The sequence below is a fragment of the Beta vulgaris genome, chromosome 9 (assembly GCF_026745355.1).
Source record: "Beta vulgaris subsp. vulgaris cultivar EL10 chromosome 9, EL10.2, whole genome shotgun sequence".
NCBI classification, from domain to species: domain Eukaryota; kingdom Viridiplantae; phylum Streptophyta; class Magnoliopsida; order Caryophyllales; family Amaranthaceae; genus Beta; species Beta vulgaris.
Genome location: NC_079210.1, coordinates 38,736,180 through 38,808,268, shown reverse-complemented (window position 1 = coordinate 38,808,268; position 72,089 = coordinate 38,736,180). Strand labels below are relative to the sequence as shown.

General features: G+C 36.7%; 5 protein-coding genes across 7 annotated transcripts in view; all 5 read left to right on the top strand.

Moving 5' to 3' along the window:
- The first annotated feature begins 12,555 nt into the window (after nt 1–12,555).
- On the top strand, nt 12,556–18,681 carry LOC104903718 (NADH dehydrogenase [ubiquinone] 1 alpha subcomplex subunit 8-B). The gene is made up of 3 exons (XM_010691824.4): nt 12,556–12,725; nt 12,853–13,037; nt 18,240–18,681. The coding sequence occupies exons 2-3, from the start codon at nt 12,853–12,855 to the stop codon at nt 18,370–18,372; spliced, it is 318 nt and encodes a 105-aa protein (XP_010690126.1). The 5' UTR covers nt 12,556–12,725; the 3' UTR covers nt 18,373–18,681.
- A 14,297-nt stretch (nt 18,682–32,978) lies between these two features.
- Nucleotides 32,979–34,521, top strand: LOC104903717 (probable aspartic proteinase GIP2). Its single transcript, XM_010691823.4, has one exon. It carries the CDS (start codon nt 33,021–33,023, stop codon nt 34,353–34,355), a length of 1,335 nt encoding a protein of 444 aa, XP_010690125.2. The 5' UTR covers nt 32,979–33,020; the 3' UTR covers nt 34,356–34,521.
- Nucleotides 34,522–39,606: 5,085 nt separating this feature from the next.
- On the top strand, nt 39,607–46,108 carry LOC104903716 (vacuolar protein sorting-associated protein 32 homolog 1). Of its 3 annotated transcripts, none has more exons than XM_010691822.4 (7): nt 39,607–39,940; nt 40,077–40,181; nt 42,120–42,219; nt 42,644–42,729; nt 42,901–42,992; nt 45,267–45,378; nt 45,479–46,108. In XM_010691822.4, the coding sequence occupies exons 2-7, from the start codon at nt 40,086–40,088 to the stop codon at nt 45,665–45,667; spliced, it is 675 nt and encodes a 224-aa protein (XP_010690124.2). In that variant the 5' UTR covers nt 39,607–39,940; nt 40,077–40,085; the 3' UTR covers nt 45,668–46,108. The 3 variants fall into 3 exon arrangements, with proteins under 3 accessions (XP_010690124.2, XP_048492361.1, XP_048492360.1); XM_048636404.1 differs by lacking the exon at nt 39,607–39,940 and adding an exon at nt 40,636–40,755; XM_048636403.2 differs by lacking the exons at nt 39,607–39,940; nt 40,077–40,181 and adding an exon at nt 40,822–41,014.
- Nucleotides 46,109–47,571: 1,463 nt separating this feature from the next.
- On the top strand, nt 47,572–49,626 carry LOC104903715 (patellin-4). Its single transcript, XM_010691821.4, has 4 exons — nt 47,572–48,610; nt 48,708–48,832; nt 48,933–49,077; nt 49,181–49,626. Exons 1-4 carry the CDS (start codon nt 47,702–47,704, stop codon nt 49,436–49,438), a joined length of 1,437 nt encoding a protein of 478 aa, XP_010690123.2. The 5' UTR covers nt 47,572–47,701; the 3' UTR covers nt 49,439–49,626.
- A 17,957-nt stretch (nt 49,627–67,583) lies between these two features.
- The window catches only part of LOC104903713 (uncharacterized), a 5,975-nt gene continuing 1,469 nt past the window's right edge, over nt 67,584–72,089 (top strand). Inside the window, exons 1-2 of the mRNA XM_010691820.4 lie at nt 67,584–67,786; nt 69,924–70,376. Of these exons, the coding sequence (XP_010690122.2) occupies nt 69,928–70,376 (449 nt within the window). The 5' untranslated portion in view covers nt 67,584–67,786; nt 69,924–69,927. The remainder of the gene's footprint in view (nt 67,787–69,923; nt 70,377–72,089) is intronic.

Genomic DNA, 72,089 nt, shown 5'->3' with positions numbered 1-72,089 from the left:
TTTTGCAGTCTAGATATGACATTGAGGCAATCTGATTCCACCACCACATTTTCGAGCCCAAACCTTCTCCCAAGACGCACACCCATGTCAATAGCTTTTGCTTCAGCAATTTCTGGAGTCCAGAAAGCTCAAACCCGACGACAAGCAGCAAACCGAACACCACTAAGATGATCTCGAGCTATGACGCCAAGGCCAACCCATCCTTCCACTTCCAATGACGCGTCGACATTGATTTTCCAGCAAGCTTGTGGCGGAGGTCTCCAAACCCAAGGACTAGGGAGGACCGATGCCTGCCGACGGTAGATAGCTACAGAATATTTCCCAAACTCTTCTACAAGCCGTTCAGTTCGGTGTAACAAGACCCGATTTGGGGTAAATTTATCATTGAAAATTTTGTTATTTTTTTCACCCCAAACGCACCACATTAAGAAAGCTCCCTTCACCTTCAACTTGGGATCCAGTTGTTTCCATTTCTCGACCAAATCACACATGGTGGCACACCCACTGTCGTCACGAAGGCTTTCACAACCACTGTCTATCCAAAGCTCCTCGAAGCGTGGGCAATGAAATATAGCATGGTGGGCAGTTTCTTGTTCGCCGCAGCCCCAAGGGCACTCCGCATAGTCAATAAGGTGGCGATGAGCCAACAAGGCTCGAGTAGGCAAAATATTAGTGCAAAGTTTCCACATAAAATGACGAACCTTAGGACTCACCTCAAGTTTCCATAATTCGACCCAGGCAGTGTGGAAATTGTCGAGATTGCATCCTTTACCCAGCATATAGGCTGTTTTAACCGAATACCGTCCATCTTTTGTTAAAGCCCAAGTCAACACATCATTCAGAGAAGTCGTGCATAGAGGTATAGAAAGGATACATTTCCCATCCCGCTCATTAAAATGTTCATCAACCACATCATAATGCCATTCATGTGAAATCGGATCAATGAGTTGGCTCACCAACGTCAGATCATTCCTTCTCGGGGAGGTAATGTACTTTCCATTCTTGTCCGCTAGCCATGGAGCCTCCCAAATATTGATATTTAACCCGTTTCCCACTCTCCAAACCATACCTTCTTTCACCAAAGCTTTTGCACTCCATATGCTTCTCCAAGAGTAACTACCAGAATAGCCAAGTGATGCATCAGTGAAATCGCATGATGGGTAGTACTTGGCCTTCATAACACGCCCAAGAAGAGAGTGAGGAGCCTGGATAAGTCTCCAAGCCTGTCGACCAAGTAGGGCATCATTAAAAACCGTCAGATCTTTAAATCCCATACCTCCTAAACACTTCAAAGTGCACATTGCCTCCCAATTTTTCCAATGAATCTTTCTTTTTGCATCTGAACTTCCCCACCAAAATCGAGCCATTGCAGCTTTAATCTTCTGGATGATCGTAGCGGGAATTTTATAAACTCCCATAAGGTATGTAGGGATACCTTGAATGACCGCTTTCAGCAAAACTTCTTTCCCAGCTCTCGAAAGTAACTTTTCTTTCCACCCTTGGAGTTTCTTCCAAATTCTATCAAGGAGAGAGTCAAACATCATTTTCTTTGATCTTCCTGTAATAGAAAGGATACCAAGATACTTCTCATGCTTATCAACCTGCCGCATCTTCAGAATTCCCATAATAACACCTTTTTGCTCAATGCTAACCCCTTTACTAAAAGAGACCTCCGATTTTTCATAATTAATTTTCTGTCCGGATGCCAATTCATATCTGTTGAGAATATCAACTATTTCTAAGCATTCCTGACGGGTGACTCTTGTAAAAAGTAAGCTGTCGTCTGCAAAAAGAAGATGAGAGATTTCCGGACCGCTCCGGCTGGCCCTAGCACCATGAATCAGTTTCTCCTGAGTCTTCCTCTGAATCATCTTAGAAAAGGCATCAGCAACCAAAATACAGAGATAAGGAGAAAGGGGGACACCTTGGCGGAGACCTCTCTCAGGGACAATAGAACCAAGAACACCTCCATTGATGATGAAGGAATAAGAAACCGATGAAACACAGCACATAATCAAGTTCACCCACCTTCCATCAAAACCCATAGTCAGCAACATCTTCCTGAGGAAACCCCACTCAACTCTATCGTACGCTTTACTCATATCCAGTTTCATAGCAACAATACCCCTTCTACTCCGATTTTTGTGCTTCATAGAATGAAAGATTTCCATAGCAATGAGCGCATTATCCGTGATTAACCTCCCCGGCACAAAAGCACTCTGGTTCTCAGTAACAATATCAGGGAGAAACTCTTTCAGCCTTAAAACAATAGCCTTGGAAATTAACTTGTAGAGTACATTACAGAGAGCGATAGGTCGAAACTCAGCAGCTATTTTTGGATCCTTCACCTTCGGAATGAGGGCTATGTTTGTTCGGTTGAGCTCAGCAGGAAAATGATGACCATGGAGAATGTTACAAACGTAATCATAAACTTCATCACCAATAATGTGCCAAAATCTCTGATAAAAAATCGCATGCATTCCGTCTGGGCCAGGGGCTTTACAAGGATGCATCTGTGATAGGGCAGCATAAATCTCATCTTTTGTGTATGGTCGGGCTAATACACGATTACAATCATCAGAAATAACAGGAGAAACATACTGCAAAACATGTTGTAGATTATTGTCAGATGGGTTACAAGATTTAAAAATATTACTAAAATAATTAGTAAAAACTCTCTCAATCTCTTCTACATCCGAGCACCAGACACCAGCATCATCCTGAAGTCCTTTCACATAATTCCGATTCTTTCTCTGGGAAGCTTTGTGATGGAAATATTGAGTATTTTTATCCCCGTCCTTTACCTCCGCTACCCTAGATCTCAAATACCAGTAGGCCTCCTGTTTTTCATGCAACTCATCAAGCTGTTTTTCAAGCATCACACACTCCCTGCAGCTATCCTCCGTAATATCCCTCTATTGCGCCAAAGCCAGCGCCTTCTCCTTCTTTTTTATTTGGGTCCCCAGCTTACAAAAATGATTCGCACTCCACTGAACCAGCTTATGACCCACCATCGAGATCCGCCGCACAAATCCCTCACCAACAGACTCCTCCCATGCCCCCTTAACCGCCTCCTCACAACCGCCATCAAGCAACCAACAGGTTTCAAATCGAAACCCCCTCCCTACACTTCGATGGGTAGAATGAGCCTTCGCTCGAATGATAATAGGTGAATGGTCCGACTTGTAACGCAGTAAGTTCTCCACACCATGATTGGGAAATAAGTTCGACCATGAAACATTACACACAAACCTGTCTAGCCTTTCCCGAATGCGAGTTTCAACAGACAAACCCCTTTCCCATGTAAACCGGGGCCCTTCACATCCCAGATCACGAAGAGAGCAATCATCCAATACCTCTCTAAATGCCCCCATCTCACGCCTAAATCGGGCCGCTCCCCCCTCTTTCTCCTCATGGCTAAGAATCTCATTAAAACTCCAATAAGCAAAGGTAATGTGTTATCTGCACAAAGATGACGAATAAGATCCCAAGTCTTATGCTTTTCTTCCTCCTTAGCCCACCCATAAATCCCAATAAATCTCCAGCTGTTCCCATCCACCACCACATTACCACAAATATGATGACTCGAATAAGAAACAAGAGTGAAATCCACCTCCTCCTTCCAGTATATGCAAAGACCACCAGCTCGCCCCTGACTCGTAACCCCAAAAGCATGCTTGTAACCAAGTTTAATCTTCAGTAACTCCGCATCATTCTTACAAATCATAGTTTAAGAAAGAAAAATGATATCGGGGGCATAAGTAACACTCCATCTTCGGAGTTGACAAACTGACCAAGGGTTGCCCATCCCTCGACAGTTCCAACATAAAGTATTCAGAATGAGAGGCGGGGTTGGGGCACGCCAACCACCGCCGGAATATCAGAAGATAACTCATGCATAGGGCTCAGCTTAGTCCGCTTCGTTGCACCTACCACACTTTCATCCCCCAAAAACTCAGACTCAAAAATTCTTTTGTTTACAGCATTAGTTTCATCAGTGTCCATACTTACAAACTCCCCTTTGTCAATTAATTCATCACGTGTGAATCTCTTCCATTTATTAACACGACTTTTTTTAGCTATAAATGGTTTTCCAACATTAAAGTCACCACTAACTACATCATTACTGGAGGGAGGGGCAGCAGACTTTTTTAGAGAATTAAAAACAAAGCAGTGGGATTGGGTGGGGTCATTCGGTCCACTTGAGTCACCAATAACATCATCATTACACTCCACATTGTCATAGAATGTTCCCTCATGGGAAGCAGGTAAATGAAAATTTTGCATGGGAGACTTACCTTCACCTGCACATTGTACAACTGGAACCAAATTCACCTCTGTAGCACCGTCCTTGGGATCAACACCCACAATGGGCAGGGGACTTTCCAAGTAAACCGGAGATGTGGGTGCAACTTTTTCTCCCTCCTCGGCCACAAAAGCCAATTTTTTTCTCGGCTTTCAGACGTCGTTCTTCCTCGATCTCTCGTGAACGACCCTTGCGGGGGGTCGCCTTTAACCCTAAACCCCAGCCCAGACCCTCCTGTTTATCCTCTTCAGATACAACTTGGCAGTCTCGTTCTGAGTGCCCCATAATTCCGCAGGCGAAGCAGAAAAATGGGAGTCGCTCGTATGCAAAATCCACTTAGAATTCTTTGCCATGGCGATCCTTCAAGCGTCGGAATCGTCGGATTGGCTTCGTAGCATCCATTAAAACTCGCACTCGCCTATATCTTCCAATCCCCAGCACATCTTCTTCAATATCCAGAATTTCGCCCATACTGCCTACCAAAGCCCTAATTATTTCATCAGAACGGTAGTTAAAGGGCAAGTTTTTGATGCGCACCTATAACGGCGAGAGATTGATCGTAACATGATCCGGTTGCTCCTCCCCCGAAGCCTCCATGAGCAAGAGAAGCATATTATCAAAGCATTAAGGGCGCCCATACATAACCTTCTTGAGATCTTTCTAGTGAAAGAATTGAAAAGCAAATAAATTAGGGCTAAGAACCCTAATTGCCACACCATGAGCAAGGCCCCAGACATTGGTCATAGTTCGTTTAAAGGCCTCTACGTTGTAAGATCTTTCGGTTAATAAACTCCCAAGAAGAAGGAGAGAGACTTTCTCCGATTCGCCGCTAGGGTTTAATTCCTCAAGATCCAAAACTGTTTCTTCTTCGTCATCTATACGTAATTGAGAGCAAATTTTTGTGATCTCCTCAGCCATGGCTAAGGAGGACAACCGTCGCGACGGAGGCGCACCGGTGGTGGTGAGATTGCACTATCAGCACAATCGCAGTAGAGAGAGAGCCCTTTTTCACGAGGGATTTCGCCCTATATTTTGTGTAGTAAATTCGACCCTTAATCTGATAGAGTTTGTGAGAAAGCTTGTATTTCGTAGTAGGCTAAGTATAAGTGTATAACTTATATAATATAAGAGATAACAACAGAAAATGAAAATATTATGTTAATAAGTTCCTCGAGAATATGCTATACTATACAAGGAAGAGAAAATCTAAAAATATAAATAATACTCAAAGATAATTAGGATCAATGACAAAAATAATATCAATATGTTATTTGATTTATTCTCCTATATTCCCCGCAAGATGGACGGTGATTCAGAAAGTCCGATCTTGAAAAGTATCACATCAAGCCACGGGCAAGATAGGGGCGGAGTGATGAAAGGATGAGAGGTGAACTTTTTTTTTTTTTTGAAAATAGTAAATGAAGGAGTGAATCAAAAAGGGAAACTATTATGTAGTTGCAACATCTCAACAGTTAGGAAGGATGATTCTGTTTTAATATGTTGCTTGGAAATACAAAGGAGATAGAGATTTTATAATGCTGGTATAATACCACGGTTCACGATATTGGGATTTTGGGTAGGAAGCTGTGAAAGTTGTATGTGGTACATGTGAGAAGAGAGGATAATGGGTTAGCGTTGTCATTTATATAAAATGTGGGGTTTGTCTCTAAAGATAAGGGTAAAGAAAGGAGTTGGGACATGGCGTTAGCCATTTGAGTTGGTCTTATGAGTAGTGCCTGGTACTAGTTGCAGCTCATGATAAGTTTCATCTTTTTTTTGTGTTTCTCCACAAAGGTTTAAAGAATGGGATAGATGACGAGATTAGTCGCAAGATGATCTTTCTCTTCTCTTTTCTTTTTTTTGCTATGGTGTACCAAGATATTTGGGGTTTTGGCTTTTGGGTGAGAAGCTATAAAAAAATTGGTAGGTGAGATATAAAAAATTACAAATGTTAAATTGTTGCTCATGCATAGAGTTTTGGTGGGGAGGGATGAGGGAAGGAGGAGAGTGTTTGCATGGTAGCATCCATAGGTGACTTTACTATATAGGAGGGTTTCATATTGTCAATTATCACTATTAAAGGAGAGGAGGATAGCCATGATAGAATGATGATAATTGTTGAGACTATTAATGTTTATCCATTAGAGTTTGGAGAAAGGAGTTTCATGTTTGGCAACACTTTTGGTAGTCGATTAAGCTATGGGGGTGCCAAAGGAGGTAAGTTGGAGTTGAAGCTTTCCGATTTTAGAGGAGGAAGGTGTAGTATAGAGGGTTTTTTTTTCATTTTCATTGGAGGAAAGGGGAAAAACGGTTGAGACTTTGGAGGATGAAAATGTACAACCATTACAGTGTAGCCATCAAATAAGAAGAAGAGGGAAGCATGGAGAGGAAGGAGAACATTTGGATCACAATTGCTTGTTGTATCGGCAAGCATGATTTATGGTGTAGCCATGGAATAGAGGGAGGAGAGGCGTGGAGAGAGAGGTAGGATTGCGGAAGCGGAAAAAGATCAAGGCTCATAATGACCTTCTATTGTAGATAGAATCTTGAATGAGTGGAAACAAGCAACCTTTTACTAAAAAAAGAAAGGTCCTTGTTGAGTAAGGCTTCGGCAAGCAGAACAAAGTATGGGTTGGGTGCTTGAGCGCATCTTTCTCATTTCTCATATCGAAAAAGGTAGTTGACTTACTTAGTTAAAGCAAAGCATTAAGGAAAGGGAGAGGACAAGATCTAATCTTTCTTCTAACGCGCGCCCTTACGTTTTCTTCGCTTGCTCTGCAGTACGAACCTCATATAGAGCCGCGCCCTTTATGATGAGCAGCCAAGGGGCCGCCTTCTTTTCCGAACCAATCTTAGAGTTTGCGAGAAAGCTTGTATTTTATAGTAGGCTAAGTACAACTTATATAGTACAAGAGATAACAACTAATACTAGGAAATGAAGATATTATGTTAGTAATATCCCAGAGAATATGCTATACAAAGAAGAGATAACATCTAAAGATATACATAATCACTAGTGGAAAAATGAAGAAGGGCTGCGCTGAAAATGGCCTGTAGGGCTGCGCTTTTTTACAGCAGCCCTTCACTTTTCAAGTAGGGCTGCGCTAGTAAAGCGCAGCCCTTCACAACAAAGGGCTGCGCTTTTTAGTAAAAAGCGCAGCCCTTCAAGTTTAGAAGGGCTGCGCTTTTTAGGTAAAAGCGCAGCCCTTCTACAAGTGAAGGGCTGCGCTTTTACCTAAAAAGCGCAGCCCTTCTGACCCCAAAAAAAAAAAAAAATTTTGTATTTTTTTTGTATTTTTTTACTCCTAAATATATCTACTCATATTATTGATATTGTTTAAACAACACAAATTGTAGTATGTCATATAAGCAAATACTGATTTGCATAATCCACAAAAAAAACATGGAAATGGTAGCAAGCATAGATTTGCATAATCCAAAAAAAAAAAAACATCAGAATTATAAGAAATAAAACAGAAAAATACAAACAAAATAGTATACAAACCAAAAAACAGAAATTAATATAAAAAAAATACATTAGAATTAACAAAAAAAAAACATAGATCTACATCAGAATTACAAAAAAAAAAACAGAAAGTAATATATAATTAATTTCGCAATATTAAAGAAAAAAATACATAGATGGAATCGCTAGCACAAAGGGAGACGAACGAATTTGTACACAAGAACGAACGAACAAATTTGTAGATCTATGTTTGGTAGACGAACGAATATATAATTAATTTCACAATTACAAAAAAAAAATACTTAAAGAAACGAACGAATTTGTACACAAGAACTCGCGACGGTGGTTGAGGACTTGAGGGAGACGAACGACCGCGATGGTGGTTGAGGGAGACAAACAACGGCGTGGTTGAGCGAACTCGCGAGCACAGATGGAAGCAACGAATTTGCACAGATCGACGAACAAATTTGCATAGATCGACGAATGAATTTGCACAGAGGAATGGAGTTTAATGAAAATGAGTGAAGGGAAGAGAGAGAAAATGAATGAAGGGAGAGAGAGGCGGTAGTTTGTGAGAGAGAGAAAATGAATGAAGGGAGAGAGAGGCGGCAGTTTGTGAGAGAGGAGAGAGAGAATGAGGGAGGGAGAGAATGAGCGTGTGATAAACCCTAACCCAATTCGCGCTTCTCTTTTCAAATAAAAAAAAAAGCCCATAAAGGGTTGCGCTTGTCTAAAAAACGCAGCCCTTCTAAAAGAAGGGCTGCGTTTTTTAGACAAGCGCAGCCCTTCATAAAGTAAGAAGGGCTGCGTTTTTTTTAAAAGCGCAGCCCTACTAAGTGAAGGGCTGCGCTTTTCTTCAAAAGCGCAGCCCTTCTGTTAGGTAGGGCTGCGCTTTTGAAGAAAAGCGCAGCCCTTCACTAGTAGGGCTGCGCTTAAAGAAAAAGCGCAGCCCTTCCTGCGCAGCCCTTCTTTTTTTTTCCCCTAGTGAATACTCAAAGATAATCAAGTTCAATAACAAAGATAATAACAACATTTTTATTTGATTTTATCTCCTATATATTCAACATTGAAACTATGATGCTTCTGCAAAGATTTCAATTAATGTTGAAATTTCATCATATAAACTTCAGTTCATATAGCCGCTTTATATTTTATAATTGATACTGAATAACAAATGAACATTATTCATAAATAACGCACTGTGATTACTATTTAGTTCCATTATATAACTTGATAAACAACACACGTAGTTGCTTTGACGAGATTTTGAAGTCCGGCAACTAAACATATCTGCTCCGTCCAATTCTAATGATCGACTTAATTAAGTGATGGACGAGATAGTTCAATCACTTTTCCAATTGGGATTATGAACTAATTCTTAATTAACACAAACACTTGTGCAATAATGACCCAAATACTTCCTTTGTTTCTAAAATAAGTGAAATTCTTCTCTTAAAAAGTTGTCAAATAAATGAGAGTAGTGTTCACTTTTTTCAGAATGAATGAAGTATTAAGAAATCTCAAGGAAGAAAGTAAGGCATGAAAATTGATGAATTCTTATAAACTTGTTATAACATTGAAAGCAGTAATATATTTCATCGTTTCGCATATTCAGCAGGATATATAGGAAAGATACTTATAGAGCAACAATTTATTAAGTGTGCATATTAATATATCTGATTATTTTTCAGGGTGTTGCGCGAGATGATTGTACATCAATTGGACCAGCACAGCAACTGCAGCAAGAACATTTTGGCGCAGGAGTGCAGCACACACATGCGGGGCATATTGGCGTACATTCTGTATTGAAAAAGAAAACAAAAGACAGAATAAAGTTACATGTAGAACTTGTACTGTTGTACAGAATAACGAAAATTTCATTAAATGAATGAGTTCATCTCTAAAAATTAATTCAATGAACATGATAAAAGTACATTATGTGCAAATTAATTCTAACGCGAGCAGTAATATGACTAAAAATAAAAAATAAAAAATTTGAAACAAAAGACTAATTAATCAAACTCGAATAGTTTCATTTCATAAAATCTAAATAACATACTGGCTGGAAGTCTGGCGGCATCGCATGATGGTGTGGAGGACAGAACCACTGCACAGACGATCATGAGAGTGACGATAAACATATGATTTGTAGTCTTGAATGCCATTTTTCTTTTACAAAGAGAAAGCTCAATGTTCTAAGCTTTACAAAAGTACTAGCAACGAAAAAGGTCGTTGGTTTCTTGCTCTTGCAAACAAGATTAAGTACTCTATTTAAAATCAATGAAATCAGCTGGCTAAAGCTAGATGGAAATCGTCGAATTGAATTGACTTTCAGAACGCGTCACTTACAGCTAAGCATTAAAGTTTTGTTTGACCTATATTATCATAATAGGTCAAAAGATTTCGGTTTTAGTGAGTTGAAGCCGCAAAATACTAGGGTAATGTCCTGAAAATAGGTCAATATTGTTCTTAAAAAAAAATTATTGTTAGGAAAAATTTGTTTTAAATAAGTCAACCTTCCGCGATCTCTCATTTTAAGTCTAACTTTTGATTATTTCTAATTGAGTTAGGCTTGTATGTATGTTTTCTTCTATTGAATTTTAAGCTGTTTGTGACTTGTTTAGTAGGTTATTTATGATACGTATGTTACAATGTCCCACCCCCACCCTCGCCTGTTTTAGAAGAAGGGACATTGTAACACGGTTGATTTGATGTTCTCCAGGAGGAAAGAACTGATACGCTGCAGTTCTTTGTGCTCCGAATGAGATACCAGATTATGATGCTAGTGACGACAACAATAATGATGAGATCATGGAACTTGAGGCGCCGAATGAATAAGGAGAACCAAGTGAATATGAAAGCAGCGACGAGATTGGTGATTTGACTGACGATGATGATGACGGGGATGATTTGTTTGATGACGTTTAGTGTGTTTTGTTACCTTATGTAGTTTGCTTTTGTTGTAAGATAATATGTTTGTCATTTTATCGCTTTGTCATATTCTATGTGTAAGACATATTATTTATTTCTATTATATGTGTTTTAGTCATATAATCTTTGTTCAATTTGAAGCTTTTTCCGAATTGATTAATTATATGATTTTTAATATTTTGTACTACAGTTTTGTAATTTGTTTATGATTAATTTTATTGTTTATTGATTATAATATGTGATTAGTTTCAAGCTTTGCCATGCCTTCAATCTTTGTTGGTGATTTATTTTTGCAGATGTCATCATGTGTCGGATCTCGAGGTGGTCCTCGTGATGGGGGTAGTGGCAGAGAGGGGCCTGAGCCTCAGCCTGAGCGTGATGGCGAGTTGGAGAGGGACGAGGACAATCATGAGGTTGGGGCAGTTGACAAGAAAAAGGAGTTGGACTACCCCAATGGACTTTGGTAAGTTATATTATGAGCGTAATACTTTATTACTTTTAGTAGATTTTATTGGTGTTGTTCACTTGGTTTTAATTGCTTTCTATCAGGTTTGAAGACAATGGAGTCATTCGCGACATGAGTAAATGTTTCAAGCAACATTTCCATCATCCATGGAGGAACTGGTCGCAGGTTGATGACGACACAAAAAACCATTGGTTTTATCTTTTCAAGGTGAAATCGTATTTGTTAAGTTTATAATATGTAAACTAACCCTTTGTGATTGGTTTTCTTATATATGTAAACTAACCCTTTATACTTAAGTTTATAATATGTAAACTAACCCTTTGTAATTGGTTCCTTATATGCATGTAGACCCTATATAAATGGAGGGAGGAGCTTCAATCCCAAGTGAGGTCTACATTCGTAAAAAAAATGGTCAAACGTTTGAAAGATAATCACCACTTGATAGTAAAGAAGAAAGGTGGTGTATGTCCGACGTGGTTGTGTGTGAGCATTCACGAGCAGATGATGAAGAATGCTCAAGACGAGAAGTTTAGAGCACGATCTCAGAAGGCCAGCAAGAACCGGCGAGGAGGTGACTTGACCAGCAACGTAACCCCCCTCCCCTCCCCTCCCCTCCCCTCTGTTGTAGCCCATCCCTCCACCTGTAAAAAACAACCCCCATATCCACCCACCTTCTCCCCCGACCCACGACCCACATCTTCCAGTCTCTCTCCTCTGACGACCGCAAACGCTGCTCCTTAGTCTGCAAATGTTGGGTCCTCGTCCCGTTGCCGTCTCTCACTCAACACTAACTCGAAGATCTCAATCTTCCAGTCTCTCCCCTCCGTCGATCTATTAGCATCAACGACGACGACCTCATTTTAATCTCTCTCCATTTTCGCAACCTCATTGGCATGAAACTCAGAGGTTGTCACGAACTGACTGACCTCGGAATCGCCACCTTTGCTCAGATTTTAGGGGGATTTGAAGGGGAGGGTGGGGGTGGGGGTGGGGAATTCAACAGGAAGGGGTGGGGTTGGGGAATTCGACGAGGAGGGGGTGGGGGTGGGGGTGGGGCTGTGGAGTGGAGTGGAGGAAGGGTGCGGGGTGGCAGGCTGGGCTGGCAGGGGGAGGGGTGGGTTAGGGTTTAGATCAAATTTTAGATTAGGGTTTAGATTTGAGGGTTATGGGTTAACAATGACAATATCGTAAATAAAGTGAACGACAACTTAACGTTTGTCAAAAAAAAAAAAAAAGGTAGATGGTGCACAGTTTTGAAAACTCAAGAATATATGGTGAATATTTGAATTATTGAAGGTATATGATGAATTTCGTAATTTGTCGGAGTATTTGGTAAAAAAGTCGTTCATTTATTTGTATAGTTGAAATCATTGTTGTTCGGGTCATTATTCGTTTTTGAGGGGACACACTCATCTCGATTATACTACTAGTGAACTCCAAAAATCCCTTGTGTTTCTTTTGTTCTGCTCCCCTCTCCCTCCACCTGAATCTTCTCCCCTTTTTCTCCATTGAAGCAACATCAGTTGAATCGGAGAAAGACCCAAAAAGCAAAACAGGTATTAATCTCTTCTCCATACTCCCTAATGATTTCCTATCATTTCACCATTCTTTTTTCTTTTCTTTCCCAATCCATCAATTTCCCTATATTTTCTAAGGGTTTTTTCTCTAATTCTGAAAAATCAGATGGCAGCAAATGCATCAACAGAGGAGCCGATTCCCACATCGGCGGTTTTAATGGCATCATCAAAGCACATAGGATTAAGATGCCGCGATGAAAATCTTGCGTTTTTGAAGTGCAAAAAGAAAGACCCTAATCCTGAGAAATGCCTTGATAAGGGTCAACAAGTCACCCGTTGTGTCTTTTCCTTGTAATTCTCTCTCTCCTACCCTAATTTTTATAATTTCTGGAATTTGATTTTTTTGATTTTAAATATATTGTTTTAAGCTGTTTAGGGATTACACTGTGGTGGGCTGGTGGGTTTATTTATTTGTTGAGCTGAGATTTATCCTTTTGTGATTTTTGGATTAGTTTGGAATATTGATTTGTGGGTTTTTGATTTTATTTGAGTATAGTTTGTTTTGTGAGTTCATGAAATTGTTTCATTTGTGGACATTAAGGAATTTGAATCTGGGAATGAATGACGTGACGGGGAGATTTAGTGCTGCGAATGATTGTACTGATTCGGAGGATGGGAAATTGAGGGCGGGTAGCTTTGCTGCTTGAATGTGTTTTTTCGAGGGCTTTATGATATTGATTTGAATTAGGAGAGCTCTTAATGTTGGGGGAAAATTTTGAGCATTCTGTTGAGCTGTGCTGTTGTGTCTTGCTTCAATTTACATGGGAGTAATCTATTTTCCGGTTTCGAAAGAGATGAGTTTGAGGTAAACCTTCTTTGTTTGTAGTTGCTACTTTAAGGAAAGCTAAGCTCTCTTCTTCGTCCTCAGTTAGTGTGAAGTGAGCTTACATGTCTACCTACATGGACATTGGCTTGAGGGATGTTGGTGAATTGTTGAAATGAGGTCTTTTGAAGGGGAACTTGCTCGTAGAAATTGGGAAGTGATATGTTATGTACATAAAGCCTTTACTGTAGTTTGTTTGATGAATGATATTATCAAAGGGATCTTGAGTGCATATAAGCCCCTTGTTACTTCTAGGGCATGTCTTGGCATCATTCTATATTCTAGATGAATGTTCTTGAATATCACAATGGTGATGGGCAGTACAGCGGGAGAGAATACTAAAGTTGTCTTTTCAATAGGTAAAGTTTCAAAAATCGATTGCTGGTTACACATAATGTGATGTTGATAGAAGATGGATAACTACTCCTTTTTCCAGTGTTCTTTTAGGTCCTACTCCCCGGTTCAAGTCCGTGATTTAATCTTACAGAGGATAAGTGCTTATCTGCTGTAGGTTTTAGATGGCTTCTTCTATACTTTTTTTTTATCTTACTTGAGATGTCTTGGTTTGATGAGCTATGATTGTAAATATTAAAAGAAAAAGAACATGTCTGTCTTTGGAGGAGATAGGAAATAGACGATGAGATGGACCACTGCCCCCCTGATATTTGTGTATGGCAGTTTGAGGTGTTCTTTGTATTATGATCTTTAAGTGCTATGCATGTTTGAAGTCCCGCCAATTTTTGCATATATAGCAGATGCACCTTGATTTTAGGACATGTTTGCAGTCTAAGATGTGGTGGCCATTGCTAAATATGCTAATAGTGCTATTGTTAGGTTTGATTTAGAAATGTGGCTGAGCAAGTACTTTTATGCCATCTGTTATTTTAAACAGTCGTACCCTTAGTACTTTATTACTAAATACATCTTTGTGCTTTTGCATTCTCTTCAGTGCTTTCCTGTAGAATCATTAAGTACCCCGTAAAAAGTTACTGTGTCTTTAGCTGTGGTTTGGACAGCAAAGAAAATTTTGAAAGACTTCTAATTGATTCTGGAAGCTTGGTGTCATCCAGTTGTCAGTAGTATCATCAGCTTTTGTTGGTAGAAAGCACTGTACTGGATAGTATTATCCCACTACATTGATGAACAAAACATACACCTTTCTTTAGTTTGTTTGAAGGAATTCAATATGTATATACACCAGTTGGTTTAGTGTCATAGGAGAGCAAATGTGCAACGGATGCAATGCAATGCCAAGTGTAAACTCTAAAGAGGTAAATCATGAGCATTTTCCTTTTCGCAGGAAAATGTATAAGTTTCCTTTGACTCAAAGGATGAGTTTTGGGAATTGTTCCATCGGGTAAATGACTGCATAATTTTTTTTTTCTTCTTTTCTGATAGTTACATGAAATCTATGGTCTTGTATATTTGGACCTAGGTAGAGCATCTTCTCTTAATTATCAGGTGTATACTTTAAATGGCTTGAGGTTCATTTGATACTTATGTTGCTTATGTTATACGAAGTCAAATTTCAGATATAAGTACTAGATAATTGGATTAAAAAAAATGACATGGAGTTGAATGGGGGTGGAGAAGGGAGTAAGAATACTAGAAATTGATGTAATTTACCTTTCATTAACTAGGTTGAATTAACCTAGTTAATGTGGACTGTCATTATCCTTTTGCTGGCTGTGCTTTTAATCTTTCTGCAGTTGAAAACCATTGAGGGTAGGGAATGCTACATTAAGTGGCATGGTATATTCCAATGATACAAGGAACGAGAGTCGATGCAAAACGTGGTACGGAAACGGGTACGGGAAACGCTACTTTGGGTGAATCGGGAATGTTGGGTCATTTTTTTACTGATTTTTTTCAATAAATTTAAAATATTAGAACTCTTAGTAAACCTATCAAAATCTAATTAAAAAATGATAACATAAATATTTATTAAAAAAGTTCACCATACTACCATAGTACTACTGTGTTTGACTAAAGAAATAGGTGTAAATATAATGTACTACTGCTGTCTGCTGTACCGCTTCTTGAATTTAATGGGCCAGTTTTATTGCCTTAGCTTTTCAGTTCACGTGGTTCTTTAAAACTTCCCCCCTTCACATTTCCCACCCCCCAAATTAAATTACTCCCTCCGTCCTTTATTAGTTTACCCACTTTGACTCATAACACTATTCATAATTCTTATTTTGACCATCATTTGTACTTTATATGTGAGGAAATATAATCATGTGGGATATCGTTTGATTCGTCTCAATATGTAGTTCCGGAATATCAAAAAAAATTTAATTTTTACAAATACATAATTAGAGATATTATTACTCAAAGTTTTACATCGATAAATGTGAAAAGTCAAAACGGGTAAACTAATAAAGGACGGAGGGAGTATTAGATAAAAAGAAGAGATCTTGACCATCTGGGTTTCCAGAACAACAGCACGCAGCACGCAGCACGCAGCACGCAGCACGCAGCAACCTCCATATCTCTCTCCTCTACTGTCGCCAGAGAAGTGGCCGGTAAGATTGACGAATGATGACGAAATTTCGACCATTGTAAACGAGTCACCCTCCCGAGTAAAAGCCCCAATATCTCAAGAAATAAAATCGTGTATTTCTAGGTTAATTTTCAGATCTAGGGTTTCTTGGGCTGAAATCAGGGACGTCACCTTAGGCGATTTGATTCGCGAATGGAGGCGACTTGAGTCGCGTTTGTTCCGCGATTGGGGACGAGCGATTCAGATCGCAGATCGGGTAAGTGTCCCGCGTCCCTTGTATTACTGGAATATTCTATGATATGACACTGATGATTTTTTTCGCCTTCCAACTTCTTGTTGAAACTGGAGAAAGATGCTCTAAATCTCCTGATAATGATAAGATCTTAGGGAAGCTGATTATTAGTATGCTTTTTTCGTAATTGCTAGATATATTGTGAAAAATTGGTTGGTTAACAATGTGAAACCAGGAGTTGCTTGAATGGCTTACACATCTGTAAATAAAAACAAAAGTAGTACATATGAACTTCAAATAAGTACCATCATTTTGCATTTGCACCTTTGATTGTCGGTTGTAACTTGATAATAGTTAAAGCACTTGTCTCTTCTTTGGGATGAAAGAAAGGATAGCCTATATTGGAAGAGGTGCCTTCATTCTCCAATTTTCTTATACAGATTTTTGTTGTTCCAACTTTTGGGTTTCAATTGTTATTTTATCCCTATATTGGATTTTACATGAGGGATTTCATTTTACTGCCTGGAAGCTGGAGTATCACTGTGCCTTAGTCTACATCTGTTCTTCCATTGGCATTCTTGCTTCTTTTGAGCCCTGTCATGCATGTCCTCTCTTTAACTGATTCCTGCAATGTGTTGTGTGTGTGACACCTCTTTCTTTTTCAAGTTAGTATTGTGAATAGGGGCTAATGTTTGAATTAATTACTAGCAAAATCACCCAAAAGAATGTGTATCTGACCCTACTGGCGGATCAGTATTACAATATATTTTTAAGCCTGAAAGCTAAAGGGTGATGCTGAGCAGCAAATTTGGCTTGGCATATAACCATCTGCAGACAAGACTTAGTTTTGATTACCTTTGCAACTTCATTAAGAAATTTGAGGGAGACCAGCTCCCAGGAAAGGGGCGGCGGATGGAGGAGATTGGAGTTTCCAAGCAATATGTAGGCCTTTGTTTGTTGAAACAAGTTATCCTTGAGGAGCTAGGCCTTTGAGTGCTGAAAGAAGCTATCCTTTCAGACTTTGATTGTGCTATGCTTGTCCAATGTTCTATAGTCATCTTTTCGTTAAGACAGTTTGATGGCTTTTTAGTTACCAAAGTTGCTATTTAATGACTGTTTCTTTTGAAATTTAGATCTGAATGAACTCAAGAGAGAAGAATAATTACCAAGAGTTGGTGTGCTGATCTTTAACTGGGATTTGTTTCACTGTACATAATGGATCTTTGGGTAGTGACCGATTGTCAAATATGAAGAATGCAGGTCACGTTTCATCTAGTGTAGTAACTTCTATGAAACCATAAGCTGTTGTTCCCTCAAAAGTGTTGTTCTCTCGTGCCAATCATTGCTGCCAATTACACATTCTCTCAACTTTATATTGTATACTTCCTCCTTAACAAAATAAAATTTACACTTTTTAAATATGGTTGTAACAAAATAGATGTTACACTTCCTTTTTGGGCAACAATCTCTCTCTATCTCTCTCCTATGACATGGGTCTCCTTTTTTCTTTCTCTATATCTCTCTCCTCTTCTGAAAACTGCCTAGAAAAGTGTGTTTTGGAAAGTGTAACATCTATTTCGTTAAGGAGGAAGTATTTAGAATTGGAGACTCTTTCTTTTTGGGGGGAACTTGGCAATTGAACTTCAGTGGAGCAAAATGTTGATGATCTTGATGTAAAATTCTGTGTCGTTTCCATTTTTAGCACGTGCACATATTTTTTGTATGATGGATGTGTTGGAGACGGGGAGTACGCGTTATGGTCCGTTATTCTGAATGTTCATTCATTTAATTGGTACGTTGGTTAGTTGGTTGCTATATTATGCTGTGTTAATCGTCAAATCTTATTTGACGGTATTCAGACTCTCTGCAATATTATTGGCCCACTGATGGTGGTTGTGGCTGTATTCAAGCTTTTATTGTTTGGTATGCATGCAGGCTAAGAGACCTTCATCAGAAGTGCACAAAAGAGATGGATGCATATGGCAGTTGCATGTATTACCACACAAATGAATTTGATTTATGCCGCAAAGAGCAGGAAGCATTTGAGAAAGCATGTCCACTGGAATGATAGGAAGCTGATAACTCTTTGGTTTGTTGTGCTCGTCATACTCAAGCTCATTCCTGCTATAAACTCTGTTGTTCATTATGAAAGTGATTGATGCGGAACTAATAAATTTTGTGGCTGTTTCTCTCTGAAATCACTGAGGATAGTGGTTACTTTTGAGTATTATGTTGATAGTGGAGATAGGTGATGTATCTCCCAAGTCCAACCAGAATACACATTTTTTGTGGTTCGTTAGCACTGATTGCCAGCATGAGCTCGGACTATTTGCCATTAATTAGTGCAGGTATCGGCTGCTACGCAGTCGAAGATCAATTCTTTTTCACTCAGTTTAAAGTTTAAAAGTCCAATGGTTCCGTTTCTCCTATGTAATACAACCACCCAAATGTCGCACGATTTGAATCATATATTGCATAGTGCTATTATACCGACAACACTTGGTTCATGGGCAAATAGGGCTGGACTGGGCTTAAAGTGGGCTAGGTGGTGGGTCAATAGTGGGAAAGTCGGGCTAAAGCTAAAAGTTGGTCGGGCTGTAGGTCAATAGTGGACCAATAGTGGGCGGGCTAGTAGGCACTAGATTAGCAATGAAAAAAAGATAGAATAGAGAGATTCAAGTGAGTGCACACCAGTGTTAAACCATATATGAAGCTTTTCACTTCATCTTGTTTTTTTTTTTTTTTTTGTACAAAATGATCGAGCTACCATTCTTGCCATATAAATACTTTGTCCGTTTATCACCTTTCTTAATCCTGCCCTTATGTGGATTACTGCCTACTCATTAAATGGATTTAAAACCAAGTAAAACATGTGAGCTAGGTCCAATTATGTTTTTTTTTTACTCCCTCCGTCCCAAAATATAGTTCCCATTTCCATTTTGGGTGTCCCAAAATATAGTTCCCATTTCCATATTTAGTTTCACATTTTTCCGTAATTTGTCTAGAAAAATCGTGTTCCATCATTTATTTGCTTCTTGAATTTTGTTTTTTCCTTTGTTTATTTAACCAAAATGTTACAATTAATGTTCTTTCACCAATTATCTCTATTCTCTCTCCTAAAATCATCTTTTCCCATACAACATTTATTTAAATAAACAAAAAATCTTTACTATTCCAACTTGCATAAATTACCGTGAAAAAAGGGAAATGGGAACTATATTTTGAGACGGAGGGAGTATAGTATATCAGACTGAGCTTGTAGTGGCATGTTTTATCGATAGGCATGCCTATATCTTGCAAGTTGCAACCCATGACATGAAGTTGATGCTCGTCAAGGCAAGGGGATGGGACACAAGTGTTTACTAGGCTAGACCATGCGAGAGGGCAGTCTAGAGGAGTCCGTCGTACTCAGAAAGGAACCAGACCAATGTTGGTTTACTGCAGTTGATCATTTATCATGTGGAGCTGTAAGTCAAAGCATGTGTTTTTTAATCAATTATAGTAGATGTAGCTACAAAGTTTTGCTATTAATTCATAGTAAAAAGAAAATTTGTCAAAAAAATCTTTCACGAGTTCATTTTTGTAAAAAAAACCTTATAAAGCATTTTTTGCAAAAACAAACCAAAAATCAAAATCAAATTTCTTTTGCGAAAACAAACCAAAATCAAATTTCTTTTGTGAAAACAAACCTAATATCATTTTCGGTGTTGACCATAGAATTTCCGGCGTTGACCACCTCTAGCCACCACTACCAACACCTGTGCACAGCCCCCCACCCACCCCTGCAGCCCCCACTTCACCCCTAGCCACCATTGGCATCCCACCCCATCCCCACAAGAAGCCCCCAACCCCTCCCTGCACCCCCTAAGGCGGCAACCCCCACCCCCCTTCGCCCCTCCCCCCTCTCCTCTCCCTTCGTCAATCCCCCCTACATCGCAGCCCACCCCATCCCCCCGCAGCTCCCCCCTCCGCAACCTAGAAAATCTGAACTCACCACCATCGCATGACCATAACACCATGAAACCCCCATCACCACCACGAAACCCACTACCACCACAAATGAAACGGAAACTATCAAAAATCAAAGAACGAAAACTATTCTTTTTGGGTGGTGCAGCGGTGGGGGGGTTCTGGGTGGCGCAACGGTTGGGGGGGATGGGAGAAGGGAGAGGAGAGGGCGGGAGGGGTGAAGGAGAGAAGAACTGAGAGGAGAGAGGGTAGGGGCGAGGGGGGTGGGATACCGCCTGAGGGGGTGGAGGGAGGGTTAGGGGTTGCTAATAGTGGTGGCTAGGTTTCATCTTGCAAAATTAATTTTGATATTGGTTTGTTTTCGCAAAAGAAATTTGATTTTGGTTTGTTTTCCCAAAAAATGTTTTATAAGGTTTTTTTTCGCAAAAATAAACTTATAAAAATTTTTTTTTGGCAAATTTTCCTTAGTAAAATGACTGCAAATTTAGGAGGGGAAGCTTTTGTGAGTATGGTTTGACAATGCTGACCTTGCTCCTGCTGTAACCACAAAAGGGTGTACGTAATACATTCAATATTCTCATGCTTTCTAACTATCTGCTCCTCCTTAATTTCATAATATCACATGTTCGTCGTGTTTGAAAGAAAAACTCCAGATAGCTAAACAATAGAACTGTCCTGTTTGTAATTGTTGTGAACATATTTCTTCAATCTTCATAAGAAAAAAATGTAATGCATTGAGTAAACGAAATAAAGTAGTATGTTGACAGTTTAGTATACAACTTTTTTTGAATCAATGAGTAAACGAAATAAAGTAGTATGTTGACAGTTTAGTATACAACTTTTTTTGAATCAATGTATTTTTTCAAGGAAAAATTCACAAGATAGAGCTCAACTATTTTCCATTTTCTTTTATAAGTCTCAATTATAGATTATTCCTTGTAGGTCCTATGTTTAACAGTTTGTGACTTTTATAAGTATGAGTTTACGTAAAACATGTTAAGAAGGTTAAACTTTTTAAAATGTGGGACCCAACTCTTCTCTTTCCTTCACTTCTCCTCCCATACATCAGTTGGCCGGGAAGGACTGAGCCACCCCTGTCGCCACCTTCCTAACCTGACCCCTTTTTTCTCTTACCCATAATCTCTCTATTCCTATCTCCACCCAACTCCACCCCAAGCCTCGCCCCTCATCCTCTCTCGTACACCCTTGCTCTCTCGCCTTCTCCTTCACAAAAGAAGCCGCCACATCAGGCCGGAAAACAGGACAGAGCCACCCTTGCCGCCACCTTCCTAGACCTCTCATTCTCGCACACAACATCACCATGATACTCTTTCTGTCTCCCGTGAAAAAAAAACCCAAACCCAAACCCAAACACCCTCACCCTTCTCTCTCGCTCACCCCCGTCACCTTCTCTCTTCCTCTCGCCGGCGAACCCTCGCCGATGCCGCATCGACGCCCAACTCCCCTCTTTCCTTCTCTCTCCTCCCCTGCGCTACTGCCCCATCACCCCTTGCTCGCCAGAGTTCTCTTCCCCTCTTTCCTTCGCTCTCTTCCCCGATTCATCTGCGCTGCTGCTATTGGTTGTTGCTGCCGCCGGACTCGCGCTGTGACGCCGCTGCCCGATTGCCTAGTCTCGTCGGTGTTCCATTACCACTCGTCGTAGCTCTACTCTTACAGCCATGGTGAGATGAAGATGAGAGAAAAGAAAGGAAATATGGGGATGTTAAAACTCACATGCTCTCATTAAGGTGTGAGCACATGACGTTCAACCTGCTATAGCAGGTTGGTTACGTGCTGGGTCTTATAAAAGTCACAAGATGTGATACTTGGAACTTGTAGTGAATAATTCATAATTGGGACTTATAAAAGAGGATAGGTAATAGTTGAGCTCTATCTTGTGAATTTTTCCTTTTTTTAATGAACAAAAGTATTAAGAACATCTCATAATACTATTTGTATACCATGAACGAGGCCAGTATGATGAAGCCAATCTTCGTTAGGGTAGTCTTTCCTAATGGCTTCAGCAGTTTGCAGCAAATGCTCAATTTGTGGCTCATCCAAGTCAGGATCAGTCTCATCCACGGCGCCGTTTAGGAGCTCACATCACTCTCAAATGCTCATTTCGACCTTGTCTAATTTCCCATATTCATCCCTCATCTTTTTCACATGAAGTTCAAACAAAATTATTAGTAACTAACTGTCTAATTTAGTTTTTTTTTCTTTTTTTTATTGGCATCGAGAAAACATACATGAATTAGGCAACGAAGTACATCCTATTACTAATACAAACAAACATAAAACAAAATAAAAACTAAATGAGCTTTATGAGCTCTTATATCCGCTAACAAACAAAAGCAAATAAAACGGATAGAGAGTCGCCGATTAAGGAGGGCGTCACTGGTTGATGATTGTGCTGGTGGAGTCAAAATTTTGATAATTGATGGAAGTGGTAGGAGAAGCGAATGTCGTTGAAGATTCGGACAACATACAACCGAAGGCAAGATTCGCGTCTTGCCGCATGAGCAATCCCAACGAACTTCTAACGCTTGGGATTCTAGGCTCATGATTTATTGAAGAGTCACGTTCCTAGGTGACTCATGACTCTCTCTCTCTCGAGAGTACTTCAGGTTTCTCTAGTAAGCAGGAGAAATATGACATGCTAAAATTCACCAGTTGAAACTGGGGTGTCGCCTGCAGATTTTGATTTTTCAAGGCAAGGACCAACAAGATCGTTGCCAAGCTAAAAGGAGAACTCAATAGCTTGAGCTCTCCAACACACCGCCGGCTTATCAAAATCGGAAAATACATGTCCGAACCAGGGTAATTTCTCATCGCTTCGACCATGATCACACTTCTCATCCTCGTGAGTAACCTCTTCAGTAATCATATAATATAAAAGAACATATTCTATGACTAGAGTCTTAATCCACCAGTCGCTAAGCAACTAGTAACCATGTTTGAGTTGTCATAACTAACTATGAACACCAACATTAACAACATAAAAAAAGGAAGTAAAACAGCAGAACTAGAGCTAGCATAGGTCGGGAAGGGAGCACCAACCACCACGGGGTTAGGGAAAGGGATGCCCAAAAACCTAAACGTGACCAACTAAGGGGGAAGGGGACACGACATAATACCATAAACAGGGGAAGCCCGACGTATAACGAAGGGAGGGGGAAGGGAGGCCCGATTGACAAAAACCAGGGGATGGGGAGTGGAAGGGGAAGCCCGATGCACAACAACTAGGGGAGGGAGAGAGGAGGCCCAACAAATTGAAACATAAGCGAAAATTAGGGGACGGGGAGGGGGAGGGGAGGCCCAACAAACTGAAATATAAGCGAAAATTAGCGGTAGAGGGTGCCTAACAAACTGAAACATGGGAGGGGGAGGTGTTATCCGACGTAACCAGGGGAGGGGAGAGGAGCTGGAGAAGACTCGACGGAAACGGAGCGACTCGAATGGTGGCGCAGCGACTCGACGCGGGAAAACAGAGGGCGATGCGAAAGAAAACGGGTCGGAAACTTGGGGAAAATAGGAAACAAAACAAGAGAGAAAGTTATGAAAAACCGATGAAAAACCTAAGGAAAAGGCTAAGAAAAAGGAATAAAATCTGTTAAAGAACAGGAGAACTCACCCGAGAACCCGCCTGCGACTCACGCAGCGCTGGAACTCTGACAAGTTCCTAGGGTTTGCGTTGGGAGGGAAGCTTTTGAGGAGAGAAGGCAAAGAAAATATTTTTAGAGAGAGATGGGAGCTAACTAACTTGTTAACTTAGTTATTGCTGTAAAAAAAAACGAAACAAAATAGAAAGAGGATTTGGAATTATTTTATCCATAACTTACAAAGTCAACCCACTGGAATAATGTTATCCACTTCCATCAGCCCATTTTTCTCCCCCTCCACCGCATACTGTTTCTGGCCCATCTCCTCTCCTAGTCCGGATTCTCTAGAGTTTCAGTGAAACTCATCAAGGTAGAGTTGCATCTGAGCCATACATTTTAAAATCAATGGCTCATATTGGTGGAATGAAAAGATTTAGGGATGGATTTTAATGAGATAAAATAGGGGGATATTGGAAAGAAAATATATGAGCCAACGATTTTTTATTCAATAGTTGATATTGCTCAAACTCTACCTTGTAGAGTTATTTTACAACTCTAGAGGATCCAATCATCCTATCCTGCTCCATGCAAACAACAATTTGATTTAACCAAATTAAAAATTCATTTTCACAGAATTTTCTACTCGAAATTTCATCATTCTCTAGATTCAATTCCATATAATTCAAATTTTTGTTCTAATTTCAAACAACATTACATTTTTTTACCGTACAAATAAAACTAAAGTATGATAAAATAAAATAAAAACGTTTATTGGAATTCAAATTGAAGATATTGAGTTGTTATATCAGAAGCTGCACAACTGAAACTATTAATAAATACTATTTTTTTAGAAGGAACTATTACTAATATTGAACATGCAAAGGGGGGGAAGGGGTTTAAATAAGTAAATAAATAAATATTAAATAATGTACCAAAATGAGGCTGCTCAATAATGATCAATAACTAGGTGGTGCACATGTCCGTATGTAGAGTATCTTGCGCACGTATCAAAACACAACCCTTAATAACACAAAACGCAACAATTTAAATGGAGCTCGAACAAAATGAACATTTGGAGGATCAAAATGAACAAACCGTAGGTGACGAATGAACATTAAGCCAGCTCAGATGAAAAACGGCGAATTTGAATTCAAAAACTGATTTGGCACTATGACACTATTCTATACTTTATTTATTTTTTCATTTATTACTTTGACAATATTCTTTATCTCTCCTGATTTATGTCTCCTCGAGATAATTTTCTCTCTCTTGCTTTTCCATCTTTTTCTTTTGCTTTATTTCATTATATTGCTTTAAGAAATATATTTCTAAATTTTTTTTTTGTCTTAGTTTTCTCTCTCCTCAAGTTTATATATCAAATAAAGAACAATTAACTCACGAAAGAAAATTAAAAAACCACAAAAGAACAATATCCAAATACAAATGAACATCATACAAAAGAAGGAGTATGTTACTCAATATGATAATTACACTAAATATCATCACAATCAAATGTCAATAAACGTCAATCAAAGTACTATGAACAATAGCTGAAACTGTAATGAACATACAACTACTAAATGCAATAAAAATATCCCAACTAACTCTAATTAACCCCTTTATCAAAATAAAAACAAATTTCAAAACTAATTTGATATGTTTTAAATCTAATTCTTAATTAAGCACCTAAATTTAATTATTTATTTATAAGTTCAACAAAAAAGAACAAAATTGTGAGAAAGCTGGTCAAAATAACTTGGTGATTTTAACACGACAACAAACACGATCTTAAACGGCTTCAAAACAACTTTTTTTTGAAAAGAATGAAGCCATCGCGTACCCTTTATGGACACGAATTTTGACAAGCTTATAAAAATGAATACTAATACGTAATGTATGGGCATTTCGAGGCGATCTTAGGCGATTTTGACTTTCAAAATATCATTGAGGCACAAATAAACATATAGGTTTAGTAGTTTAATTTATAAACTTCTTTAAAGAACCATCTATACATGATTGAACATTATTTGAGTCATGTATGAACATCATTGAGACATATATTAGAGAATAAAACATTTAGGTATAATAAAAATATTTTAACCAATTGATTATTAATGAACCATCAGTAAATAGATGAATATTATTTGTGTCATGTCTGAACATCATTAAAACCATAAATGAACATCATTGAACCATAAATGAATATCATCGAGTCATAGGGTTTCTTGTTTATCAAAGCCAGAAATGATGTAGAGTTATTCTTTATGAATGAACTAATTAAATCTGGTAGTTTTTTGTTTATATTGTTCTTTAAAAAGCCATCCACAAAGAATGAACTTTATTAGGACAGAAATAAACATCATTGGGCCATAAATGAATGTTATTGAGCTATAAATTAACATCATTTAAAGAGGAAAATATTTAGGAATATAATAACAATAATAACAATAAGAATGAACATCTCTGGTGATTCTAGATGAACTTTAGTCGGATCACAATGAACACCAACTAATTATATGGTCTTTTTATATAAACTTCAGGAGAGAGAAAAAATTGGGCAATAATTCTCCTATAGCAATGTAGTAAAATAAAGTCGAAGAGAGATGAAAAATAAAGAGAGAAAAAAAATCAGGAAAGAAGAAGAAAATTTGAGAAATGTATCGTTTAAATTAATGTAATAAAAAAACAGAGGAGAGATATAGAAAACTAGGAGCGAGAAAATTATTTTGAGAAGAGGGATAATCTAGAAAGTAAGTTGTTTTGAATTGAATACATTCATGTAAAAAGCTGACATAGATGTTATGAATTAAATTGTCTTTTGTAATTTCGTTCCCACCTTCGATAGGATATGAAAATTTGCTTTACTTGTAAGTTTTACTGGGTATACTTTATATACCACTTTTGGGTAAACCTATGAACAACTTAGAGATCTCTTCCAGGAACAGGGAGACTAGTCAAATAATGAGAAGACATAAATCTGAAGAGAGAAAAGAAGAGTGTCGCAATAATAAATGCAAAGTGAGTAAAGTAAAAAGTAGAGAAGAGTGTCAGAATGTCAAATAAGTTTATGAAATTAAATTCCTCATTGTTCAGTAGAGCCGACTCAATGTTCATTCATCACTCACGGGTTGTTCAATGTTCAATTACCTAAAGCTTCATTAAAGCAAAAACCCATGTGCAATGAAACATCGCCGTCACTCTTTGTGAGCACCTTCCTCTGGGTACGTACATATGCACATAGTAATTTGGCAATAATGATAGTCAACATGAACAAATGTTACAAGAAATAAATTTCCAGGATTGGCTAAATGTTAGGATTTTATTTTAATACCGCAAGTGAACGATATCATAGCACATAAGGGTCGAACTCAGAGAGGTGCAAGACTAAACACTAGTTAATTCTAGACTATGAAACAGCTACAATCCAAATATCAAGAGAATCTATGTAACTAATAGCTAAACTAATAACAAAATATGACAACTATGATATTCTACCTCCATATTTTTTCAATTGCAACATTTAGTTTTATTTGTGGCACTATTTATCAACCAACTTTGTTAAACTATCTCGCACTATTATTTAAGAAAAAACATGATCAAGTTGGGTCTTGTTAGATTCGTCTCATCAATTTGAGGATTCCAATTATCAAATTTTTCTAATTCTTACTTACATGGTTACACCCAATAAGAGATATTAACGTTCAAAGAATCGTCTTGGCAAATGTGAAAAAACAAATGATGCAACTAAAAAAACACAAAGGTAGTATATGATAATTAAAACACTAAGATTAAGCATCACCACTAATATGAATTGATCAAAACATAACTCACATCCCAGTTGTTCAATTATAGCGATGAAATTGACATTCCCTTATGACTCAGTAATAAAGCACAGTTGCAAATCTAAACTAAATACTCGGTCACTCCTCAATACCTAGAGCCCACTTCCATGAAAGCAAAAAGCCTAACTAAGATGTATGTCTCCTATTTTCATGCATGGCTTACACACATTATTAGAAGCATCAAGAACCAATGTCAAATAATTTCCAAGTCTAGTGCTCACCTATTTTCACGGGAGAATTCAAATCAATGACAATATTATCTAATTAAGAACTAACTTTCATCGATGAACTCAATTAATAAAATAACAATCTAACATCAAACAAATGTTCCTAACCTCAACTCCAACTCCCATTGATAATATAATACTAGGGCTAAATCAAGTGCAAAATTGACAATAAGAACAATCTTATCAAACTCTAAACATATAACTCAATAACATGGGGATTAGAGGAAAATCATATGATCGATCCATTCTAGAGATCAACTCAATCTTAGATAAAAAGACTACTCATTAATCCTGACGATAAAATCAACAAATCTAATTAAAAATATAATAAAGAGAAGAGAAAAGAATAAAACTTGATGCGAATACTTGAATTGAATATGAATCAACAATCTTGATTAAAGTAACAATCTTGAATCTCCAAAGTAGCAATAGGAAATAAACTAGGGCAAAATTAAACTAGAGTGAAAACCTTGAACAAGAATAACGTGCAACTAGAATAATGAATAATAGATCTCCCCACCTAATTATAAATCCTCTAATGTAAAGCTATATCTCCTAATCTAGTAGGAAACCAAGTTAAAAGATAAGAAATCCAATTATATCATAAAATGGGCGGAATAAAGAAATCCACAAGTGCTTAGGAAGTCTCAGCAAAATTGGACCAACTTGCGAAGCCCATATCTCGCAGAATATAACTCGCATTGGACCGTGCAACCTATCGTCAGAAAACTTTTCAAGCCTACTTTCCAATGCCACCGGAATCATCTAGGGTGTTGTTTGGTTGGAAGCTACTTTCCTTGGAAATGCAAGTTCCTAGGAAATACAATATGGGTGTTGTGTTTGATTTCAGGAAAATGAGAGTAGGAAATACAAATTCCAAGGGAAATACAATTTCCCATGGAACATGGGAAATCACTCACCAAGCCCTCCTTGGTGAGTAATTTCCTAGGAAATGCAATGTCCTATGCTGTCAACCAAACAAATTTGCCTAATTCTTAGGAAATTAATAATAGAAAGAATTTCCCATGAAATGTTAAGGGAAAAAAAGTAAGCATCACTCAATTTTCGCAAATATTTCATTGAATTTCAACTCCAAATTAGCTCCAAACTGCACTCAAATATGCTCATAACGATCTTTATCAACGTTGCTTGCTTCCAATTGCTCCTAAATACTCAAGATTGTCCAATAATATTTCAATTATGTTCTGAATACCTGAAATTCAACAAAAATTTACAAAAAACACACAAAAAGAGTAATATTTCGCAACTTAAGTCATTATATGTAATCATGAACTAAAATGCACCTAGTCTCTCTGATTAATGCACTTCTCTTTCCTCTCAAAAAAAAAACAAAAATGCACCTAAATATTCCTAAAATGCAACTTAAATACACCTAAAACCTATATAAAAATACGACAAAACACTAAAGAAAACATGGTCCTATGTGTAGTTAGCTGGAGAGTCCTTGACTGAGATTTTAAAGTCCCTAAAGTCCTTCCTTGATAATTGAAATTTTCATTCTCTCTCAACAAATATTTTACCCGTTATAATAAGGAACTTGTGTTATTATGTAGTTGTATTACAAATTACAATTATGAAAAGTTCTGTTGTGACCTTTGTTAGGATTTATGTAGAGGGCACCAAAGTTTGCAATACTGCGTTTTTTAGGGTCATTGCTTGCTAGAAGGAATGGGGTTGAAGGACAGAGTATCAACTATCAATTACAGGGAAATGAGGTGCTGCCTACAATTTTGAGCAAATAAGGAAAAATCTTCAATAAATTTTCAAAGTTTGAGTTTTATGTCACCTTCTTTTTGAGAGTTATGTCAACTTCATAACAATATAGTAGGAGGATGAGGAGCTAGCTCATGTGGTAGAGCACTCCCCTCTGATCTCTGAGGTCAGGGGTTCGATCCTTACCCCCAGCATTATGTTGGGGTATTTTCTTAGCATGCTTTGCATGTCTTACCAGCCAATGTGCTAGTAGTTCCTACAAGGCTAGTAGCTTTGGTAGGGGTTAGCCCTTGGGCTGACTTAATTTCCGAATAAAAAAAAAAAAAAAATAACAATATAGTAGGCTATTAATGTTTGGACTTACATAGAAGGATATATTATGAGTTCTTAAATTAAATATTGTATGAAGTTCACCCCTTATTTATTTCGCATGTGTGAGTTGTCTTACATTAGATAATAGGAGAAAAATAAAGTTACTTTTTCTGTTATTGATTGATTATAAACTTATACGATGGAAGCTCATTTGACATTTTCAGTAAGCTAAACTCTCCAACTGATATTTGTTTGCAAATGTCGTACGTTTTAGGTTAAGGGGTTTGGGTAGGTTTAATTTTGAACCCAATGTTTTATGACGACATCCACCAAAATCGGATCAGGTTACTTGGGCATTCTGAATTCAAAGACTAATTTAGAAGAAAAATTACAATTCAGAAATTCTATGCCGAAACTCGAAAATTTTACCCATATTCCAGGCCAAAAATTCTAAGCAAATCCAAATTTTTTTTGGGCCAGACAGGATTTGATCAACTCTAGTTTGAGTTATACATACTTGAAGTGATTATTCTTGAACTTATCTTAATTCTTTTGAACTTTATTTTAAAATTTATAACCATCATGAAGTTTTCTTCATTTTCTTAATTTTTTTTAACTGTATGAGATATTAGACGTTATTTTGTTGTTTTTGATCTTTATTGGACATAAAATTTGTAAAGCTATGTCGGAATTAACTGGGTTATTAATGCAGCCATGTAGGTGCTTTTTTAGCACATAATATAGTATATACCATACAACTGAGGTATCTATTTCTATGTACACGCGGTCAAATGAACAGTAATAGCTTGAAAATGAGTAAGGTGAAACTTCAGATGTTTTTTTTTTTCAAAATAACATTAATTCATTGATTCAAAGTCATACGACATCTACAATAGAAGTAGAAACTAAACAAATACATATCAAAATGAAATAAATACAATTCTAATATGATAAAACCACGATCGTTGAGTAGATCTAACATTTCTGAACACCCTCGTCTTTTACATCGCTGTCTGATGCAGCCTTCTGCAAGGGGGTCTGTCGATCTTTTGTAGTTTTGAAATAGAACTGGATTTAATTCAATTGATTGTAAATGAAGTCTTGACATCTGTTGCAACTCCGCACAAATTTCGATCAACAAATTAACATCTAGAATTACACAAAAACCCAAAAATAACGTCTCCAAACTCTCACATGGAGAGAGATAAAACCCAATATATGGGTATATATATAACCCAATATATGGGTAGAAAAACTCTCCATTAGAGAGAGACTAAAATTTATTAGAAACATAAACATAAAAAACTAGTAACAAAAGGAGAAAAGGGGGCTTACCACCGCCCAAAAGGGTGGTGGTAGCCCCTAGGTTGAAAATTAGAATTTTGTGGGAGAGGAGAGAGAAGAGAGAAAAAAAGGTGAGGGGAGGCGGCTTGAAACTTCAGATGTTCGATATGAGCAAAGACAACTTTTTTTTTATTAGGAAATTAAGTCAGCCCAAGGGCTAACCCTTATTAGGTTACTAGCTTGTAGGAAACACTAATACATTGGCTAGTAATACATACATAGCATGCTAAGGAATACCCCAGCATAATACTGGGGGTAAGGATCGAACCCTTGACCTCAAGAACCAAGGGGGAGTGCTCTATCCACTTGAGGTAACTCCTCCTATCCTTTGAGCAAAGACAACTTTGAAATGAGCAAACTTAACTTGAAAATGAGTAAAGTCAACTACACCTAACGCTGTGTACAGTCCGGTCTACCTCATAAGTTTCTGTGTTTTGTTAATTTGCATTGGGAAATAGGTAGCCAAATATATAGCCCCTCCGTCCCATAATATAGTGTTTGTATTTCTTTTTGGGTATTCCAAAATGTTGTGCTTATTTTCCTTTTTATCAAATTATTTGGACTGAATTATCCTTCATTTCTACATAAAATTTTCCAAAATACCTCTACATTTCTTTTAAAATATGTGCCCCTATTTCTTGTTTTACACCATTCCAAGGAACATTTATTGCTCTTTCATTTTATTTTAAAGGAAAAAGAAGAAAAAAACTAGTTCCAAGACAAAAGTACCCAATAAACATTTACTTAAATATATATTTTTGTGGAATCCTAAAACTCCTTCATTTTTCCTTAATTCTTGTGAAAAATGAGAAGTGAGCACTATATTATGGGACGGAGGAAGTAAAACTTAAGTTGAGGGTTTCCACTTAAGATTATAAAAAAAAATTCTACTAAGTGAACTTTTAGAAAACTGAGTATTACAATACTACAATGGTTTTTTTAAAAGAATGAATTTCATCAATTGAAAATCATACAACATATACAATCGATATTAAAGAAAGATGATATTAACATGAATAGATAAAGAACTTCTACGATATAACTATGACAATCATGAACACATGACAATATATCATAGCTCCCATTTGTTTCATGAAATCTTATATGAGACGTCTATTATTTACATACTTTTGAAGAGACATTTTTTTGTTGTTGTACTGTATAGATAGCGTACAAGAATCAGTATTGATTCCAAACTTCTATAACAAACCATCAATAAACTATATTATTGCGATCAAACCATAAATATTAAACTTTAAACTCCATAAAGAATGATTAATAAATCAAACTCCAAACTTTCATCGGAGAAAAAACCCAATAATCGAACAAAATACTGTGCGACAAAAACTTATAAGTGCATAGATGTAGAAATTAAGGCTTACCATCATTACAAAATAATGGTGGCTACCCAACTTGTTAAAGAAAGACTAGGATCTTTAGAGAGGGAATGGAGCGAAAAAAAAAAGAGAGGCGGCTAACAATACTATAGTTTTTCCAGAAAGTATATCGGGTAAAAGTTTAAAGTTTAAACTATGGGCAATAGCTGGCTGGATAAGCTGCCTGTGTTGACTAGTCTTGCATTTAAAAGATTGAAACTATTCTACTCATTCCACTTTGTTGCATACTATATATACTACACAAGAACTCCTCCAATATTATTCATCAATCTCAATTCTCAACCACATAATGGCTTCCCACCACTTCACTTTACTCCTTATTTTCACTACTATCCTCCTATCTTCCCAACTCTCTAAAGCAACAACTCCATCTTATCTTCTCCCAATTGTCAAAGACTCTGCAAGACTTCAATATTACACTTCATTTCTCTTAGGAACCCCTGCATTTCGCGTCTCTTTATCCATTGATCTATCCAACCCTTGGTCTTGGTTCACTTGCAATTTAGTCGGCAACAACGAAACCTTCTACCAACCATACCCAAATAGTTCTAGTTACCGCCCCATCATCTGCTCCAACTCAACATGTCACCCGTATGATAGCCACTTTTGCGCCGAATGCGATTTCGAAGCTTGTGGATCCAACAAGGCCAATCTGTGCGGTGGATCATTGTATAGCCCTTACGCCTACACCAAGAATCCCAATGGTGCATATACAGTCTCTTACTTAGTTGTTGATACTATAAACATCTATAAATCCACCAATAACATATCCCCTGTATCAACATTAAAAGTAACACCATTGTCTAACTTTCCTTTCACTTGTGGTTGGACTTCAGACCTTAAGGGCTTATCTCGATATACCAAAGGTATATTAAGTTTGGCTAGGAAGGATTCTTCTTTACCTGGCTTAATAGCTAAAACTTACAATGTACATCACATATTTGCACTTTGTTTGCCTTCCTCTCGGATTAATGGTGCTGTCTATTTTGGTGGCGGACCTTATTTTGTACCATCCACTTCTTTCGTTACGACTTCCCTTGTCGTAAACCCGGTCGACATTGGTGTGACAATTGACAAAGGTGCATCATCCGTTGAGTACTTTATCAATGTAAAGTCCATCCTAGTTGATCGTACGCCATTAAAAATTAGCTCGACTTTACTTTCCATCAATAAAAACGGTCTAGGGGGAACGAAACTTAGCACTATCGACGGCTACACCGTGCTACATACTAATATATACAACGCCCTTGTTGCGGAGTTCACTAGCAAGGCGGCTGCGATGAACATTACTAAGGTGGCGCCTGTGGGTTCATTTGGTGCATGTTATAGCTCGAAAAATATCGTTGGTACAAAAACCGGGCCTAAAGTGCCTATGATTGATTTAGTTTTAGAAGGGAATAGTGTATGGAGGATTTATGGTGCGAATTCAATGATAAAAGTATCAAATGATGTGAGATGTCTTGCATTTATAGATGGAGGTTCAGCAGTTAAGACATCAGTTGTGATAGGTGGGAAGCAGATGGAAGATAATTTGGTAGAGTTTGATTTGGAGTCCTCTAAGTTAAGGGTTACCTCTTCTCTGCTTAACTTTGGTACGAGTTGCTCACAGTTGAAGGGAGTGTAAATTTTCTAATGGGTTTATTAGTAGATATTTAAGTTTGGTCCTTGTTTGATAATCTAGCAGTCAATGCAGATAGTGCTAGAAAATGTTATATGTTTGACTTGATTAGTATATTGATAATGCTACTTTATTTAAACATGATTAATAAAAGTCATCTTTTCTTTGATTATGATAATTGAAATTTATAGTGCTTTTCTCCAAATGGTAATATAATCATATAAATCAGAAAAAAAGCTATAAAAAAACAATATACAACATTTAGTAAAACCTAACCAGTATATACTTTTAACAATATAAAAAAAGGAAACTAACTCATTTGTGCTGCATGTAGAGAGCAAATCGAGTGTTAATAATTCTAAATTAGCTTTGTACGACATAGCAAGCAATTTAACTAAATTGCTTCTTTATTAAAGTTATACAGAATATTAAATTTGAGAATATAATTTCACTCAACATAAATACTTTTTCACCTACCACGTTAGTACTCCTAGTTTCCATCTTTTCTCATAATAATGATCTTCAACGGAAAAATCATAATTTTAGAGCTACGGGTCTTCAGCCACTCATGAGATAAATGCAATAGAAAGCTCTAATCCACCAGAAGCAAATGCTATACATAGGGGTGGACACGGTAATTACAACGGTCGTAGGAGAGGACGTGGTAATTACCGTGGCCGAGGGCATGGACATGGCAGAGGCCCGATTTTCCCCAAGAAATATAATTTTAAAAATTCTGATAAAAATTGGGGACAATCATCTAGAAATCAGAGGCAGACGTCCTATAAAGGAAATGATACTTGCCACAGATGTGGCATGACTGGGCACTGGGGCCGCACATGTCGTACTGCCAAACATTTGGTAGACCTATACCAGGCTTCAATAAAAAAACAAAGGAAAAAATGCTAAAGCAAACTTTGTTGATGAAGCTACTACATCCATGCCCAGCCTTGATGTTTTAGATTTTTTTATGGATGATACTGAAGCAGAAAACAACTTTGTTTAGATAACAATCCATTAATGTGCTTAGTTTATTTTAATTTCTTCAATATTTACTTTCATGTATTCGTTCCTTGATTATTAATAAAATATGTATTTTTCTTATACTGATCATCTTATTTATTATTTATGAAGATATGAATTCATCATAAGTTGGAACCAAAGAACAATGTCTCCTGGACAGTGGGACAACACACACCATATTGAAAAATAAAGAGTATTTTTCAAAACTTACAATATTTCAAGCAAATGTTAGTACAATCTCTGGGACAGCCAAGTTAATTGAAGGCTTTGGAAAAGCCTGCATTATATTTCCAAATGGGACAAAATTGATAATCAATGACGCATTATATTTGAGTAAATCTCGAAGGAACCTCATAAGTTTCAAAGATGTACGTCAGAATAATTACCATTTGGAAATAATGACGGTGAACAAAGAGGAATTCATATGCCTCACGGTAGAGAAATACGACAAGAAATACACCTATGAAAAATTGCCAGCAATTTCCTCGGGACTATATCGCATAGATATACGTCCGATTGAAATTAATATGATATCTAACCAGAAGTTAGATAATATAAAATCATTTACTCTATGGCATGACCGATTAGGCCATCCCGGCACAGGAATGATGCATAGAATCATTGAACACTCAAATGGACACTCTATAAAGAATGTCAAAATTCCTCGTTCAAATGAATTAACATGCTCTGCATGCTCACTTGGCGAATTGATAATCAGACCATCTATGAATAAGATTGCCACTAAATCTCCAACGTTTTTAGAAAGAATACAAGGAGATATTTCATGGTATTAATTGATGCCTCTACTCGATGGTCACATGTGAGCCTTTTGTCAAGTAGAGATGTTGCATTTGCAAAACTTTTGGCTCAAATAATTCGATTATAAGAACTCAATTCTCATATCATACAATAAAGAGAATAAGATTAGACAATGCTGGGGAATTTACATCCCAAACTTTTAATGACTATTGCATGTCTACTGGGATTATTCTTGAGCACCCCGTACCTCATGTACATACACAAAATGGTCTTGCTAAATCATTAATCAAGAGACTACAATTGATTGCAAGACCATTAATAATGAGGTCAAAATTGTCATCTACTACTTAGGGTCATGCTATATTACAAATTCTCACCATTACAATTAGTATCAGGCCGAGAACCGAATATCTCACATTTGAGAATTTTTGGGTGCGCTGTACATACCTATTGCTCCGCCCCAACGTACTAAAATGGGTCCACAAAGAAGGATGGGAATATATGTTGGATTTGAATCTCCATCAATTATCAAATATTTAGAGCCAACAACTGGTGATTTATTTATGACTCGATTTGCCGACTGTCATTTTAATGAGTTAGAATTCCGGGGGGAAGAAAGTGGGCCCATAAAATATAAAAGCGAAAAATACATGGAACGCATCGCAAATGTCATTTATGGACCCGAGAACAAATTCATGTGAACAAGAAGTCAAGAAAATTGTTCATCTGCAAAGTATTGCAAACCAATTGCCAGATGCATTCACAGATTCTAAGAAAGTGACAAAGTCACATGTACCTGCTGCGAATGCTCCGAAACGGATTGAAATTCCTAATGACAATAAGGCAATTGAAAATGAGTCAATAGCACGTCGAAAACGTGGCAGACCACCGGTTCTAAAGATTAAAACCGAGAAAAATGAAAAGGCAAGGGAGACAACGAACGAAATTAATATAAATCTCCAACGAGCTGATGACATCATAATAAAACAAAATGAAGAAAAGTGTTCCAGAAGAAAAGGAACATGAAAGCATAGACAACAATGAAACTTCAATTAATTATGTTTCTACAAAGAGACAATGGAATCGAAAAGATGTTGTCTTGAATGAAATTTTTGCTTACTCGATAGCGGTTGAAATGATATATAATGAAAATGATATTAGAGAAATACAGTTGATGAATGTCGCCGCAGAAAAGATTGGCCAAAATGGAAAGAGCAATTCAAGCAGAATTGAATCACTTGAAAAACGTGAAGTATTCGGTCAAATAACCCAAATACCAAAAGGTTTAAAACCAGTTGGGTACAAATGGGTATTCGTGAGAAAACGAAATGAAAAAATGAGGTTACTAGATATAAGGCAAGATTAGTAGCCCAAGGCTTCTCGCAAATGCCAGGGATTGATTATGATGAGACATATTCTCCAGTAGTCGATGCAACTACACTAAGATTTCTGGTAAGTTTATCAGTTTCGAAAGGATTGCAAATGAGATTGATGGATGTAGTGACCGCATATTTGTATGGCTCACTTGACACAGATATTTATATGAAAGTTCCGATGGACTAAAACTACCAGAAAATCACATGCCCAAAGAGATGTTTTCAATAAAATTGAAAAATCACTCTATGGGTTAAAACAGTCTGGAAGAATGTGGTATAATCGTCTTAGTGAATACCTATTGAAAGAAGGATTCAAAAATAATCAAATCAGTCCCTGTGTTTTCATTAAGCGATCTAAATCAGGATTCACCATCATTGCTGTATATGTCGATGATTTGAACATTATCGGAACTCCTAGAGAACTTGAAGCGACTGCAAATACTTGATGAAAGAATTTGAGATGAAAGATCTCGGGAAGACAAATTTTGCCTTGGCTGCAAATGGAACATCTAAGAAATGGGATTTTTGTCCATCAATCAAACTATACAGAAAAAATTCTGAAACGTTTTTTCATGGACAAAGCCCACCCAATAAGTTCTCCAATGGTAGTGCGTTCCCTGAATGAGAAAGATGATCCATTCAGACCACGAGAAGAAACAAGAAATTCTTGGCCTGAAGTACCATATCTAAGTGCAATTGGTGCTTAATGTACTTGGCTAACAATACTCGACCTGACATAGCTTTTTCATAAACTTGTTAGCTAGATACAGCAATGACCAAAAAGAGACATTGGAATGGAGTCAGACACTTATTACGTTATCTTCGAGGAACACAAGTCTGGATATTCTATCAGTCGAAACAAATGCGTCACTCATTGGATATGCAGATGTGGTACCTATCAGTCCACAAAAGGCTAAGTCTCAATCCGGTATCTATTCACTTATGGAGGTACTGCAATATCTTGGAAATCCACGAAGCAGACTTTGACGGCCACATCATCAAATCATGCAGAATTAATTGCTCTTTATGAAGCTGGAAGGGAATGTGTATGGCTAAGGTCAATGATCAAGATATCCAAGAAGAATGTGGATGGAAACAATAACAACAAATCCAACTATCATCTACGAAGACAATACTACATGCATCAACCAAGTAGGTGAAGGGTACATCAAAGGAGACAGAACTAAACATTTATCACCAAAACTCTTCTTCACTCATGACCTCCAAAAGGAAGGGACGATAACATCCAAAATCCAATCATGTGAGAATCTTGCAGATTTATTTACCAAATCCCTTCCAGCGAAGAAATTTGAAGAATTAGTCCGAAAAATTGGAATGCGTCATCTTCGTGATATATGCTAGATTCAGGGAGAGTATTATATGTGCTGCACTCTTTTTCCCTTCGATCAGGTTTTTATCCCACCAGGTTTTTCCTGACAAGGTTTTTAACGAGGTAGTTAATTTTAAGCATATAAGGATATATAGTAGTTGTACTCCTTTCCCTAGTTATGGATTGTTCCCACAGGGATCCTAAAAGAACTCTAAATAGGACAACGTCTATTATGAGTTATCAGTGGACATTCAAGGGGGAGTGTTGTGGAAACAGTGGAATGACAAATTCCACAGTTAAGCACAGTGAAGTCCACCTGACATGCATTCAATGCATGGGTGAGTTTTTCTTGCCGGTTGATGCAATTGTTGATTTCTGTAAAATACACAGTAAAGTTTGTATCTATAAATACTTTCATTTGTAAGAAGTGAATACACTCAACTCATATACAATACTCTTCTGATAAATTCCTTTCAGTAACATTCCTTTTATATATATTTCTCACAACAGAAATCTATTTATCGAGTTGCGAGTCGAATCAATTAAATTAGATATTTTCCAACAATTCTACCTGTAGCGAGTGCAATTTTCATTCTTGTCCTGGCCTCATCACCCATAGGCCATAAGATTGAATACCTCCAAGTTTATTAATAATTGGGGCAGATGTAAGGCGGATATCCACCAAACTCAGCCCACGGACATCTCAAGTATCAATTCGCTCGAGTCTTGACCTCCTGTGGTCGACGATTCGAGTCTACTTCGCAATGAAGTTAACTTGCAAGTTGCTTTCCCCACCAATTTCCTTCCCTACTTCGCAACCAGATATAAACAATGAAATAATAATTCCTTCCCCACTTCCCTGACAAAAGTGCGCAATCACAAAAAAAAACTAAGCTAAAAACCCATATAAAAAAAAAAAGATAACAAGAGGAAGAAACTTTCGAAGTACCCAATACTCCAAGAGAGGGCGAACTTCAGTTTCTCTCTCCTCAAAATCCTAATTCTCTCTCATCACGATCGTAGAGTCTCTGATTTTCACTGTATAAATCTATTCAAACAATTTTCTCTTTCCTATTATTTCAATTTTGGTTTGCTAATTCAAGGTTCGTCAAATTTCAGAATTGTTCGTTTTTAATTATTGATTTTGTTAGGGTTTAATTCTTTTCGCAGTGAATTGTTGGATTTGAATTACTCGCCATTCTTTTGATTCTAATTTTTATTTGTTAAATTTGGTTTCAGGTGAATCAAATGTCGTCAAATATGTTTTCCAGACTTTTTGGTGCTAAATCTCGTGATGCAGCTACTACTGAGACTACTTTATCTACATTAGAGAAATTGAATGAGGTTTGATTAACTTTTAATTGTATTATCTTTATTTTCGATTTTGAGACTATGTGATCAATGCTGGATGAGTTTATTTATATATTATTGTAGGTAAATTTGCATGATTAGATTGCTCTTTATGTAATGAAAAGAGGTTTAATTGCATTGTTGGTGTTGAAAAATGTACTGAATATGTTGATCAGAGAGGATGATTTTGGAATTAGTTATGTATTCTTGCTAATGAATTGGTTTTATTGGGTTTGTTACTCATTGAGGCTTTGGGTCGAGGTGATTCCGCCTATTGCTATCGGATAAAGCTTAGCTTGAGTAGTAGAATTGTGTTTATGATTCTTTCTATGAGAGTTTCGGGAAGAAATTCAATTACACTTTTAGTAATAAGATAGTTTGGGAATGTGAGTGAAGGAGATTGGAAGAGTTTCAAATTCCTCAGAGCTTAACATGTAGACCTTTGCAGGCATGGAAACTTCGGTAAGAAAGCCATTCATATTTGGACATCTAAGGAACTGCCAGTCGACCTATGATCACTTCAATTGCCGAGAAATAACTTCCAGAATAGCTTGTGCGGTGCCCTTTGGTGATTTTTTTTTTTTTTTTGCTACATATCCCTTTTTGCTATTAATATATCATTTTCTTGGAAGTTGGAAACTAGTCTCCGTATAAATTGGAAGCACAGGGAACAGAGATGTACTAGAGGTGCAGTACCTTATTATTGAGCTTCTGGAAACTGTCATCAATACAAGAAATCTTGTTTTACTCTCTTGTTCTTGCCAAACATCTGTTTCAGTGGAGGTTTGCTGATGAGGGATGTTCATGACAGGCACAGCTTCTCATTGGTACAGGACTTGTATCTGTCATATGTTTCGAAGTGCTAACCTATCAGAACTAAAAAGTTAAAAAACTAGTGGCATTAATGATTTTGCATGAATGCCACAAAGTTTGAATACAGCTTCTTTGCTGAGTAGTATGTAAACAAACATGCACAAAGATGTATTTATGTGCGTATACTATCAAAAGATGCGTGCTTACTCCTAGGCATACCAAATATTTTTTGACACCCTAAGTTCATAGTGGTATCCACTGAGGTGTGATCTCTAGCTGTGACGTTTTGATATCAGAATTTTTCTTAAGACCCCTTTGCTACAAGGGAGTGAATTCATAGGAATAGTAATGGAAATTGCATTGAAATTGTAGAGTCCACTTAAAGATTCGCAACATAAGTTTCATGTGGTAACTTGTGTTAGGTGAACTCGGGAATTTGTGTCAGATTTGGATATCCATGTAGCCTGGGGATGGCGTCAACTCTGCAATATTAAGGAACATTTCCATGAACCCAAAATGAAATGTGAAAGTTGTCCATATCCATGGCAGAGGTAAAATGATGAGTATGAGTGGCATAGGTTGTAAAGTACATTCTGTACCTGCAATTTAATCTCCAATAAGAGGTGGGTATGAGTGGTATAATGTGCGGGTAACAATATAGGATGAATTTTGTTGGTTGTGTTAAGATGATTCTAGTGGATATGTTTGCTCAAGTTCATTTTTTAATTCCAGATTTCTCTTATTTCTTTGTAGTTTAAGGAAAAAATGGTTACTTATTTTTATTACTGGAAAATTGTTGTAAGAATGACCCTTATTGTTGCTTGCTCAACATATGATTCTTTTGTTTAGTTGTAATTTGTTGAAGATTATCCTTTTTTGGAGAAAAATGGGGAATGGGAATTGGGAGCATCTATAAGTTATAACACCTCTTGGAAGTTTTTTGTGATTTTGTGAATGTTTTGAGTGAAATTGTTTGTTTCTATTTGTTGCTTGTGTGTGCTTTTGAAATTTGACTAAATATAACCCGTGCTTGTAGAATTCTCATGCATTTAAACAATGAACTTTACGCTTTCCTTCCTAACTCTTGGTTGAATGTTTTTACGGTTTTATTGCTTGCAGACACTTGAAATGCTAGAGAAGAAAGAGCAGCTTCTAATGAAAAAGGCTACTGCAGAGGTTGAAAAGGCCAAAGAGTTCACAAGAGCAAAGAATAAACGTGGTATGTTCCTGTAATTTCAGTACTTGTCAAGATTGTAATATTATATATGCCTGCTACTTTTAAATTGTAGACTTCTGATGAAGAATTGTGTTCTTATCAGCTCTTAATATTTGGATTCTTTAATGTTTGTCTGCTATATATTGTAGCATACATGCAAGTCAGATACATAGATCTTTCTGTATTGTTTCATTATGGCCAATTGGGGTAAGCACAAATCTAGAGTAGGTTCTTACAGGGAGTTGTTCGTGGTTTGAGATTAGTACTAAATAAAATTGAGCATGAATATGCTATACCTTAGGACTTTGAATATGAAGCTTAAGGATGTCTTTCTAATCATTACTCTATCACAACCTTTGCTGCTATTTTGGTTATAAATTACTAAAGCAGGCATAATTTCTGACAACATTGTTTCTTTCTGTTGAAGCTGCGATACAATGTTTAAAGAGGAAGAGGTTATACGAACAGCAAGTCGAGCAGGTTGGGAATTTTCAACTACGAATTCATGATCAGGTTAGTGCTTGACTATTATCATTAAGCATTCTCAGTTAAATTTGTGTATGTCTTTCTGCACTGCTTCAAATATTACTCCTCATCGGACTTAAATTGCATATAGATGTGCATGCTATATTGCTTCTATGTTATAGAAAAGTCCATAATTTTGTATTTTTCTACTGCTTGCAGATCATAATGCTTGATTCTGCAAAAGCAACGACAGAGACAGTTGCTGCATTGAGATCTGGTGCTAGTGCTATGAAGGCTATGCAGAAAGCAACGTAAGTGCTGGCTTCCTACCATTTGGGTTATATTCTTCAACTGTTAATTATATCATGTAATGTGATCCCAATGATCCATTTATTCCATCTTCCCTTAGAAAATAAGGGATGCAATCATGAAGATAATGTTATTTTGGACAATTGTCGTGTGTAAGGTCATCACAAGTGTGAGCTTTGACTTTCCAACTACCCCATTTGATATGAGCGTATTACCATGTTTTCAGAAGTCTGAACCCTGGAGGTTTCGTCCGCTTGACTTTAAGTCCACATTTCATCAGGTTTTATTTAGCCTCCACCGTGGAGGCCCAGGATTGTCTAGGATAGTCTGAACTTGGCCACTTCTCGTTTTGGCCAATGTATCTTAAGGAAAATTAGGATGTCCAGTCAGCCTAGTAGCTGGATCATAAAAAGTGGTTCTTTAAACATCTGGGTGGTACCAGGGCATTTCATTCCTTTGTTGCTGTTTAACTCCTTTCCCCTAAAGATTTACAAAAAAACCCATGAAACAGCTGGTCTCCGGCTCTCTGCCATGGATTTGCCAGTTCTGCTCTGATTTTATGTCGTGGCCCTGAATCAGCCAGTTTTGTGGTGAAGGAGGATGGTTTGAGCACAGGCTGTTGATTTTGGGTCCTGATTTAGACCCAATTCTTTGTCAGCTTTATTCCTTACGTTTATAAAGTTCAGTTACAATCATATAGTTTGAGGGTTGTGATTGTCTAGATCTCGTCACGGAATTTTGCTCTACACACTATACATTGATGTCACTAGGTGGGTTGTGAAGATCGACCTTGTGCTCATAAAAGAAAAAAGGGAAAAAAGAGAATTTGAAAAGGTGGTAAAGCCAATCAGGGTGAGTTTTCTAAGTGGAGCAAATGAGAACATTGGACTTACCCTGAAACATTAGAGGCTATAATGTGGATTAGTTATGTTGGTAACGGTAGGATAAAACTCTTAAGACATTAAAATAGGTGTAGCTCATTGCTGAGGTGTTCGTATTTAAGGTCATACAAGGTCCTCTTTTTTATTATCTAAGTATTATTTTCCTAGGAAAGTGTGAGGATGGGGTTTGGCCATTTGGACTAGTATACGTAAGTTGTTCTCTTTATTGAAATTTGGTCTTGCAACATGCTGAAAGGGTGGAGTGGTGTAGAGACTAGTATTTACATAAGATATGAGACAGGTTATACTTTACTTTACTCTAATAGCTGTTATCACACTAATTGCACTTGTTTTTTTTTTTTTGCCAATCCAGTAATTGTTATCAGAGAATTTTTAACTTTTCTTTTCCGCATACTAATTACTGAGTCATGTTTCCAGAACATTAGGCGAATGAACCTTTTTTGGTAGTTATATATTGGGTTGTGAGAACTTTAGGTATGAAGCATGTTTGGTTCAATTCATGGAACGGAAAGGGATTGAAATCAAATAGAAGGAAGGAATAGCAACAATTATTGTTTCCTTTATTGGGTTTTTGGTTCCCACTATGGAAAAGAAAAAAAAACTTACGAGTGTGGGATTAAGGAGGGTATCTTGTTATGTTAGGGTTGAGGAGGGTAATTATTGGGTAGATATAGTTATGCTCAAGAAACACATTACCTCATCCCTCATTTCAAACATGTAACAGAAAATGTTTTCCTGATTGACTGATTTCGTTTCGAACACTTAAAATCTCATACGAAACATGCTCTTAGTGAGTAGGCTTAACTTCATTCTTGGGGTGTATTTATTTCGGCAATCCTACCAATTCATCTATTGCTTGGGTGGATTCAGTGGTGATAGATCCATCTTCACGAGCTACTTAGGGCTAGGATATTCCATATATCAATTTGCTTGAGTTTATCATTAATATAGCATCATATGGTATGATCTGTGCTGCATAATTTACTTGGATAATTAAGGGAATGTCTCTTCTCTCAAATAAGGGATTACTGCGATCAAAGTTTGAATTAAGTAACGTGCTTTCTTTTCTAAACATAGCAAGTCCAAGTGCAAATGTCTAAACAATTAGTGTCTGAATCTTTCCGCAAAGCTCTGATATCTAATCCTAATAATTATCAGTTCAGTTATACTTAACTTGGTATACTTTTAAACATGAAACCAGTGCAATATGAGCTTAAACCAAAATGGAACTGTTTTAATTTCAAAATTGGTTTGGTTCGTAACTGAGGCCTGTATGCTATCTTTCCTAGAATGATAATATGTGCCGCTAGCCATTAGGTACTTCCAGTTTTCACTTAGTAGTTCTGTTTTTGACGTGAGGAACTTGCATTACAGAAACATTGATGATGTGGACAAGACAATGGATGAGATCAATGAGCAGACCGATAACTTGAGACAGATACAGGAGGCACTAGCTACTCCTGTTGGTGCAACTGATTTTGATGAGGTATGTTAGTCTTTTTACTCTCTTTTTAATTGATGGGTAGTTACTCGTTTAATTTCTATTTTTCTTACACATTTGAACTTTTTTGTCTCTGGGTTTAAAGGATGAATTGGAAGCTGAGCTTGAAGAACTTGAAGGAGCTGAGTTGGAGGAACAACTTCTACAACCATTTACAACTGCCCCTACGGCACCAATTCATGTTCCAGAAGGCAAGCTGCCAGCAAGGCCAACACCCCAAAAGAACTCCGAGGAAGATGAACTCGCTGCGTTACAAGCAGAAATGGCACTTTGAAGGCTTTTCTTTTTTCATGTTTATAATCATGTCCCAAAGAAATGGAAACGGCTGGAAAAAGGAAAAGGCAAAGGAAAAGAAAAGGAAAAGAAAAAGATTGAAAATCTTTATTGATTGATGGTGGTATATTTAAGTATTGAGTGTTGATAGCATCTTGTTGTCATGTACTATATGCCTATATGGAGTACCTGTTATTTATTGGTAATGTTAATGCAAATATTGTCTATACCATTGATGAACAAAGATGGGGCTGTAAACTCTTGGTTGTTTTTTCGTTTTTCAATTTTTTGTTTTCGTTTTTATTTTTCAGTCACCTACTGGTTCTAGTGACTGGTGACAATTGCTGTACAGAGATTTTGTTGCACTTGAGCTGCTGGTCAACAGACTATGCAGACTGTCAGATTTATAAAATCAGAAAGCTGGCAGTTTGTTGTCGTATTATTCAGTCTAGGTTAAATGACATACTGGAGCTATCTTGACGTTATTCTTTAGTTCAGTTCTACTTTCTACTACTCTTTAACCCCCTATTTCTCCACCGACGAGACTTGCTTTATTAAACACCTCAAAAAGAGACATACTTTCCGAAGATTTCGAGTTTAGTGGTAATTTTGTGAAATTTGTTCTAATCAGAAAATTAGATTGGAAAGGAGATGATAATATAATAGTTTTCTGAATGTTCGATTATTCTCGGACTAAAGTAGTTAAAATTTATTGAATACGGGAGAAGTTGAGAAAATAATACAATAAAATAAACGGTACACATTTATCTTTAATATTTATAAGGTAAGATATTGGATTTATTTTATAGGACCATTTTATGGAGTTAAAGAATAATAAGCAAATATATGCTCTCAGTTCAATTCTTTCATTTGACAATCACATTGCTCGAATCTAAATGCGGCGTAAGAGCACATGTAATAATCCAAGAATTTATACTAATGTTGATCTATCTATACTAATATATTACAAGGGGTTATAAATAAAGAACGGTATCATTTGGCGCTTTCTATTAGGATTTTTTAGTCCATGTAATTCACATACAATCAAAAAAAAATTTAGAAAATACTTTGTATAAGATTTGATCCCATGATTTCAAACTCATATACTTCCTCCGTTTCTAAATAAGTGCAACACTTCTTGTTTTCACGTTTGTCAATGCATTATTTTAACCATTAATATCTTCAATTATCAATAAGTAAAAACTATAAAAGTTGATATTAAAAAAATTCACATTCAGACGAATCTAACAAGATCCCACATAACTATGTTTTTCCTAAAATGTAAATCACCAAAGCTAATTAAAGTTTAAATTGTAAATAGTAAAAGCTATGCAAATGTTGCACTTATTTAGAAATGGAGGAAGTATTAAAGTTTTAACCACTTGAACAACTCATATTTAATGTTATCATTTTAAAGTAAAATATTAATAAAATAAAAATATCATTACGCTGGGCATAACCTGGACCTAAAATGACCATAAGTGATTTGTAACAACATTTTTAGCATATGTACAATCTACAAAGAGAACTTTAATGCGTCTCATTATACATTTTCATAGTATCTAACCTATTACACTTTTTATTTATGTATAATTAGAGATACTATTCCTAAACTTTATACATTAGCAAATGTATGAAAGCCGTTACTTTAGTACAGCCTTAAAAAGACATTCTAAGACAAAACTCAAGTTATGTGGACCTAAAAGGAATTATTCTGATTGTGTAATGAAGCATGCATGAGCAAAAGAAGGCTGGCCTCCAGCCTAGCCCAGTATTCCCTAGGCAAGGGAATCCCGCTAATTACCAACGGCTCCTCTTTTGGTGGGCCCAGATAAGTAACCGTTGAATATTGGGGCCACCTAATTAGACCGTTTTCAAATTATATAACCGTTACCATCTCATTCCACTCTTTCCTCCAACTCAAAAACCCCTCAAACCTAACCAAAAATCAAAATTAGCAAAAACACCCACTTATAATCTGAGCTGGGTAATTTATTTTTCTCCAAATTTTCATCTCCATTTTCAATATTTGAACATGACTGTTGAAGTCTCAGTTGAAGAAACCAAGAATACAGAGGTTGTTGTTTCTGAGAAACAGGCTAAAATGGTGAACGAAAATGAAGTTGATGAAAAAGTTGTGGAAAACACTCAAAATGTAGAAGATGAGCCAAAACCAAGTGTGGTTGAAAAGAGTTCTTCTTACAGGGAGGAGAGTAATTACCTCTCTGACCTTAAAGACGGCGAGAAGAAAGCGTTGTCGGAGCTGAAATTGAAGGTGGAAGAAGCGATTTCTAGTAACACCCTCATTGTATCAGAGGTTAAAAAAGACAAGGAACATATATCCAATGAAAAGAAGGATAAAACAGAGGAAACTGATGAAAAAGTGGATGAAAAATCCATTAAAGAAGAAGAATCAGAGACAAAAACAGAGGAAATTGAGGATATTTCCATATGGGGAGTGCCTTTATTATCTGGTGAAGGCTCAGATGTTATCCTATTGAAGTTCTTAAGAGCTAGGGAGTTTAAGGTAAACGAAGCGTTCGAGATGCTAAAGAAAACTCTTGTTTGGAGGAAAGATTTTAAGATTGAGTCGATCTTAGATGAGGATTTGGGTGAAGATCTCGCCAATGCAGCCTATATGAAGGGCAATGACAGAGAAAATCACCCGGTTTGTTACAACATTTTTGGTGTTTTTGGCAATGAAGAGCTTTATCAGAAGACTTTCGGGACCGAGGCGAAAAGAGAGCAGTTCTTAAGGTGGAGATTCCAATTCATGGAGAAGGGAATTCAAAAGCTCGATTTTAGGCCTGGTGGAGTTACCTCAATTCTTCAAGTGTATGATCTAAAGAATTGCCCTGGACCTTCAAAGAAGGAAATTAGGAATGCTACCTACAAAGCTGTTGGACTTCTTCAGGATAATTATCCTGAATTGGTTGCCAAAAATGTGAGTATTTCTTCTATTTTTCTAGTAAGAAAATTTTGTGTAATTTGTAAATTTTATGTTTGTTTTTAATGTGATTGTTTATGTTATAATTTGACAGGTATTCATTAATGTGCCATTTTGGTACTATGCTTTTTACTCCCTTATTTCACCTTTCTTGACTCAAAGAAGCAAGAGCAAGTTTGTTGTTGCTAGACCACCTAAAGTCACTGAAACTCTTCTCAGGTAAGTCAGACTAGACTGACTAACTTCAATTTTGTAAAATTTTCATTTCTAAAACATTTCTTTGTATATATGTTTGTATAATTCAAATTACATTTTATAGGTATATCCCATTGGATGAAATTCCAACTCAATATGGTGGGTTCAAGCGCGAAAATGATTCCGAATTCAGTGCAGAAGATGGTGGAGTTTCGGAAATTATCTTAAAACCAGGATCAACTGAAACAATTGAAATCCCAGCACCAGATGTATGAGCAGAAATATAATGTCAATTAGCATAACTTTACTTTATAGTATCAAGTCTATTGTCTATTGACAATATTCTTACTTGTACTTGTTTTGATGTATCAGGGTGGATCAACAGTGACATGGGATTTAGCTGTTTTGGGTTGGGAAGTGAGCTACAAGGAGGAATTCATTCCAACAGATGAGGGATCTTACACTGTCATTATCCAAAAACAGAAGAAAATGGATTCGATCGAAGGGCCAGTTCGTAACTCATTCAAGAACAATGAGCCTGGGAAGGTTGTGCTTACCATTCAGAACCAATCAAAGAAGAAGAAACGCGTCTTTTGTCGACACCAGAATCAGAAGAATTGTTCTGCCTGATAACTTTTTATTAAGTTTAATGGAGTTTTCTGTTTATATGATTTATAAGATTTATGTTCATTGTTATTGGTTGAGTAGAAGTTTTATTCATGAAATTCTTTGTAGGACATGCTTGGCTCATTCTTTTTAGGTGGAAGTTTATGTATTTTTGGAGATGGTTATTGCAATTCATTTGTTCTGAGTGAAAATGTGGATTCTTTCTCTTATTTGTCATTATGTTATTTTCCAATCTATTAAGACCAGCTATTTTCTTCATGCATACAAAAATTTTTTTTTTTCTTTTTTATACGAGGAAAAATTCATTCATTTAATAATAATTTAACTAGAATACTACTCTGGTTTTCTCAAAATTATACAACATGATAGAGAATATATTTAGGATAATATTTTCTTACTCATTTAGGATATAATTTAGTTATTTATATTATTATCTACCCGGAATTTTTAACAATGTTTGTAACATTATATATTTGGAGTTGGTCTTATAAGAGACCGTCTAATTTTAATTTAAAATTAGGCAACATATTAAGCTCAATAGAAAGAAGATAAGTAATGGGCTTTTTGAATAAAGTGATGGGCTTTTTGAATAAAATGATAAACTTAAGTTAGTCTAATTTTAACATAAAATTAGACCGTCTCTTTTAATAACTTGTGATATATTTGATGATTTGATCAATGGAAATAATCCAAGATTAACGAGTTTAATACAATCTAACATGATATCACAGCTTAGGTAATTTTTGAGGTTCCACAAAAATTTATTTTTGCCAATCCCAATCCTTACACTTGCTTCTACCGTGTACTCTCAACAATACTTCCACCAGAATTCATCTAAGTGCAGCGTCCAACTCCTGTTCCCTGCCTCATCTAAGTAGTAGTGTCTCACATCTTCTTTTGTGTTATCACAGATAGCCACAGAGAAGGACTTCCCTCCTATTCTCCTTCTTAAATACCAATGAGTATCACCCAATTTTATCGGTGAATATTGAGGTCTCGTTTGGTTGCACTTGGGAAGTTGATCTTCCCTTGATTTTTCACTTCCTATGAAATTTCACTTCCTAGGAAGTAAGCAAAATTGTTTGGTAGGCTATGGTAAGATGGGATTCTCATGGGAAGTGACACTTACCTAGGGAGAACTAGGTAAGCAACTTCCCCCATTGTGTGGGAAGTACAACTTCCTAGGAAGTTCCACTTCCTATGTTCTAGTTAAACGAACATCTACTCATACTTGCACTTCCTACGAACTTGCAATTCCTAGACAATTGGATGTCAACCAAATAAGGCCTGAATAATATCAAGAACGATATCCCCATGATTCTTGATAGCCTGCTAGGGAGAGGTCCACTGCTCTAATTGGGTTGAATTCTTGATATGGAGAAGGACTTCCCTCCTATTTTATCTGTTTCCAGCGGAAAAAAAAGGTAAGAGCTAGCTACCTATCTCCCTACTCTACTTGGAAATGGTAATATAAAAAAAGCCAATAAATAAAATTAGTTTGCTTCACTTTTTATGACTACTACAAGCTTCACATAGCCATCACAAATCACAACATCACACTAGCAAATTACATTTTTAATATGCATTCTAAGAAAGAATTTTGTCAGTCAAAAGGAATAGGTGAACTTTCTTCTAAATTAGTGGGAACTAGAAAACATGTTGTGTATCTAATAGTGTATTATCTCTTTAAGCTAGCTCTAATCCTTCTAGTTGCTACAATAAGTGTTGAAATGGCTTTTTCTTCCATGAATTATGTCAAGAACAAGTTGCGAAACCAAATGGGTGATTAATGAGTGAATGATTGTTTGGTAACGTTCATAGAAGATGATATGTTTGATAGTGTCACAAATGAAGATATTATGATGAAAACTCGTAGAGGATAATTGTCAAAGAAGAAAAGAAGTTAATATATAAATATGTGTTAGGTTGGTTTAAACTTTAATAAATTGATTATTTTTCTTGTTATATATATTCATTTTGCAATCTATAAGTTTGACTTTTGACTTTGACTTTGAATTGAACCCATTTGATGTCAACTCTAGATTTGCCACTATCTATGGGTGGTGTCGGCGGTAACCGCGGCGGCCGCAGTAAAGGTGACTGAGGCAATCGAGGTGGCTGTGGTTGTGGCTCCTAACAACATCAACGAAATCGTGATTTAGGTTCTTCCCAACAACCACCAAACCCATGAGAGTCATCATCATCCGTGTGGGCTAGCCCAAACCAGACAAATGGGCACAACTTTGGGCCCAATTTTAGGCCTGGACTCAACAAGAACATTAGTGGGCCACACCACCTGCTCCATACCCTACACATGTCCCATCTTCACTAGCGGACCAGCGTCCCTTCTGACCTGGCTCCATTAACTCAACAGCCCCACAAGCATATTCTACATTCCCATATGGCTCCCTTATGACACATATTGAACTTGGAAATGCCTTTGCTATGGGGCTTCCCAATCTGGATGATGTTTGGTATATGGACTTCGGCATAATTGCTCATATGACTCATAATTCAAGAAATTTCATTCCCTTATTTAATTTAAGTATTATGTATCATATTTTAGTTGGTAATGGTCATCGACTCACCGCATTCCGGTTATTGGTTATGGTCATACAAACCTTCCGAACCAACCCTTATCCTCCGTGATATCCAGATTGAGTGCTCAAATAATCAAGAACCTAATTTCAGCCTGTAAATCTAGTACCGATATTTTAGTTTCCTTTGAATTTGACCAGTATGTTTTTCTGCAAAGGACCATTGAACAGGGAAAATAGTAGCAAAAGGCAATAGTTTTGGAAATCTCTACCCAATTATTCAAGACCAACCTACATCAACATGTCTAGCCACTGCACTAGCTACCATATCTCTAGATGTTTGCTACAACTACCTAGGACACCACAAATCTTCTTCTATAAGTTTTCTTAGGAAGAATAATTAATTTTATTGATTACATTAAGGATTTTTTAGGGCTTTTGTTCTCTTCGGCATAAAACAGCTGAACTGAACTGAATTGAACTGAACTGAACTGAACTAAACTGAACTGAAATGAATAGTGATATGTGAGAGTAAAAGTATTGTCAAGAGCTGAACTGAACTGAACTGATCTGAACTGAACTGATCTGAACTGAACTGAACTGAACTGAACTGAATTGAACTGAACTGAATTGAACAAAACTGAACTGAGCTGAAAATAAGCTGGGGAGAACTAGTTGTGATTTTTGCAATTCTTGTCAAATCAAAATATATTTGACTCCTCTTTTATGATTTAAATACTCAAACTTGTGTGCTTTTGATATTTTTCATGTTAATTTATGGACATCTCCAATGCGCAATAGTACGAGTCATAAATATTATTTGGTGCTTATTGATGATCTCACTCATCATGTATGGAAATACTCCTTTCTTATACATATCAAGCCTACCAAACCTTCATAAACTTCCAAAAATACGTTCATACTCAATTTGAATGCTACATAAAAGCCTTCAAAAGTGACCATGGGCGTAATTACCCCTTCAAGAAATATTGTGTTGATAATGGTATGGTTTATCACTTCTCTTGTCCTCACACCTAATTTCGAAACGGCAAAGCCAAGTGCATGATTTATACGATAAATAATATCAAAGACACTCTATTTAGGACATTACTAGGAAAATACTAGATGGTTTTTAGCAACTCAGATATTTTTGTTGCTATGGAACCAATAGGTCTTACCCGTATCAAGAAGAACTTAAAAGGGGGAACTCTCAAGGGGATGCCTTTGAGCCCAGGTCCAGGACACAGAAAAGGAAGCTACACTCTATTTAGGAGTAACCTATTTGACAAACACTGACAAGACTTTGTATACTCTAATTTTTTTACATCGAGAAAACTTGCATTAATTAAAAATGGAAGCTACAACCTAATGCTAATACAACCAAACATATACAATGCAAACAGAAACTAAAAGAGCTTCATTTGCTCTTGAATATTTTACAAACACAAAAACAAATTATTACATGTCTACCAAATTAAACTTGTCTCGAGCAATGGTAGGTGGAGTTGGGTTGTATCTCTTGTTGAATAAGATCTGATATGAGAGGGAACCTTGTGAGAAACAAAACTCAGACGATCTTTCGAAATAGATTGTCGCGCCTCATCTAGCAGACGCTAATGTCAGCTAGACGATGACTCCCAAGGTCCTTGAAGAGGAATATCTTCCTAGGATCTATTGATTAAAGTAACAAAGAAGTCACATCCTTTGGTGACTTCTAAACCTTATGTGCGGGTTTTTAGAGTTTAGTCTCGTGAGAATGAAACTCAAAACACATGGAGGTCGAAAATTTCTCCAAATTAAATTGGAGGACATCTCACAAGATGCATTTTTAAAGTGTGATGACTTTGTATACTCTGTGTGGGAAACTTGGAAGTTGGAACAATATTGAAGACTCCTGCCAATCTCATAAACAATAAAACTCTGGAACAACATGTATGAACTTGTATAATGGAAAACGAAACTCTAAATAAGGTGGATGGTGGGTTTCTCTCTTAAATTTAAAGCTGCAAATTTAGCAACAACTGAACTTCTAACCATTCGTGAAGGCCTCTTCATAGCGAAAAGTTACAAGATAACGCATTTGGAGCTTGAAATTTATGCACAGGCTCTTAAGATTATAACTGACCGACCTGATCGCGCTTCCCTCATCGTGAGTTGCGTGCCATTATCAAAGATGTAAGTATGTAACTCATTTGCTTGAAGGTGAATGGACTCTTGATATTATGCATGCGAAGCGTGATGTGAATATGTTGGTGGCTCATAGACTTGTTGCTTTTGGGTTAGAGTCTTAGAGATGGAGGAAGAGAAAGTAACACATTTCGTTGTTTCTTTGTTGTTTAACTTTTGGGCTTTTGTCATCTTCACTTTGATGGGTCAATGTTATTATACTCTTAAATCTACTATAAGCTTTTGTCTTGTAAATACTTGTGTTGCCTTCATGCGTTTAAGTCCATATTATTATAATTATCTTGTATTCAGGTTAAAAAAAATCACTGTATTTTGCTGTAAATATGTATTAAAGTTTACTTTTTTGTATCCTTTTAAACATTCATTTATGCAAATTGGAAAGCATACAAAAATGATATGGTTTCATATATTTTCGAATTTGAATTAAATTTTATACTACACATTATTTATTAATTTACACATTTTAATTTTAATGTAAATATAAGGTGTTAAAGGTCTTGTGAAATAAATATTTTTATGTTTAACTCGATAAAGGACCGTAGAATTAATGGCTAAAAATCTATTACGATGATATCTTCATGAGTCATAGCAACGGCTTCCTCCTTTCTTAGTTGACTAATCTCTTTAGCCAAACTTGTTGAGATACTAATTTAAACCACAATATCTCTAATTAATAAGCAAAAATTACATATTTTGATATTTTTATTTTAATAATATATATTGAGATGAATCTAACAACATCCTACATAGCTATTTATTTTCTTACATACGAACCACAAGAGATAGTCAAAATCATGTATGTGAATAGTCCAAAATCATGTATGGAGACATCTAATAAAAAGCGGAAAAGTATCTATTTCCTCCGTAACAAAATAGATGTTATACTTTGAAAATTCAAGGAGATCAAGACAGGAGGCCCTCATTCAAGTAAATCAAATCATTCTTGGAGATCGAATCAATGGATATATATTAGAGATTGTACTCAAATTTTTATAATAATAAAATTATCATTTGTTCACATCTTTTGATTCTATTTTGCAAATATCTACAATTTGTGTTTACAGCCGGTTTTCTGAAAATTATACAATATGATAGAGAATATATTTTGGATAATATTTTCTTAGTCATTTAAGTTATAATTTAGTTATTTATATTATTATCTCTCCGAAATTTCTAACATAGTGAAGATTGATGTTTGTAACATTATATATTTGATGATTTGATTAATGGAAACAATCCAAGATTAACGAGTTTAATACAATCTAGCATGATATCACAACTAGGTAATTTTTGAGGTTCCACAAATATTAATTTTTTCCAGTCCCAATTCTTACACCCAACTCTGCACTTAGATGAATTCTGGTGGAAGTATTGTCGAGAGTACACGGTGGAAGCCACATCATAATAGGGTCTCACATCTTCTGTTGTGTTGTCACAGATGGTCATAGACAAGGACTTCCCTCATATTCTCCTTCTTATATACCAATGAGTATCACACCACTTTATCGGTGAATACTGAATAACTAGTTATATATTAGGCCCGGGCTATGCCCCGGGTAAGAAAAATTTTCATTTATTAATATTGTACTTTGATATGATAACACTAAATACAACTTGGTCTAGTGGTTAAAACTTTAGTACATGAGCCATGAGGTCATGGGATCAAAACCTATACTATGCAATTTCTAATTTTTTTATCGTACATGGATTACATGAACTAAAACTCCCTAAGGAGAGCGCCACGTGGCACCGTTCCTCGTTTACGCACGCCTTTTAATATATTAGTATAGATATCAAGAACGATATCCCCATGATTCTTGATAGGGAGAAGGTATGTACACTGCTCTAATAGGGTTGAGATGTTTGAGATTCATTGTCATAACATACTTGATCACATAGATCCATCGACTCCACGCCCCTACTGACATCTCCAAGGCCATGGAGAAGTGCCTTGACTTGATGTTAAAAAGTGGATCTATGATACTATTTCTTCCGTCCTACAAACTATTTTTATGAAGGAGGAGTCACTCAAGAAACATTAAACAGTTTAAAAGCAACTTTTTAAGATAATAAACACACTCGGGTCGTGTATCTTGAAAATCAATCCTTAGATATTAATAATTTCACTTAGATTAATTCTTACAATCAACAACTAAAAGTCTTAAGGACTAACTTGCCAATGTTAATCAAGAAGTAACGGAGCAAAACCTTGTTTAATTGCTGGACCTATCAGATTACGATGACACGGTTGCCTCTCTGGTTCAAAGACCAACCCTTTCCCTTCTTTCGAGGCAGCAAGGCCGCGCCTTTTGCTAGAAGAATCTCATCGGGCCAACAACCCATCTAATCCACCATCATCCTTCGTTGCTCATTCTCACTCTCTAAATTTCAGCACCTTCATGACACCAACCAACAACAGGAACGATCTGGGAGCAGGGGCAGATCATGTTATAGGGTGGGGGTCAAATAACCCCACTTGAATTTTAGGAAAAAATATATAGTTAACTAATTTTGGGGGAAAAAAGAAAAAATAAAAAGTTAATCATGAAACGCGAGGGGAAGGGAGTCTGCATACGAGCTGTGATAAAACGCTAGTAGCTAGCGTTTTAATTTGTCAATAGGAGGACTCAAAAGCAAATAGAGGAGTAGGAAGGAATTTGGCAGAGAAAAAAAAAGCTAGCATCCATGTGTCAACATGTAATTAGCACATATATCACAATATTGTTTATCCAAAACAAATTACTTTTTGCAATTTTTAAACTTGTATATCTCAAGAAATATATTTTAGAAAAAATAAAAAATATACCAATATTTATATATTTTTATTCTCTACAAATAGACATCCATTTTGATATAATTTCATACAATATTTATTTTACTCTTATCCTTATAACACACTTGTATCTTGTTATTACAATGCACCTGTTTTATGTTAACATACACTTGTTTCTTATTACCATACACTTGTTTCTTAATACAATACACTTGTTTCTTGTTGAAATACAATTATTTTTTATAACACACTTGTTTCTTATTATTACAATACACCTGTTTCTCGTTAACATACACTTGTTTCTTGTTAACATATACTTGTTTCTTATTATTACAATACACCTGTTTCTCGTTAACATACACTTGTTTCTTGTTAACATACACTTGTTTCCCCATACAATACACTTGTTGCTTGTTAAAATACACTTGTTTCTTATAACAATAAACTTGTTTGACGTAAGGTAATTAAAACTGATATAAATTTTAAAACTGATATATGATGAAATTATATCAAAATGGATGTCTATTTGTAGAGAATAAAAATATATGAATATTCGTATAATTTTTATTTTTTTCTAAAATATATTTCTTGAGATATACAAGTTTAAAAATTGCAAAAAGTAATTTGTTTTGGATAAACAATATTATGACATGTGTGCTAATTACATGTTGACACATGGATGCTAGCTTTTTTTTTTCTCTGCCAAATTCCTTCCCACTCCTCTATTTGCTTTTGAGTCCTCCTATTGACAAATTAAAACGCTAGCTGCTAACGTTTTATCACTCCTCGTCTGCATACTGCAGCTCCTTTGCTTTGTTATGGAGTTGACTAGTTCAATAAAATTACTTTCTTACTCCAAATGGACCAATTGTGCAACTATTTTATCTATATCCAGCGGAAAAAAAAGGTAAGAGCTAGCTACCTATGTCCGTACTCTACTTGGAAGCGATAATATAAAATAGCCGATAAATAAAATTAGTTTGCTTCACTTTTTACGAGTACTACAAGTCTGCCATCTTTTTCACCGAAAAAAATTAATCTATCACATCACATCGCAAATTAGATCCTACACCGAGGCGTAGAATGAACATCCTACACCTTATCCATGTGGCTGGCTTTTGGCAGTATTTTTGAAAGTGGGCCAGCTCTTTCTCTCTCATCACTCACTCATTCACTCTCGTTCTCTCTCATTTATTTGTTGAAACAATTTTTTTAATGTACATGGTTTGGTGTACAATAATATACGAGTGTATATTTGGGGATTTTCAGTGATCAAAGTAATGACCATCAGTGTACATTGTGATTTATTGAATTTCGGTATGAGACTGTAATTGTACATATTGAATTTTATTAGTGAACAAACATCAACACACCAGTGCACAAAGATTGGAAATTACTCACTTGACATATTTCAGTATGTTACTGTAATTGTACATATTGAATTTCATTAGTGAACAAACATCAACACACTCAGTGTACAAAGATTGCAAATTACTCACTTGACATCAGCTTCAGGGATTGCGTTACTTTCAACTGGGGGGGGGTGTCATTGTACATTTTGATTTTGTTAATGAACAACCACGAAGCCAAGAGTGTACAAGGAGGTTGAATGTGGAAAAGAGAGAAGTGGTGAACAGTATATGGGGGGAAGTGATGGCGGTTGACATCAAATCAGTTATTAAATGGTGAACAGTAATTGTCAAATCAGTTACTTTTTGAATTTTCGACATGTACACTAGCTGTAGTGGGAATGTATATTGGCTGTCAAATCAATTTTTTTTGTATGTTGAATGGTGCGTTTCATTCTTCTTGCCTTGCATTTTGGAGCTAGTGTACGATGCTCATCCTACACCTCATACCACCATCTACTAATTGACATCACATAGCCATCACAAGTCACAACATCACACTAGCAAATAACATCACAAAGCCATCACAAGTCACAACATCACACTAGCAAATAACATTGTTAATATGGGTTCTAAGAAAGCATTTTATGAATGCGATGAACGAAAAGCATTTGTCAGTAAGTTTTAGAGAGAGAGAGAATGCCCCCACCCCTACCCCCCAAACACAACCCCCACTCCCAAAACCGCCGGACAAAGGTCTGGAAAGCACCGGTGAAACCCGGAGTGTTCCCAGTTCCTCCGTTCCCGAGCAGACAAGCAGCTATGCAGCGTTATTTTCTCAATCCGAAGTCTCCAAAGCAAACCTACAAGAAAAAAAACCCTCCCTTGGACACCCCTTCAGCCACCAAACCACCACCTACATTTAACCCAAACTCCGAGATTTTTATCCCAATTTCCAGTGATGAATATCAAGATCTGTGTGAGAAACGGTGCAATACCATTATTGCAAAGCCGGTAGGAAAATCATTCTCCTCTGAGTTCTTCTTAAACTCAATGAAAAAAATTTGGAAGCCAAAGGGCCCTATTTCGGGTTTCCCTATAGGGAAAGGTTTCTTCATCTTCAAGTTTGGTTTGTTAGAAGATGTATCAAAAATTTTCGAGAATGGCCCATGGTTCCTTGCAAATTTCTTTATCTACATTCAGAAATGGTCACCTGGTTTCAAACCTTCCCTTGCAAGAACAGATGAATACCCGATATGGATCACCCTTCCCGAACTCCCCGTGGAATTCCAGAACCCCAAATTCTTAGAGAAAATAGGAAACCATCTAGGCACCTTCATAAAAGCTAACCTGCATGCCATCAAAGAAGAAGAAATGCGCTTTGGAAAGATACAAGTTCTAGTTGATATAAGCTCACAACAAAAAGAACACATATGGCTGGGTAATGTCAAACAAAAAATCATATATGCGGATTGGCCTTTAAGGTGTGAAGGGTGCAATAGTCTTGGACACTTGGAAAGTCAATGCATGAAGCTAAAGGAGGATGAGGCCATCGATAAAGTGGAACAGCTCGCCGGAAAAAAAATACGTTACGTGCCGGAGAAAGAAGAGGGTGAATGGCAGAGATTTGAAAAGAGGAAAAAAAATTCTCAGCCAAAATTAGTAAGTTCCCGCCAAGTGTGGGAAAAAAAGAAATCTTTGCTACCACTTTCTGGGAATAACGCCAACCAATTTAATATCTTAGCAGAAAGCAACGAACAAGGTTTTGACACATGGAAAGTATTCATTGGAAAGCCCAACACCCCACCCCAACCCTTCGATCTGATATTGCAAGATCCCAGCCATCAAAAAAATTCATCCAAACCTAACCTACCTCTTCAGCCATTTTGTTCCCCAAACTCCAAACATCTTTCAAAAATTCACCAAAAAACCCAACATCAAAAAAACTCCAAAAACCCAAGCACAAATTATGAACTAGGCGAGCTCCTTCGCTTCGATGTGTCACAACCGCCAGAGAATCGAGAAACTCAACCAATTTCTGCAAGACCCGACCACAACCCAAATCTTTTCGGTTCCCCCAATTCCATTACCATCCAATCCCCTTCTTATACCATTACAAAGATCATCTCTGCTATCTATAACTCCACCATCTCCCACCCTCCCAGACATATGGATCAATATGACAGACTTTTACAAGCCTTTGAACTTGAGGCCGGGTTGGGCAATGATTTCGAAAAACACAGTGCGAGAGGCGCTACTAAAACCGGAGGAAGTGACGGCACCATTTGTGAACATGATGATGGCGGTGCCTTCAATTCCAGGAGTGCTAACACCAGCACACATCCCAATGCTCTCAGACATAGAGGATATGAACCCGGTTGTGTTCGTACTAATGAAATGGTTCATAGAACAGTGATAAGTGCATATATTTCTATATTTTTGGCCCCTAAAATTAGTTTTATAATTGTCTTCTATGTGTTATTTTATAATATTTATTGAATTTTATTATTAATGGGTTATTTATGTTCTTAATTTATTTTATTTAACAATTATCTTAAATAGTGTATTATTTTTATTATAGGTACTCACAAGTTGACTTTGCGAAAGAAAGTCAACAAGAATAAAAGAAGAAGAAAAATACTTTATTAATATACTACAAAGAAGCCATCTTAAGTGGATTGCTAAGAAAAGAAAAAAATAGAACAAGAAAATGCAACAGAAGCTCACGTGAGCTTGTGTAAAAAGAAAAGAAGCAAAGTGCAAAGCAAACCCATATTTTCTTCCTCCTCATTTCCTTCATCAGTGAGCAGTAAAAGAGAAAATAGGAAATTTCCTATTTTTCAATTCCACGATCTGTACAGTAAAGGAAAGGGAAATTGTTCCCTTCAATCAATATTCTTCAGCGAATCAAGAGCTTAATTTAGGGAATCAAAATCAATTATTTACTTCTTCTTGACAAGTAATTTCCCAAAAATCGATAAGTGGGGATTTCTCAATTGGATATAAAAGACCCTAATTTCTATCGAAAGAGGGAGACACAAGTATGCACAATGTAAGGGTTTTGTGAGATAGTGAAGATGGTCCGAGTTCGATCGAGGACTTTGACGTTGAAGGCTTATGAAGGTGAACAATCATTCTTTGTGGATGAAATTGAATGCAGCGGTTGCGTCGGCGGAACTCCAATCTATGAGTTTTTCCCTTCTTACTTTCAATTAATTAGTTCTTTATTGTTCATGATTTCTTAATTTTAGATATAGTTTTCAGTTGTTTTGATGTTCTTATACTTTTAGTTCACATGATTGAACGCGGCGTTAGTCATGATTTAATAGTTAATTTAGTAATTATTCAACTCATATTATCGTGTTCTTAATATAAATTTAATCTCTTTGCTTATGATTGTGCGCACGGTTACAATTAGAGAGTAATTAAATTATGCTAAGTAGTCATTAGGCGCGGCGTTTAATGGTTATTTAGAGTTAATGGCTTAATACAATTAGAGTGAGCGACTCACCTTAATTTTACTAAGTATATGAATTGGTCTAATAAAACAGGTTTGTTAGGGTTGTATTTGTCTTAGTAAGATCTAGTTTTCTAGTGAGCAAGACAAGAATTGATCGCGGCGATAATTCACCAACCTAATTGCTAAGTCGAGTATTAAAGGGAACTAGATTATAAGTATTAAACAACTGTTAATTATCTAATTAATCTATGATCGAACCGTTATGTTGGCTTGCTTGTTTGTCACTTGTACATATTTACATTAGTTATTAGTTATTTGATTTAGAGATTATTAGGTACTCTAGCATGATTCCCAAAACCCCCCCCATTCTATGTTCATAGTAGTAAATCATGTATATATTAGTAGTCATATTCTTTATGTGGATAATAGTTTATTATTTTCGTTGTGAGCTAACTTTGAGAGTTATGAATTTTAATAATCTTCTCGTGGGATCGACCCTTTCTTACCCTCTTACTATTTGTTAATATTTTTGAAGGAATAAGATAGGTATTATAAATTATTAATTTGTATACGGTAAACGACACGTATCAAACAGCTCCAGGAAGCGCAGAGCATGGTAACAATCCCATGGGAACTTCAGAGCTTCGTAGATCCAGTCCCCGTCATTCCGCGACTAAGAGAGATCCTGAATATTACTCCAAACTGGCTGGAAATAATATCAGGAAGCGCAACAAACACCCTCAAGTTAGCAACGGTAACAAAGGTAGAAAATCAACTATCTATATCTCTGAAGTGGGGGAAAAGAGCAAGGAACACAGGGAGGTTGTGTGTTACAAAAATAAAGGCGAACCGAAACCCGTTCTTCTGCCTCAAATCTCAAGAGTGGAAAGAGAAAAAAAATCTGGAAAACGAAGAACTCCATCCGGAGTTGAAGAATCTGAGCCCTATTAAAGAGAACATGAAAATCCTTGCTTGGAATGCCAGAGGTATAGCAAGACCCGCATTTCGGAGAAATCTCAGCCAGCTAACTATTGACCATGATCCTGACCTTGTTATTATCTCGGAGACTAGAATCGGAAAAGAAAATACGCTCAAAATCTGCGAAAACCTGCCTTTTAACGAAGTGGAATTGGTTGAACCTGTGGGTCTCACTGGAGGAATTTTAATCTTATGGAACAAAGGAGTACTCTCCTTCACTACCATAAGGAAGGAATTCAGGGCTCTCCACGGCATTGTCCAGGTATTGTCCTTAAATTTAAGTTTTGCTTTAACCGCTATTTATGCGCCTACAAAACATAAAAGTAGGCTTGAGCTTTGGAAGAGTATTGAATCAATTGCTGAATCTGTGAATGGCCCTTGGTTATATATTGGTGACTTTAACGAAATCATTGCACCGAATGAAAAATGGGGTGGGAGAAACCCGAAATTATGCAGAATGACAGCCTTGAGTGACTCTATGGAAAGATGTAATTTAATAGATTTAGGTTTTAAAGGTTCAAGATTCACTTGGTTTAACATGAGAAAGAAAAATCCCATCTTTGAGCGCCTCGACAGAGCCTGGGTGAATAACCTCTGGATAACGGCTTTTCCGGAGTCCACAATCCACCACCTACAAAGAATGAGCTCAGACCACAACCCAATCCTGTTAAACACTAAACAAACAAACACAAACCACAAAAACCTCAAAAAAACCTTTAAATTCGAGACAATGTGGTTACTAGAACCGGACTTTGAAACCTTGATAACCAAAAGTTGGGCGTTAGATAACTCGAGTTTTCATAAAAAAATTTCGAACTTGACAAATGTTATGAAAATCTGGGCAAATGATATTTTTGGAAACATTTTCAAAAAGAAAAAAAACTTACTTGCTAGAATTAATGGCATCCAAAAAGCAATAGATTTGGACCCCCAAAAAGCCCACCTGCTAGACTTAGAAGAACACCTAAGGAAAGAACTAGATCAAATCCTAGATCAGGAAGAAGAATTCTGGAACCTTAGAGCAAGATCGGACTGGATTCTCGAAGGGGACAGGAATACAAAATTTTTCCATACCTCAACCATCTTAAGGCGTAAACGTAACAAAATTGAATACATAAAAACAGATTGTGGAAGAGAACTTTGGGAAAGTCACGAAATTGAAAGCCATATCACAGCCTTCTTCCAAAACCTCTTCACCTCCGAAAAAACCCATTCGGAGTTTTATCCTTTATCTTAAAGACCTAACTTAGACAATCTTATTGCTTGCGCAAACTCACCTTCACCATCTGAAATCAAGGAAGCCCTTTTTAGCATAGGCAGCCTCAAAGCGCCAGGAAGAGATGGTTTCCACGCGTTTTTCTTCCAAAAGTTTTGGGAAACCATCTGTGAAGACTGTATTGAGTCAACCCAAAAAAGTTTTCAATCCGGGAAAATACCAGAAGAGATAAATAGAACAATTGTTTCCCTAATCCCTAAAATTGATAACCCTGAAAAAATCACACAATTCAGGCCCATTAGCTTAGTAAATACAAGCTACAAAATCATCACAAAAATTCTGGTTAGTAGGATGAGACCTATCTTGGCAAAAATCATTTCTCCAAATCAGAATAGTTTCATAGCTGGAAGGGGCACAGATGTTAATTTCATTATTGCATCTGAAATCCTTCATTCTATGGGAAATAAAAAAGGAAAAAAAGCGCTTTTCGCCATGAAAATTGACCTTGAAAAAGCATATGATAGACTCGAATGGGACTTCATTAGAAAGAGCCTAATCACCCTCGGCTTTGACGACAAAACGACCAACCTGTGTATGGAGTGTATCTTCACAACCTCTACATCAATTCTCATAAACGGTATTCCTTCCAAAGAATTTAAACCATCCCGAGGGATCAGACAAGGTGACCACCTTTCTCCATATATCTTCATAATGTGCATGGAAATGCTTTCTAGGAAAATTCATGAAAGTTGTGAGGAAAAAAATTGGAAAGCCTTCAAAGTAAGAGGGGGGGCCACGGAAATTTCTCACCTAATGTTCGCTGATGACTTAATCCTTTTTGGAGAAGCGACAAACCAAACTTTAAATGCGGTCACCACAACTCTAAACAACTTCTTCAAAATCTCGGGTCAAAAGATGAACCATGCAAAAAGCAAAATTTTCTTCTCCCCTAATACCCAAAAAGATATAATTGATGATTTTGGAACAAGATCTAAACGTGCTTGATGCTAAAGACCTTGGTATCTACCTAGGGTTCCCTTTGTCTAGCAAAAGACCTACAAAAAAACACCTTCAAGACATTGTCACAAATTTGTCAAAGAAACTAGCACTATGGAAAACAAAGTGCTTAACTAAAGCGGGAAGAAGCTTACTCATCTCCTCCACTCTCCAAGCTATTCCTAGGTATTTCATGCAGAGAATCTACCTCCCAAAATCCCTTTTGAGGAAAATGGATAGCATCTCTGCAAACTTCCTTTGGGGAAATAGAGGTAATGCTAAGGGAATAAATTGGATTTCGTGGGAAAAAATTTGTAAGCCAAAAAACATGGGCGGTCTGGGGTTTAGAACTAGCGAAGATCTAAACACACTAGGGTTAGTTAAACAATGCTGGAACATGGATAACCAAAAAAATTGGGCGGCAAAAATTATGTATGAGAAATACATTAAGAAAAATGGTGATCCCCTCTCTTTTAAAAAAGGCTCCTTCATTTGGAAAAATATTGGAAAAGGGTGGGAAACTTACAAAGAGAGTCTTAGGTGGAACCCAGGGACGGGAGAAAAAATAAATTTCTGGAATGATAGATGGTTTGGTACCTTCTCACTTCGCTTATTAGTAATGGGTCCTTTGCCTGAGGGAGAGGAGGAAAAAACTCTTGCTCAAAATGCCATAAATGGAACCATAAGTTTGAACTCAATCTTCCAAGAGCTACCCATAGACATCCGAAATTCTATCCAAGCGGTGTCACTCCATAACGAACCAGACTTCCTCTACTCTAGCTGGACAAAAGCTGGAAAGTTCGATGACAAATCAGCTGCAACTTTTCTACAAAAAAATCACGCAGCCATCTCAAACCCAAACAACCAAGACTGGAACATCATCTGGAATGCTCCAGGTCACCCCAAAATAAAACTCTTTCTTTGGCAAACTTGGTGGGAAAGAAACCCAACAAACGAGAACCTTTGGAAAAGAAAATGCTTAGACTCCCCCGAATGTCGACTATGCTTTCACCATAAGGAAAACATGAAACATACTCTGCGTGATTGCCCGAGAGTTAGCGAGCTTTGGTCTAAACTAAATAAACCTTCTTGGTCTTCAAATCTTGATTTACATGAATGGTTAAAAGAAAATCTTGCAAATTTTGAAATTAGATATGGAGCAATTCCGTGGAATGTACTTTTTGTGTTTTCTTTATGGACTATTTGGAAAAGAAGAAATGAGTGGATTTTTCAAAAAAAGAATGAAAATATTGATACAGTTTTAAAAAACTTAGCATGGTTTGCACAAGAGTGGTTCTTTGCCCAACCAAATCCAAACTTCAAAAACACCACAAAAAAAACCGACACACCCAAATGGTCTCCTCCACCTAGGGGAGCCCGGAAGATCAATGTTGATGCTTCACATTCGAGCTCATCCTTGGCAACAGGGATCGGGGGGTTATGCAGAGATGAGAATGGGACCTGGATAAAAGAGTTTAGGGAAAAATGCTTTTGCAGGGACTCAAAGGAAGCGGAACTCAAAGCTGTGATCACCGGGCTACAATGGGCTAAAGAGGAAGGATGGAACGAAGTTATAATAGCCTCGGACTGCAAGCAAATTGTTGAAGAAATAAACTCACAGGAAGAAACAAGGGACCATCTAACTCGAATGATAAATCTTTGCAGGATATTCCTTGGGCAACTACAAGGAACCGTCAAGTTTGAACGAAGGGAAGCAAATGCTCCAGCGGATGAAATTGCAAAACAAGCTAGATTGGAGAATAGAGATTTGTTTTGTTTTGAATGTATTTTGAACCCCTCCCCATGTTGTATTAAACTAATTGAGCAAGACATTGCGGTGGAACCGGAAACTAGAAACGCTTATGGGTCACATTGTAGACAATCACCTCATATGGGGGTTAGAACTTTAACTTAATCAAAAGCTTCAAAATTGTCAAAAAAAAAAAAAAAAAAAGAAAGCATTTTATGAGTTAAAAGGAATAAGGTGAACTTTCTTCTAAGTTAATGAAAACGGGAAAACATGTTGTGTATTCAATGGTGTATTTTTTCTTAAAGCTAGCTCCAATCCTTCTAGTTGTTACAGTAAGTGTTGAAATGGCTTTTTCTTCCATGTATTATATTAAGAACAAGTTGTGAAATCGAATGGGTGATTAACGGATGAATGACTGTTTGGTAAAGTTCATAGAAGATGAGATGTTTGATAGTGTCACAAATGAAGATATTATGCAGTATTTTCAGAAAATGAAACCTTGTAGAGGATAATTGTCAAAGAAGAAAACAAGTTAATATATAAATATGTGTCAGGTTGGTTTAAACTTTAATAAATTGATTATTTTTCTTGTTATATATATTTATTTTGCAATCTATAAGTTTGACTTTTGACTTTCAATTGAACCCACTTGATGTCAACTCTAGATCCGCCCCTATGGGTTCAGGTGAACCCAGTGATTTTTGGGAAAAATTTGTTCAGTTTTTTTTTTTTTAACAATAAAAAATATTTAAGCTAGATAATATATACAATTTGCGTGGAATATGAAGCATGAAATTCTTTGTGTGTGCGCGCGGGGGCTGAGGTTCGAATCCCAGCAAAACCAAAATACCACCTTTTTTTTTTTTTCCTTTTCTCCTCTTTTATCTAAATTAGCTAAACATAAAAAACTGAAAAGCCCAAATTGCTCTGATGCTCTTTCCCTCCAAAGTCCAAAACCCTAACTCCCTAATCAACGAACACCAATGCCCTGCCAGTCTACCAACTGAGTAACTCACCGCGGCGGCGGCGGCGGCGGCGTGCAGTACTTGACGGCTCGTTGCACTCAGTCCACTCACCCACCGGCGCGGCACAGTGACAGCCAAAGGTAACTGCTTTCTTGTCTTCTTCAATTCTAAATATGAATTCCAGATTTTAGTCTTTTAGATTAGAATATATATTGAATATTCGTCAGAATTAGACATTAGAATCTCAGAATAAGTATTGTTTAAATTTGTTTAGAATTTATTTTAATAGTTTGTAGTAATTGTAATTCTTCTTAACAATTGCACTCATTCTTATTACGTGACAATTTTTGATTTTGAACGTTCAAGAAGATTTTGTCTTACTGTTTATGAATTTCACAGTTTTGAAGATGCTTTGTGAATTCACATTTGCGTATTGTTGTTCTAGACTTTATTACTCTATATAATGTGTAATTTATGTTTTAGGGTTTAACTTTACAAAATTAATGACTCATATGTCATAAATAATGCCACTTTGTTAATTTTATAAGTAGAAGAAAATTTAATGGCATCAAGTTCAAGAAGAGAAAGATATGTCATCCAAGTTGGAGGTTTAAGCATCTCATAACTAGCATATATTATAAATTATTGGCATTTTTGCTCTGTATTGTTTCGAAACATTATTTTGTTTGTAGTTTTTGATTTGATAGTTGGGATAGTTGCTCTGATGTGAGCAGATATATCTTCCAAGTTGACCCATTTCTTTACGCACACTTGACATGTAATGTAGAATAGCTGGAAAGATCTATCCCACCACACACCTATTGTGTTTTTTATGAAAGAAGTTCAAATTCTACTTTAATTATATCTCATATTTAGCTTTAGGATTGCAGGCTCATTGCTTTTGTTCCTTTTTTTTTCTACACTATTGTTGTGGATTACTTGTTCGTTTGTAATTTTTACTGTCATAGTTGGGATTCTTGTTGTGATACAAGAATATGTAAGCAGATATACATTTATGTTAATTCTTCTTTGTTTTAAAATAATTGTACTTTAAATCTCGTGTTTCTACATAAAAACAGTTTTAATCTGTCTTCAGCTAAAAATTACTTGCACAACTAAGTTGAATAAACCGCCAGTCTTGGTGATATATGTGATATTTGAAGCTGTCAATTGGTATCTTCAATCGGAAGTTGAAACAAGATACTTACTACATTCTTAACTATCTGATTTTTACAATCTGTTTTAGTTTTCATAAATTACCAGGTGTAATTGACAAAAAAATAAAGGTGTAGTCAATTGCTAAACTCGTGAACATTCTTAGGCGTTATTTGTGTTGGGCTTCTTTAGGATCCTGAAACGGATTCAGTCAAGTGAATCAATTACTCCTTGTTTAATTTGGGTTGAGTGGGTTAGCCATTACCCATACTTGGGTAACCCAAACCCCCCAAGCGTTACCCATAAATTAGAGCGGGTTACCTCTTGGGATTCAACTTTTTTTTTTTTCACGCTTCTTTCTCTTCTTGCTGTTTCTTCGTCAACGATGCCCTGAAAGTCTCCATTGTTGCCGCCAAGATAAGGAGATCAGATTTTGCTCCCAGCATTCTCAATTTTATTAGGTAACGAGTTCAAGTGAAAAAAGCATGCATTGCAACTGAAAGTTTGCTCTTTGCAATTGGTTATAATCTGCGTTTGAGTGTGCAAATCCTTTTAGGGTTTTTTTTTCACATCTTTTTGCTGCTTAATTTGCAGGTAATCAGTATCTCATATTAGCGATTTTGGTAGTTTGTGATTAATGGGTTATGAAGTATTATTTTTATCAAGCCAAACTAGAAAGTTTGATTCTTTATTATCAAACTTGTGTACCAAACAAGAGAAAGGAAATTTCTTACAAGTGATTCCTTTCCATTGTCGACCAAACACCCATAAAAGCAACAATTATTGTTACCATTCCTCTCATCTACACGATTTCCTTTCCATTTCTTTATTTGAACCAAACGCCCTCTTAATTTTAATTGATGGTTAATAATAAGAAATGGATTCATCTTTAAGGGACAAAGTAAAAGGAAAACTGAATCAATCTTTTATGGGTGTCGGTTGGAGGGGCAGTACCCCGTCTATTATTTCGATTAAGCTGCGTTTTAGCTGCTGTTACATAAAAAATCAGAGCTTGTTTGATGAAATGCATAAATGCTTGGTTGCTGCTTTACTGGATTAATTAGAGTACGATTTTTTGGAAAGTCAAATAATGATATTTTTGGTACCTGTTAAACACTGCAGCATTATGGTACCAGGAGACTCTTCCGAAAGACTCTCCCTTCAATGCAGAATCCGAGAGGGGGACCTAGTAATAGTCTATGAACGCCATGACAACATGAAGGCTATCAAGGTAACAGGAGGCTCTGTCCTGCAAAATAGATTTGGAGTATTCAAACACTCTGATTGGATTGGTAAGCCATTTGGGTCTAAAGTCTTCAGCAACAAAAATGGCTTTGTTTACTTGTTGGCACCAACTCCAGAGTTGTGGACATTGGTACTTAGTCACAGGACACAAATTCTCTATATAGCTGACATTAGCTTTATAGTAATGTACTTGGAAATAGTCCCAGGATGTTTCGTGCTCGAATCTGGTACAGGTAGTGGTTCTCTCACAACTTCACTTGCTAGGGCTGTTGCACCCATGGGTCATGTCTATACATTTGATTTTCATGAGCAAAGGGCTGTTTCAGCTAGGTGAGCTTAATTTGTTTAACGATTACTGTTATTGCTGTATATAGAAAACCTAGCTATGAGGAGGATCCTGGAAGCTTTGTATTTCTCCTTGCTTTTCATATAATAAAATAAAGGATAAATTCACAAGAATGGGCCCAACGATTACCCATTTTCTTTTTAAGTCTCAATTATGGATTATTCCCTGCAGGTCCCAAGTTTAACATCTTGTGATTTTTACAAGTCATGAATTACATATAAAGTTTTTAAAAGTTAAGATTTTTAAACGTTGGCCCCATCCTATAGGTCTTTGTCACTTGCTGAAAGTGTTCGAAGATGGTGAATATATAAAAATCTTACCTTCTAAACCGGTTATAAGTAACTCGAGACCTATGAAAATCACAAGATAGTAAACTTGGTACCTACAGGGAATAATCCATAGTTGGGACTTGTAAAAGAAAATGGGTATAGTTGGGCTCTCTCATGTGAATTTTTCCTAAAATAAAAAGTTGATAATCACCTTTGTTTGCATACATCTTAATGTTGTTGACTATTTAATGAACCAACTTAATTTTTTATATGTTTCTTGTGAATTAGTTGATATGAAGTTCAATCTGGAAACAAATAATAAGGGACTTGATAAACTTTGCTGTACTGTACCTTAAAAATATATCTCAGGAGTTGCAGTTTTATCCTGGAGTACTAACTTGAATGGTGTGGTGAACCAAATATACTGGATTGTAGTTAGAGCTGGCAACCGGGTCGAGTCGGGTCAAATTCAGGTCGACCTGTTTATATAAACGGTCAGCACCCCCGAACCCGAACCATTTACCTAAACAGTTCAGAAATTCCAACTTGAACCCGACCTGTTTATAAATGGGTTGACCTGAACCCGACCCATTTATAAATGGGTTGACTTGAACCCGACCTATTTATAAATGGGTTGACTTGAACCCGACCCATTTATAGATGGGTTGACCTGAACCCGACCCATTTATAAATGGGTTGACCTGAACCCGACCCATTTATAAATGGGTTGACCTGACCCATTTAACCCGACTTTTAAAAATTTCTTCTGAGTTTCAAGAATAGGTGGGCAAGTTTTCTATGGTGAGAATTATGTAAGAAAAAAAATATAATTAATTGGTGGCATTCAACTCCAATAACTTTTATCAGTATTTTTGTTGAGTCCTGTTTTATAGTATTCATGCCTCTTCTTATATTTTTTTAGTACTCGAAATTGCAAATGACTTCTGCAAATGACTTCCATTTTAAATTATATAAATTAGGCTAATATATGAGTTTGTTCTTCCCACTTTCTCTTTCTCACACTCTCTCTCTTTGTGAATCTGGCTTTATAATAAATTTAAACGGGTTTGGCGGGTTATTTTCCGGTTGAAGATTTTCAACCCGAAACTAACCCGTTTAGTTTCAGGTCGACCCATTTAGTTAAACGGGTCGAAAACCCTAACCCAAACCCGTTTATTTCGGGTTAGGTTCGGGTCGGGTTTTCGGGTTGAGTCAATTTTTGTCAGCCATAATTGTAGTTAAACCCTTGAATAGTTTTTTTAGAAGCATATTGTAGGCTGTAGCTCTAAAATATTTTGGGAAGCATAGTTAAGCACTTAGTACTTGAAAATCTACTATGTGTGCCTGAGGTTTGCTACCATTTATCTCCAGTATTTTAGTATATCAATGTCAACATCCTGTTAAAAATGGGGTGTCTGAGGTTCAGAT

Bases quoted from the DNA above. Each gene is read 5' to 3' on its own strand.
- LOC104903718 (XM_010691824.4), top strand. From the start codon at position 12,853: ATGGCAGCAAATGCATCAACAGAGGAGCCGATTCCCACATCGGCGGTT. The intron at 13,038-18,239 runs GTAATTCTCTCT...GTATGCATGCAG, and splicing joins ACCCGTTGTGTCTTTTCCTT to GCTAAGAGACCTTCATCAGA.
- LOC104903717 (XM_010691823.4), top strand. From the start codon at position 33,021: ATGGCTTCCCACCACTTCACTTTACTCCTTATTTTCACTACTATCCTC.
- LOC104903716 (XM_010691822.4), top strand. From the start codon at position 40,086: ATGTCGTCAAATATGTTTTCCAGACTTTTTGGTGCTAAATCTCGTGAT. The intron at 40,182-42,119 runs GTTTGATTAACT...TATTGCTTGCAG, and splicing joins CATTAGAGAAATTGAATGAG to ACACTTGAAATGCTAGAGAA. The intron at 45,379-45,478 runs GTATGTTAGTCT...CTGGGTTTAAAG, and splicing joins GTGCAACTGATTTTGATGAG to GATGAATTGGAAGCTGAGCT.
- LOC104903715 (XM_010691821.4), top strand. From the start codon at position 47,702: ATGACTGTTGAAGTCTCAGTTGAAGAAACCAAGAATACAGAGGTTGTT. The intron at 48,833-48,932 runs GTAAGTCAGACT...TACATTTTATAG, and splicing joins GTCACTGAAACTCTTCTCAG to GTATATCCCATTGGATGAAA. The intron at 49,078-49,180 runs GTATGAGCAGAA...TTGATGTATCAG, and splicing joins TTGAAATCCCAGCACCAGAT to GGTGGATCAACAGTGACATG.